The sequence below is a fragment of the Oncorhynchus tshawytscha genome, unplaced genomic scaffold (assembly GCF_018296145.1).
Source record: "Oncorhynchus tshawytscha isolate Ot180627B unplaced genomic scaffold, Otsh_v2.0 Un_contig_2252_pilon_pilon, whole genome shotgun sequence".
NCBI classification, from domain to species: domain Eukaryota; kingdom Metazoa; phylum Chordata; class Actinopteri; order Salmoniformes; family Salmonidae; genus Oncorhynchus; species Oncorhynchus tshawytscha.
This window is the reverse complement of record NW_024608737.1, coordinates 1-72089: the sequence shown is the minus strand read 5'-3', so window position 1 is coordinate 72089 and position 72089 is coordinate 1. Positions and strand designations below refer to the sequence as shown.

The window sequence follows — 72089 nt, the reverse complement described above, 5'->3', positions numbered from 1 at the left end:
ACTATCAGATTAGAGCTATAAGGGAGACTAGAAATCTATTACCCCATTACCACTATCAGATTAGAGCCAAAAGGGAGACTAGACATCTACCACCCAACTACCACTATCAGATTAGAGCCATAAGGGAGACTAGACATCTACCACCCCCTACCACAATCAGATTAGAGCCATAAAGCAGACTAGGCATATACCACCATCAGATTTGTACCATACGGGAGACTAGATATCTACCACCCCACTACGACTATCAGATTAGAGCCATAAAGGATACTAGACATCTACCACCCCGATACCACTATCATATTAGAGCCATAAAGCAGACTATTTATATACCACTATCAGATTAGAGCCATAAAGGATACTAGACATCTACCACCCCACTACCACTATCAGACTAGAGCCATAAAGCAGACTATTTATATTCCACTATCAGATTAGAGCTATACAGGAGATTAGACATCTACCACCCCACTACGACTATCAGATTAGAGCCATAAAGGATACTAGACATCTACCACCCGATTCCACTATCAGATTAGAGCCAGAAAGGAGACTAGACATCAACCACCCCACTACCACTATCAGATTAGAGCCACAAGGAGACTAGACATCTACCACCCCACTACCACTATCAGATTAGAGCCATAAGGAGACTAGACATCTACCACCCACTACCGCTATCAGATTAGAGCCATTAGGGAGACTTGACATCTATCACCCCATTACCACTATCAGATTAGAGCCATAAGGAGACTAGACATCTACTACCCCTACCACAATCAGATTAGAGCCATAAAGCAGACTAGCCATATACCACCATCAGATTTGTACCATACAGGAGACTAGATATCTACCACCCCACTACGACTATCAGATTATAGCCATAAAGGATACTAAACATCTACCACCCCACTACCACCCCACTACCACTATAAGATCAGAGCCAAAGGGGTGACTAGACATCTACCACCCCACTACCACTATCAGATTAGAGCCATAAGGAGACTAGACATCTATTTCCCCATTGCCACTATCAGATTAGAGCCATAAGGAGACTATACATCTACCACCCCACTACCATTATCAGATTAGAGCCATAAGGGAGACTAGACATCTACCACCCCGCTACCACTATCAGATTAGAGCCATAAGGGAGACTAGACATCTACCACCCCACTACCACTATCAGATTAGAGCCATAAGGAGACTAGACATCTACCACCCCACTACCACTATAAGATTAGAGCCAAAGGGGTGACTAGACATCTACCACCCCACTACCACTATGAGATTAGAGCCATAAAGCAGACTATTTATATACCACTATCAGATTTTAGCCATAAGGGAAACTTGACATCTACCACCCAATTACCACTATCAGATTAGAGCCATAAGGAGACTATACATCTACCACCCCACTACCACTATAAAATTAGAGCCAAAGGGGTGACTAGACATCTACCACCCCACTACCACTATCAGATTAGAGCCATAAGGAGACTAGACATCTATTACCCCATTACCACTATCAGATTAGAGCCATAAGGAGACTAGACATCTACCACCCCACTACCACTATCAGATTAGAGCCATAAGGGAGACTAGACATCTACCACCCCCTACCACAATCAGATTAGAGCCATAAAGGATACTAGATATCTACCACCCGATTCCACTATCAGATTAGAGCCAGAAAGGAGACTAGACATAACCCACCCCACTACCACTGTCAGATTAGAGCCATAAAGGATACTAGACATCTACCACCCCACTACCACTATCAGATTTGAGCCATAAAGGATACTAGACATCTACCACCCCGATACCACTATCGTATTAGAGCCATAAAGCAGACTATTTATATTCCACTATCAGATTAGAGCCATAAAGGATACTAGACATCTACCACCCCACTACCACTATCAGATTAGAGCCATAAAGCAGACTATTTATATACCACTATCAGATTAGAGCTATACGGGAGATTAGACATCTACCACCCCACTACGACTATCAGATTAGAGCCATAAAGGATACCAGACATCTACCACCCGATTCCACTATCAGATTAGAGCCAGAAAGGAGACTAGACATCAACCACCCCACTACCACTATCAGATTAGAGCCATAACGGAGACTATACATCTACCACCCCACTACCACTGTGAGATTAGAGCCATAAGAGAGACTAGACATCTACCACCCCACTACCACTATCAGATTAGAGCCATAAGGGAGACTAGACATCTACCACCCCTACCACAATAAGATTAGAGCCATAAAGCAGACTAGGCATATACCACTATCAGATTAGAGCCAAAAGGGTGACTGAGACATCAACCAACCCATTACCACTGTCAGATTAGAGCCATAAGGGAGACTAGACATCTACCACCCCACTACCACTGTCAGATTAGAGCCATAAAGGAGACTATACATCTACCACCCCACTACCACTATCAGATTAGAGCCATAAGGAGACTAGACATCTACCACCCCACTACCACTATCAGATTAGAGCCATAAAGCAGACTATTTATATACCACTATCAGATTTTAGCCATAAGCGAAACTAGACATCTACCACCCAATTACCACTATCAGATTAGAGCCATAAGGAGACTATACATCTACCACCCCACTACCACTATCAGATTAGAGCCATAAGGAGACTAGACATCTACCACCCCACTACCACTATCAGATGATAGCCATAAGGAGACTAGACATCTACCACCACACTACCACTATAAGATTAGAGCCAAAGGGGTGACTAGACATCTACCACCCCACTACCACTATCAGATTAGAGCCATAAGGAGACTAGAAATCTATTACCCCATTACCACTATCAGATTAGAGCCAAAAGGGAGACTAGACATCTATCACCCCATTACCACTATCAGATTAGAGCCGTAAGGGAGACTAGACACCTACTACCACCCTACCACAATCAGATTAGAGCCATAAAGCAGACTAGGCATATACCACCATCAGATTTGTACCATACAGGAGACTAGATATCTACCACCCCACTACGACTATCAGATTATAGCCATAAAGGATACTAAACATCTACCACCCCACTACCACTATAAGATCAGAGCCAAAGGGGTGACTAGACATCTACCACCCCACTACCACTATCAGATTAGAGCCATAAGGGAGACTAGACATCTATTTCCCCATTGCCACTATCAGATTAGAGCCATAAGGAGACTATACATCTACCACCCCACTACCAATATCAGATTAGAGCCATAAGGGAGACTAGACATCTACCACCCCACTACCACTATCAGATTAGAGCCATAAGGGAGACTAGACATCTACCACCCCACTACCACTATCAGATTAGAGCCATAAGGGAGACTAGACATCTACCACCCCACTACCACTATCAGATTAGAGCCAAAGGGGTGACTAGACATCTACCACCCCACTACCACTATGAGATTAGAGCCATAAAGCAGACTATTTATATACCACTATCAGATTTTAGCCATAAGGGAAACTTGACATCTACCACCCAATTACCACTATCAGATTAGAGCCATAAGGAGACTATACATCTACCACCCCACTACCACTATAAAATTAGAGCCAAAGGGGTGACTAGACATCTACCACCCCACTACGACTATCAGATTAGAGCCATAAAGGATACTAGACATCTACCACCCGATTCCACTATCAGATTAGAGCCAGAAAGGAGACTAGACATCAACCACCCCACTACCACTGTCAGATTAGAACCACAAGGGAGACTTGACATTTACCACCCCACTACAACTATCAGATTAGAGCCATAAAGGATACTAGACATCTACCACCCCGATACCACTATCATATTAGAGCCATAAAGCAGACTATTTATATACCACTATCAGATTAGAGCCATACGGGAGATTAGACATCTACCACCCCACTACCACTATCAGATTAGAGCCATAAGGGAGACTAGACATCTATTACCCCATTACCACTATCAGATTAGAGCCAGAAGGAGACTAGACATCTACCACCCCACTACCACTATCAGATTAGAGCCATAAGGAGACTAGACATCTACCACCCCCTACCACAATCAGATTAGAGCCATAAAGGATACTAGATATCTACCACCCGATTCCACTATCAGATTAGAGCCAGAAAGGAGACTAGACATAACCCACCCCACTACCACTGTCAGATTAGAGCCATAAAGGATACTAGACATCTACCACCCCACTACGACTATCAGATTTGAGCCATAAAGGATACTAGACATCTACCACCCCGATACCACTATCGTATTAGAGCCATAAAGCAGACTATTTATATACCACTATCAGATTAGAGCCATAAAGGATACTAGACATCTACCACCCCACTACCACTATCAGATTAGAGCCATAAAGCAGACTATTTATATACCACTATCAGATTAGAGCTATACGGGAGATTAGACATCTACCACCCCACTACGACTATCAGATTAGAGCCATAAAGGATACCAGACATCTACCACCCGATTCCACTATCAGATTAGAGCCAGAAGGGAGACTAGACATCAACCACCCCACTACCACTATCAGATTAGAGTCATAAGGAGACTATACATCTACCACCCCACTACCACTGTGAGATTAGAGCCATAAGAGAGACTAGACATCTACCACCCCACTACCACTATCAGATTAGAGCCATAAGGAGACTAGACATCTGCCACCCCCTACCACAATAAGATTAGAGCCATAAAGCAGACTAGGCATATACCACTATCAGATTAGAGCCAAAAGGGTGACTGAGACATCAACCAACCCATTACCACTGTCAGATTAGAGCCATAAGGGAGACTAGACATCTACCACCCCACTACCACTGTCAGATTAGTGCCATAAGGAGACTAGACATCTACCACCCCACTATCACTATCAGATTAGAGCCATAAGAGAGACTAGACATCTACCACCCCACTACCACTATCAGATTAGAGCCATAAGGGAGACTAGACATCTACCACCCCACTACCACCATCAGATTTGTACCATACGGGAGACTAGATATCTACCACCCCACTACGACTATCAGATTAGAGCCATAAAGGATACTAGACATCTACCACCCGATTCCACTATCAGATTAGAGCCAGAAAGGAGACTAGACATCAACCACCCCACTACCACTGTCAGATTAGAACCACAAGGGAGACTTGACATTTACCACCCCACTACAACTATCAGATTAGAGCCATAAAGGATACTAGACATCTACCACCCCGATACCACTATCATATTAGAGCCATAAAGCAGACTATTTATATACCACTATCAGATTAGAGCCATACGGAGACAAGACATCTACCACCCCACTACCACTATCAGATTAGAGCCACAAGGGAGACAAGACATCTACCACCCCACTACCACTATCAGATTAGAGCCATAAGGGAGACTAGACATCTACCACCCCATTACCACTATAAGATTAGAGCCATAAGGGAAAGTAGACATCTACCACCATCAGATTTGTACCATACGGGAGACTAGATATCTACCACCCCACTACGACTATCAGATTAGAGCCATAAAGGATACTAAACATCTACCACCCCACTACCACTATAAGATTAGAGCCAAAGGGGTGGCTAGACATCTACCACCCCACTACCACTATCAGATTAGAGCCATAAAGCAGACTATTTATATACCACTATCATATTAGAGCCATAAGGGAAACTAGACATCTACCCCCTCATTACCACTATCAGATTAGAGCCATAAGGGAGACTATACATCTACCACCCCACTACCACTGTGAGATTAGAGCCATAAAGCAGACTTGGCATATACCACTATCAGATTAGAGCCAAAAGGGTGACTAGACATCTACCAACCCATTACCACTATCAGATTAGAGCCATAAAGCAGACTAGGCATATACCACTATCAGATTAGAGCCATGAGGGAGACTAGACATCAACCACCCCACTACCACTATCAGATTAGAGCCATAAGGGAGACTAGACATCTACCACCCCACTACCACAATCAGATTAGAGCCATAAGGGAGACTAGACATCTACCACCCCCCTACCACAATCAGATTAGAGCCATAAAGCAGACTAGGCACATACCACTATCAGATTTGTACCATACGGGAGACTAGATATCTACCACCCCACTACCACTATCAGATTAGAGCCATAAAGCAGACTATTTATATACCACTATCAGATTAGAGCCATAAGGGAAACTAGACATCTACCACCCCATTACCACTATCAGATTAGAGCCATAAGGGAGACTATACATCTACCACCCCACTACCATTGTCAGATTAGAGCCATAAAGCAGACTAGGCATATACCACTATCAGATTATAGCCAAATGGGTGACTAGACATCAACCAACCCATTACCACTATCAGATTAGAGCCATAAGGAGACTAGACATCTATTTCCCCATTACCACTATCAGATTAGAGCCATAAGGAGACTAGACATCTACCACCCCACTACCACTGTCAGATTAGTGCCATAAGGAGACTAGACATCTACCACCCCACTACCACAATCAGATTAGAGCCATAAGGAGACTAGACATCTACCACCCCACTACCACTATCAGATGATAGCCATAAGGAGACTAGACATCTACCACCCCACTACCACTATCAGATTAGAGCCACAAGGGAGAATAGTAATCTACAACCCCACTACCACTATCAGATTAGAGCCATAAAGCAGACTAGGCATATACCACTATCAGATTAGAGCCATAAGGGAGACTAGACATCTACCACCCCACTACCACGATCAGATTAGAGCCATAAGGAGACTAGACATCTACCACCCCACTACCACTATAAGATTAGAGCCAAAGGGGTGACTAGACATCTACCAACCCATTACCACTATCAGATTAGAGCCATAAGGGAGACTAGACATCTACCACCCCACTACCACTATCAGATTAGAGCCATAAAGCAGACTAGGCATATACCACCATCAGATTTGTACCATACGGGAGACTAGATATCTACCACCCCACTACGACTATCAGATTAGAGCCATAAAGGATACTAGACATCTACCACCCGATTCCACTATCAGATTAGAGCCAGAAAGGAGACTAGACATCAACCAACCCACTACGACTATCAGATTAGAGCCATAAAGGATACTAGACATCTACCACCCCGATACCACTATCATATTAGAGCCATAAAGCAGACTATTTATATACCACCATCAGATTAGAGCCATAAGGGAAACTAGACATCTACCACCCCATTACGACTATCAGATTAGAGCCAAAAGGGTGACTATACATCTACCACCCCACTACCACTATCAGATTAGAGCCATAAGGGAGACTAGACATCTACCACCCCACTACCACTATCAGATTAGAGCCATAAGGGAGACCAGCAATCTAGTACCCCACTGCCGCTATCAGATTAAAACCAGGAAGGAGACTAGACATCTACCACCCAACTACCACTATCAGATTAGAGCCATATAGGATACTAGACATCTACCACCCGGATACCACTATCAGATTAGAGCCAGAAAGGAGACTAGACATCAACCACCCCACTACCACTGTCAGATTAGAGCCACAAGGGAGACTAGACATCTACCACCCTACTACGACTATCAGATTAGAGCCATATAGGATAATAGACATCTACCACCCCGATACCACTATCATATTAGAGCCATAAAGCAGACTCTTTATATACCACCATCAGATTAGAGCCATAAGGGAAACTAGACATCTACCACCCCATTACCACTATCAGATTAGAGCCAAAAGGGTGACTAGACATCTACCAACCCATAACCACTATCAGATTAGAGCCATAAGGGAGACTAGACATCTACCACCCCACTACAACTATCAGATTAGAGCCATAAAGGATACTAGACATCTACCGCCCCGACACCACTATCAGATTAGAGCCAGAAAGGAGACTATTTATATACCACCATCAGATTAGAGCCATAAGGGAAACTAAACATCTACCACCCCATTACCACTATCAGATTAGAGCCATAGTGGAGACTAGACATCTACCACCCCACTACTACGGTCAGATTAGAGCCATAAAGCAGACTAGGCATATACCACTTTCAGATTAGAGCCAAAAGGGTGACTAGACTTCTACCAACCCATTACCACTATCAGATTAGAGCCATAAGGAGACTAGACATCTATTTCCCCATTGCCTCTATCAGATTAGAGCCATAAGGAGACTATACATCTACCACCTCACTACCACTATCAGATTAGAGCCATAAGGGAGAATAGACATCTATTTCCCCATTGCCACTATCAGATTAGAGCCATAAGGGAGACTAGACATCTACCACCCCACTACCACTATCATATGATAGCCATAAGGAGACTAGACATCTACCACCCCAATACTACTGTCAGATTAGAGCCATAAAGCAGACTAGGCATATACCACTTTCAGATTAGAGCCAAAAGGGTGACTAGACTTCTACCAACCCATTACCACTATCAGATTAGAGCCATAAGGGAGACTAGACATCTATTTCCCCATTGCCACTATCAGATTAGAGCCATAAGGGAGACTATACATCTAACACCTCACTACCACTATCAGATTAGAGCCATAAGGGAGAATAGACATCTATTTCCCCATTGCCACTATCAGATTAGAGCCGTAAGGGAGACTAGACATCTACCACCCCACTACCACTATCATATGATAGCCATAAGGGAGACTAGACATCTACCACCCCACTACCACTATCAGATTAGAGCCATAAAGCAGACTAGGCATATACCACTATCAGATTAGAGCCATAAGGGAGACTAGACATCTACCACCCCACTACCACGATCAGATTAGAGCCATAAGGGAGACTAGACATCTACCACCCCACTACCACTATAAGATTAGAGCCAAAGGGGTGACTAGACATCTACCAACCCATTACCACTATCAGATTAGAGCCGTAAGGGAGACTAGACACCTACTACCACCCTACCACAATCAGATTAGAGCCATAAAGCAGACTAGGCATATACCACCATCAGATTTGTACCATACAGGAGACTAGATATCTACCACCCCACTACGACTATCAGATTATAGCCATAAAGGATACTAGACATCTACCACCCGATTCCACTATCAGATTAGAGCCAGAAAGGAGACTAGACATCAACCAACCCACTACGACTATCAGATTAGAGCCATAAAGGATACTAGACATCTACCACCCCGATACCACTATCATATTAGAGCCATAAAGCAGACTATTTATATACCACCATCAGATTAGAGCCATAAGGGAAACTAGACATCTACCACCCCATTACGACTATCAGATTAGAGCCAAAAGGGTGACTAGACATCTACCAACCCATTACCACTATCAGATTAGAGCCATAAGGGAGACTAGACATCTACTACCCCACTACCACTTTCAGATTAGAGCCATAAGGAGACTAGACATCTATTTCCCCATTGCCACTATCAGATTAGAGCCATAAGGAGACTATACATCTACCACCTCACTACCACTATCAGATTAGAGCCATAAGGGAGACTAGACATCTACCACCCCACTACCACTATCAGATGATAGCCATAAGGAGACTAGACATCTACCACCCCACTACCACTATCAGATTAGAGCCACAAGGGAGAATAGTAATCTACAACCCCACTACCACTATCAGATTAGAGCCATAAGGGAGACCAGCAATCTAGTACCCCACTGCCACTATCAGATTAAAACCAGAAAGGAGACTAGACATCAACCACCCCACTACCACTGTCAGATTAGAGCCACAAGGGAGACTAGACATCTACCACCCTACTACGACTATCAGATTAGAGCCATATAGGATACTAGACATCTACCACCCCACTACCACTATCAGATTAGAGCCATAAGGAGACTAGACATCTACCACCTCACTACCATTATAAGATTAGAGCCAAAGGGGTGACTAGACATCTACCACCCCACTACCACTATCAGATTAGAGCCATAAAGGAGACTATACATCTACCACCCCACTACCACTATCAGATTAGAGCCATAAGGAGACTAGACATCTACCACCCCACTACCACTATCAGATTAGAGCCATAAAGCAGACTATTTATATACCACTATCAGATTTTAGCCATAAGCGAAACTAGACATCTACCACCCAATTACCACTATCAGATTAGAGCCATAAGGGAGACTATACATCTACCACCCCACTACCACTATCAGATTAGAGCCATAAGGAGACTAGACATCTACCACCCCACTACCACTATCAGATGATAGCCATAAGGGAGACTAGACATCTACCACCACACTACCCTATAAGATTAGAGCCAAAGGGGTGACTAGACATCTACCACCCCACTACCACTATCAGATTAGAGCCATAAGGAGACTAGAAATCTATTACCCCATTACCACTATCAGATTAGAGCCAAAAGGGAGACTAGACATCTACCACCCTACTACCACTATCAGATTAGAGCCATAAGGGAGACTAGACATCTACCACCCCCTACCACAATCAGATTAGAGCCATAAAGCAGACTAGGCATATACCACCATCAGATTTGTACCATACGGAGACTAGATATCTACCACCCCACTACAACTATCAGATTAGAGCCATAAAGGATACTAGACATCTACCACCCCGATACCACTATCATATTAGAGCCATAAAGCAGACTATTTATATACCACTATCAGATTAGAGCCATAAAGGATACTAGACATCTACCACCCCACTACCACTATCAGACTAGAGCCATAAAGCAGACTATTTATATTCCACTATCAGATCAGATAGAGCTATACGGGAGATTAGACATCTACCACCCCACTACGACTATCAGATTAGAGCCATAAAGGATACTAGACATCTACCACCCGATTCCACTATCAGATTAGAGCCATAAGGGAGACTATACATCTACCACCCCACTACCACTATCAGATTAGAGCCACAAGGGAGACTAGACATCTACCACCCCACTACCACTATCCGATTAGAGCCATAAGGGAGACTAGACATCTACCACCCACTACCGCTATCAGATTAGAGCCATTAGGGAGACTTGACATCTATCACCCCATTACCACTATCAGATTAGAGCCATAAGGGAGACTAGACATCTACTACCCCCTACCACAATCAGATTAGAGCCATAAAGCAGACTAGCCATATACCACCATCAGATTTGTACCATACAGGAGACTAGATATCTAACACCCCACTACGACTATCAGATTATAGCCATAAAGGATACTAAACATCTACCACCCCACTACCACTATAAGATCAGAGCCAAAGGGGTGACTAGACATCTACCACCCCACTACCACTATCAGATTAGAGCCATAAGGGAGACTAGACATCTATTTCCCCATTGCCACTATCAGATTAGAGCCATAAGGAGACTATACATCTACCACCCCACTACCATTATCAGATTAGAGCCATAAGGAGACTAGACATCTACCACCCCACTACCACTATCAGATTAGAGCCATAAGGAGACTAGACATCTACCACCCCACTACCACTATAAGATTAGAGCCAAAGGGGTGACTAGACATCTACCACCCCACTACCACTATGAGATTAGAGCCATAAAGCAGACTATTTATATACCACTATCAGATTTTAGCCATAAGGGAAACTTGACATCTACCACCCAATTACCACTATCAGATTAGAGCCATAAGGGAGACTATACATCTACCACCCCACTACCACTATCAGATTAGAGCCATAAGGAGACTAGACATCTATTACCCCATTACCACTATCAGATTAGAGCCATAAGGAGACTAGACATCTACCACCCCACTACCACTATCAGATTAGAGCCATAAGGGAGACTAGACATCTACCACCCCTACCACAATCAGATTAGAGCCATAAAGGATACTAGATATCTACCACCCCATTCCACTATCAGATTAGAGCCAGAAAGGAGACTAGACATAACCCACCCCACTACCACTGTCAGATTAGAGCCATAAAGGATACTAGACATCTACCACCCCACTACCACTATCAGATTTGAGCCATAAAGGATACTAGACATCTACCACCCCGATACCACTATCGTATTAGAGCCATAAAGCAGACTATTTATATTCCACTATCAGATTAGAGCCATAAAGGATACTAGACATCTACCACCCCACTACCACTATCAGATTAGAGCCATAAAGCAGACTATTTATATACCACTATCAGATTAGAGCTATACGGGAGATTAGACATCTACCACCCCACTACGACTATCAGATTAGAGCCATAAAGGATACCAGACATCTACCACCCGATTCCACTATCAGATTAGAGCCAGAAAGGAGACTAGACATCAACCACCCCACTACCACTATCAGATTAGAGCCATAACGGAGACTATACATCTACCACCCCACTACCACTGTGAGATTAGAGCCATAAGAGAGACTAGACATCTACCACCCCACTACCACTATCAGATTAGAGCCATAAGGAGACTAGACATCTACCACCCCCTACCACAATAAGATTAGAGCCATAAAGCAGACTAGGCATATACCACTATCAGATTAGAGCCAAAAGGGTGACTGAGACATCAACCAACCCATTACCACTGTCAGATTAGAGCCATAAGGGAGACTAGACATCTACCACCCCACTACCACTGTCAGATTAGTGCCATAAGGGAGACTAGACATCTACCAACCCATTACCACTATCAGATTAGAGCCATAAGGGAGACTAGACATCTACCACCCCACTACCACTATCAGATGATAGCCATAAGGGAGACTAGACATCTACCACCCCACTACCACTATCAGATTAGAGCCATAAAGCAGACTAGGCATATACCACCATCAGATTTGTACCATACGGGAGACTAGATATCTACCACCCCACTACGACTATCAGATTAGAGCCATAAAGGATACTAGACATCTACCACCCGATTCCACTATCAGATTAGAGCCAGAAAGGAGACTAGACATCAACCACCCCACTACCACTGTCAGATTAGAACCACAAGGAAACTTGACATTTACCACCCCACTACAACTATCAGATTAGAGCCATAAAGGATACTAGACATCTACCACCCCATACCACTATCATATTAGAGCCATAAAGCAGACTATTTATAAACCACTATCAGATTAGAGCCATACGGGAGATTAGACATCTACCACCCCACTACCACTATCAGATTAGAGCCATAAGGGAGACTAGACATCTATTACCCCATTACCACTATCAGATTAGAGCCAGAAGGGAGACTAGACATCTACCACCCCACTACCACTATCAGATTAGAGCCATAAGGGAGACTAGACATCTACCACCCCCTACCACAATCAGATTAGAGCCATAAAGGATACTAGATATCTACCACCCGATTCCACTATCAGATTAGAGCCATAAAGGAGACTAGACATAACCCACCCCACTACCACTGTCAGATTAGAGCCATAAAGGATACTAGACATCTACCACCCCACTACCACTATCAGATTAGAGCCATAAAGGATACTAGACATCTACCACCCCGATACCACTATCATATTAGAGCCACAAAGCAGACTATTTATATACCACTATCAGATTAGAGCCATAAAGGATACTAGACATCTACCACCCCACTACCACTATCAGATTAGAGCCATAAAGCAGACTATTTATATTCCACTATCAGATTAGAGCTATACGGGAGATTAGACATCTACCACCCAATTACCACTATCAGATTAGAGCCATAAGGGAGACTATACATCTACCACCCCACTACCACTATCAGATTAGAGCCACAAGGGAGACTAGACATCTACCACCCCACTACCACTATCCGATTAGAGCCATAAGGGAGACTAGACATCTACCACCCCACTACCACTATCCGATTAGAGCCATAAGGGAGACTAGACATCTACCACCCACTACCGCTATCAGATTAGAGCCATTAGGGAGACTTGACATCTATCACCCCATTACCACTATCAGATTAGAGCCATAAGGAGACTAGACATCTACTACCCCCTACCACAATCAGATTAGAGCCATAAAGCAGACTAGCCATATACCACCATCAGATTTGTACCATACAGGAGACTAGATATCTAACACCCCACTACGACTATCAGATTATAGCCATAAAGGATACTAAACATCTACCACCCCACTACCACTATAAGATCAGAGCCAAAGGGGTGACTAGACATCTACCACCCCACTACCACTATCAGATTAGAGCCATAAGGGAGACTAGACATCTATTTCTCCATTGCCACTATCAGATTAGAGCCATAAGGGAGACTATACATCTACCACCCCACTACCACTATCAGATTAGAGCCATAAGGGAGACTAGACATCTACCACCCCACTACCACTATCAGATTAGAGCCATAAGGGAGACTAGACATCTACCACCCCACTACCACTATAAGATTAGAGCCAAAGGGGTGACTAGACATCTACCACCCCACTACCACTATGAGATTAGAGCCATAAAGCAGACTATTTATATACCACTATCAGATTTTAGCCATAAGGGAAACTTGACATCTACCACCCAATTACCACTATCAGATTAGAGCCATAAGGGAGACTATACATCTACCACCCCACTACCACTATCAAATTAGAGCCAAAGGGGGTGACTAGACATCTACCACCCCACTACCACTATCAGATTAGAGCCATAAGGAGACTAGACATCTACCACCCCACTACCACTATCAGATTAGAGCCATAAGGAGACTAGACATCTACCACCCCTACCACAATCAGATTAGAGCCATAAAGGATACTAGATATCTACCACCCCATTACCACTATCAGATTAGAGCCAGAAAGGAGACTAGACATCTACCCACCCCACTACCACTGTCAGATTAGAGCCATAAAGGATACTAGACATCTACCACCCCACTACCACTATCAGATTTGAGCCATAAAGGATACTAGACATCTACCACCCCATACCACTATCGTATTAGAGCCATAAAGCAGACTATTTATATTCCACTATCAGATTAGAGCCATAAAGGATACTAGACATCTACCACCCCACTACCACTATCAGATTAGAGCCATAAAGCAGACTATTTATATACCACTATCAGATTAGAGCTATACGGGAGATTAGACATCTACCACCCCACTACGACTATCAGATTAGAGCCATAAAGGATACCAGACATCTACCACCCGATTCCACTATCAGATTAGAGCCAGAAAGGAGACTAGACATCAACCACCCCACTACCACTATCAGATTAGAGCCATAACGGAGACTATACATCTACCACCCCACTACCACTGTGAGATTAGAGCCATAAGAGAGACTAGACATCTACCACCCCACTACCACTATCAGATTAGAGCCATAAGGGAGACTAGACATCTACCACCCCCTACCACAATAAGATTAGAGCCATAAAGCAGACTAGGCATATACCACTATCAGATTAGAGCCAAAAGGGTGACTGAGACATCAACCAACCCATTACCACTGTCAGATTAGAGCCATAAGGAGACTAGACATCTACCACCCCACTACCACTGTCAGATTAGTGCCATAAGGAGACTAGACATCTACCACCCCACTACAACTATCAGATTAGAGCCATAAAGGATACTAGACATCTACCACCCCGATACCACTATCATATTAGAGCCATAAAGCAGACTATTTATAAACCACTATCAGATTAGAGCCATACGGGAGATTAGACATCTACCACCCCACTACCACTATCAGATTAGAGCCATAAGGGAGACTAGACATCTATTACCCCATTACCACTATCAGATTAGAGCCAGAAGGGAGACTAGACATCTACCACCCCACTACCACTATCAGATTAGAGCCATAAGGGAGACTAGACATCTACCACCCCTACCACAATCAGATTAGAGCCATAAAGGATACTAGATATCTACCACCCGATTCCACTATCAGATTAGAGCCAGAAAGGAGACTAGACATAACCCACCCCACTACCACTGTCAGATTAGAGCCATAAAGGAGACTAGACATCTACCACCCCACTACCACTATCAGATTTGAGCCATAAAGGATACTAGACATCTACCACCCCGATACCACTATCCCATAAAGCAGACTATTTATATACCACTATCAGATTAGAGCCATAAAGGATACTAGACATCTACCACCCCACTACCACTATCAGATTAGAGCCATAAAGCAGACTATTTATATACCACTATCAGATTAGAGCTATACGGGAGATTAGACATCTACCACCCCCTACCACAATCAGATTAGAGCCATAAAGGATACTAGACATCTACCACCCGATTCCACTATCAGATTAGAGCCAGAAAGGAGACTAGACATCAACCACCCCACTACCACTGTCAGATTAGAACCACAAGGAGACTTGACATTTACCACCCCACTACAACTATCAGATTAGAGCCAGAAGGAGACTAGACATCTACCACCCCACTACCACTATCAGATTAGAGCCATAAGGGAGACTAGACATCTACCACCCCTACCACAATCAGATTAGAGCCATAAAGGATACTAGACATCTACCACCCGATTCCACTATCAGATTAGAGCCAGAAAGGAGACTAGACATCAACCACCCCACTACCACTGTCAGATTAGAACCACAAGGGAGACTTGACATTTACCACCCCACTACAACTATCAGATTAGAGCCATAAAGGATACTAGACATCTACCACCCCGATACCACTATCATATTAGAGCCACAAAGCAGACTATTTATATACCACTATCAGATTAGAGCCATAAAGGATACTATACATCTACCACCCCACTACCACTATCAGATTAGAGCCACAAGGGAGACTAGACATCTACCACCCCACTACCACTATCCGATTAGAGCCATAAGGGAGACTAGACATCTACCACCCACTACCGCTATCAGATTAGAGCCATTAGGGAGACTTGACATCTATCACCCCATTACCACTATCAGATTAGAGCCATAAGGGAGACTAGACATCTACCACCCCACTACCACTGTGAGATTAGAGCCATAAAGCAGACTAGGCATATACCACTATCAGATTAGAGCCGTAAGGGAGACTAGACACCTACTACCACCCTACCACAATCAGATTAGAGCCATAAAGCAGACTAGGCATATACCACCATCAGATTTGTACCATACAGGAGACTAGATATCTACCACCCCACTACCACTGTCAGATTAGAACCACAAGGGAGACTTGACATTTACCACCCCACTACAACTATCAGATTAGAGCCAGAAGGGAGACTAGACATCTACCACCCCACTACCACTATCAGATTAGAGCCATAAGGGAGACTAGACATCTACCACCCCTACCACAATCAGATTAGAGCCATAAAGGATACTAGACATCTACCACCCGATTCCACTATCAGATTAGAGCCAGAAAGGAGACTAGACATCAACCACCCCACTACCACTGTCAGATTAGAACCACAAGGGAGACTTGACATTTACCACCCCACTACAACTATCAGATTAGAGCCATAAAGGATACTAGACATCTACCACCCCGATACCACTATCATATTAGAGCCATAAAGCAGACTATTTATATACCACTATCAGATTAGAGCCATACGGGAGACAAGACATCTACCACCCCACTACCACTATCAGATTAGAGCCACAAGGGAGACAAGACATCTACCACCCCACTACCACTATCAGATTAGAGCCATAAGGGAGACTAGACATCTACCACCCACTACCGCTATCAGATTAGAGCCATTAGGAGACTAGACATCTATCACCCCATTACCACTATCAGATTAGAGCCATAAGGAAGACTAGACATCTACCACCCCACTACCACTATCAGATTAGAGCCATAAGGGAGATTAGACATCTACCACCCCACTTCCACCATCACATTAGAGCCATAAGGGAGAGTAGACATCTACCACCCCACTACCACTATCAGATTAGTACCATACGGGAGACTAGATATCTACCACCCCACTACGACTATCAGATTAGAGCCATAAAGGATACTAAACATCTATCACCCCACTACCACTATAAGATTAGAGCCAAAGGGGTGGCTAGACATCTACCACCCCACTACCACTATCAGATTAGAGCCATAAAGCAGACTATTTATATACCACTATCATATTAGAGCCATAAGGGAAACTAGACATCTACCCCCCATTACCACTATCAGATTAGAGCCATAAGGGAGACAAGACATCTACCACCCCACTACCACTATCAGATTAGAGCCATAAGGAGACTAGACATCTACCACCCACTACCGCTATCAGATTAGAGCCATTAGGGAGACTAGACATCTATCACCCCATTACCACTATCAGATTAGAGCCATAAAGGATACTAGACATCTACCACCCCACTACCACTATCAGATTAGAGCCATAAAGCAGACTATTTATATACCACTATCAGATTAGAGCTATACGGGAGATTAGACATCTACCACCCCCTACCACAATCAGATTAGAGCCATAAAGGATACTAGACATCTACCACCCGATTCCACTATCAGATTAGAGCCAGAAAGGAGACTAGACATCAACCACCCCACTACCACTGTCAGATTAGAACCACAAGGAGACTTGACATTTACCACCCCACTACAACTATCAGATTAGAGCCAGAAGGGAGACTAGACATCTACCACCCCACTACCACTATCAGATTAGAGCCATAAGGGAGACTAGACATCTACCACCCCCTACCACAATCAGATTAGAGCCATAAAGGATACTAGACATCTACCACCCGATTCCACTATCAGATTAGAGCCAGAAAGGAGACTAGACATCAACCACCCCACTACCACTGTCAGATTAGAACCACAAGGGAGACTTGACATTTACCACCCCACTACAACTATCAGATTAGAGCCATAAAGGATACTAGACATCTACCACCCCGATACCACTATCATATTAGAGCCATAAAGCAGACTATTTATATACCACTATCAGATTAGAGCCATACGGGAGACAAGACATCTACCACCCCACTACCACTATCAGATTAGAGCCACAAGGAGACAAGACATCTACCACCCCACTACCACTATCAGATTAGAGCCATAAGGGAGACTAGACATCTACCACCCACTACCGCTATCAGATTAGAGCCATTAGGGAGACTAGACATCTATCACCCCATTACCACTATCAGATTAGAGCCATAAGGAAGACTAGACATCTACCACCCCACTACCACTATCAGATTAGAGCCATAAGGGAGACTAGACATCTACCACCCCACTTCCACCATCACATTAGAGCCATAAGGGAAAGTAGACATCTACCACCCCACTACCACTATCAGATTAGTACCATACGGGAGACTAGATATCTACCACCCCACTACGACTATCAGATTAGAGCCATAAAGGATACTAAACATCTACCACCCCACTACCACTATAAGATTAGAGCCAAAGGGGTGGCTAGACATCTACCACCCCACTACCACTATCAGATTAGAGCCATAAAGCAGACTATTTATATACCACTATCATATTAGAGCCATAAGGGAAACTAGACATCTACCCCCTCATTACTACTATCAGATTAGAGCCATAAGGGAGACTATACATCTACCACCCCACTACCACTGTGAGATTAGAGCCATAAAGCAGACTAGGCATATACCACTATCAGATTAGAGCCAAAAGGGTGACTAGACATCTACCAACCCATTAACACTATCAGATTACAGCCATAAGGGAGAATAGACATCTATTTCCCCATTGCCACTATCAGATTAGAGCCATAAGGGAGACTAGACATCTACGACCCCACTACCACTATCAGATTAGAGCCATAAGGGAGACTAGACATCTACCACCCCACTACCACAATAAGATTATAGCCAAAGGGGTGACTAGACATCTATTACCCCATTACCACTATCAGATTATAGCCAAATGGGTGACTAGACATCAACCAACCCATTACCACTATCAGATTAGAGCCATAAGGGAGACTAGACATCTATTTCCCCATTACCACTATCAGATTAGAGCCATAAGGGAGACTAGACATCTACCACCCCACTACCACTATCAGATTAGAGCCATAAGGGAGACTAGACATCTACCACCCCACTACCACTATAAGATTAGAGCCAAAGGGGTGACTAGACATCTACCACCCCACTACCACTATCAGATTAGAGCCATAAGGGAGACTAGACATCTATCACCCCACTACCACTATCAGATTAGAGCCATAAGGGAGACTAGACATCTACCACCCCACTACCACTATCAGATTAGAGCCATAAAGCAGACTATTTATATACCACTATCAGATTAGAGCCATAAGGGAAACTAGACATCTACCACCCCATTACCACTATCAGATTAGAGCCATAAGGAAGACTAGACATCTACCACCCCGATACCACTATCATATTAGAGCCATAAAGCAGACTATTTATATACCACTATCAGATTATAGCCAAATGGGTGACTAGACATCAACCAACCCATTACCACTATCAGATTAGAGCCATAAGGGAGACTAGACATCTATTTCCCCATTACCACTATCAGATTAGAGCCATAAGGGAGACTAGACATCTACCACCCCACTACCACTGTCAGATTAGTGCCATAAGGGAGACTAGACATCTACCACCCCACTACCACAATCAGATTAGAGCCATAAGGGAGACTAAACATCTACCACCCCACTACCACAATCAGATTAGAGCCATAAAGCAGACTAGGCACATACCACTATCAGATTTGTACCATACGGAGACTAGATATCTACCACCCCACTACCACTATCAGATTAGAGCCATAAAGCAGACTATTTATATACCACTATCAGATTAGAGCCATAAGGGAAACTAGACATCTACCACCCCATTACCACTATCAGATTAGAGCCATAAGGGAGACTATACATCTACCACCCCACTACCATTGTCAGATTAGAGCCATAAAGCAGACTAGGCATATACCACTATCAGATTATAGCCAAATGGGTGACTAGACATCAACCAACCCATTACCACTATCAGATTAGAGCCATAAGGAGACTAGACATCTATTTCCCCATTACCACTATCAGATTAGAGCCATAAGGAGACTAGACATCTACCACCCCACTACCACTGTCAGATTAGTGCCATAAGGGAGACTAGACATCTACCACCCCACTACCACAATCAGATTAGAGCCATAAGGGAGACTAAACATCTACCACCCCACTACCACTAACAGATTAGAGCCATAAGGGAGACTAGACATCTACCACCCCCTACCACAATCAGATTAGAGCCATAAAGCAGACTAGGCACATACCACTATCAGATTTGTACCATACAGGAGACTAGATATCTACCACCCCACTACGACTATCAGATTAGAGCCATAAAGGATACTAGACATCTACCACCCGATTCCACTATCAGATTAGAGCCAGAAAGGAGACTAGACATCAACCACCCCACTACCACTGTCAGATTAGAGCCACAAGGGAGACTAGACATCAACCACCCCACTACCACTGTCAGATTAGAGCCACAAGGGAGACTAGACATCTACCACCCCACTACGACTATCAGATTAGAGCCATAAAGGATACTAGACATCTACCACCCCGATACCACTATCATATTAGAGCCATAAAGCAGACTATTTATATACCACTATCAGATTAGAGCCATGAGGGAAACTAGACTTCTACCACCCCACTACCACTATCAGATTAGAGCCATACGGGAGATTAGACATCTAACACCCCACTACCACTATCAGATTAGAGCCATAAAGCAGACTATTTATATACCACTATCAGATTAGAGCCATAAGGGAAACTAGACATCTACCACCCCATTACCACTATCAGATTAGAGCCAAAAGGGAGACTATACATCTACCACCCCACTACCATTGTCAGATTAGAGCCATAAAGCAGACGAGGCATATACCACTATCAGATTAGAGCCAAAAGGGTGACTAGACATGAACCAACCCATTACCACTATCAGATTAGAGCCATAAGGGAGACTAGACATCTACCACCCCACTACCACTGTCAGAATAGAGCCATAAGGGAAACTAGACATCTACCACCCCACTACCACTATCAGATTAGAGCCATACGGGAGATTAGACATCTAACACCCCACTACCACTATCAGATTAGAGCCATACGGGAGATTAGATATCTACCACCCACTACCACTATCAGATTAGAGCCATAAGGGAGACTAGACATCTACCACCCCCCTACCACAATCAGATTAGAGCCATAAAGCAGACTAGGCATATACCACTATCAGATTTTTACCATACGGGAGACTAGATATCTACCACCCCACTACGACTATCAGATTAGAGCCATAAAGATACTTGACATCTACCACCCGATTCCACTATAAGATTAGAGCCATAAGGGAGACTAGACATCTACCACCCACTACCGCTATCAGATTAGAGCCATTAGGGAGACTAGACATCTATCACCCCACTACCACTGTCAGATTAGAGCCATAAAGCAGACTAGGCATATACCACTATCAGATTAGAGCAATAAGGGAGACTAGACATCTACCACCCCATTACCACTATCACATTAGAGCCATAAGGGAGACTAGACATCTACCACCCACTACCGCTATCAGATTAGAGCCATTAGGGAGACTAGACATCTACCACCCCACTACCACTATCAGATTAGAGCCATAAAGCAGACTAGGTATATACCACTATCAGATTAGAGCCAAAAGGGAAACCAGACATCTACCAACCCATTACCACAATCAGATTAGAGCCATAAGGGAGACTAGACATCTACCACCCTACTACTACTGTCAGATTAGAGCCAGAAGGGAGAATAGGCATATACCACTATCAGATTTGAGCAAAAAGGAAACTAGACATCTACCAACCCACTACCACTATCAGATTAGAGCCATACGGAGATTAGACATCTAACACCCCACTACCACTATTAGATTAGAGCCATAAGGGAGACTGGACATCTACCACCCCAATACCACTATGAGATTAGAGCCATAAGGGAGACTATACATCTACCACCCCACTATCACTGTCAGATTAGAGCCATAAAGCAGACTAGGCATATACCACTATCAGATTAGAGCCACAAGGGAGACTAGACATCTACCACCCCACTACCACTATAAGATTAGAGCCATAAGGGAGACTAGACATCTACCACCCCACTACCACTATCAGATTAGAGCCATAAGGAGACTAGACATCTACCACCCCACTACCACTATCAGATGATAGCCATAAGGAGACTAGACATCTACCACCCCGATACCACTATCAGATTAGAGCCAGAAAGGAGACTAGCCATCAACCACCCCACTACCACAGTCAGATTAGAGCCACAAGGGAGACTGGACATCTACCACCCCAATACCACTATGAGATTAGAGCCATAAGGGAGACTATACATCTACCACCCCACTATCACTGTCAGATTAGAGCCATAAAGCAGACTAGGCATATACCACTATCAGATTAGAGCCAGAAGGGAGACTAGACATCTATTACCCCATTACCACTATCAGATTAGAGCCATAAGGGAGACTAGACATCTACCACCCCCCTACCACTGTCAGATTAGAGCCATAAAGCAGACGAGGCATATACCACTATCAGATTAGAGCCAAAAGGGTGACTAGACATGAACCAACCCATTACCACTATCAGATTAGAGCCATAAGGAGACTAGACATCTACCACCCCACTACCACTGTCAGAATAGAGCCATAAGGGAAACTAGACATCTACCACCCCACTACCACTATCAGATTAGAGCCATACGGGAGATTAGACATCTAACACCCCACTACCACTATCAGATTAGAGCCATACGGGAGATTAGATATCTACCACCCCACTACCACTATCAGATTAGAGCCAGAAGGGAGACTAGACATCTACCACCCCACTACCATTATCAGATGATAGCCATAAGGGAGACTAGACATCTTCCACCCCACTACCACTATCAGATTAGAGCCATAAAGCAGACTAGGTATATACCACTATCAGATTAGAGCAATAAGGGAGACTAGACATCTACCACCCCATTACCACTATCACATTAGAGCCATAAGGGAAAGTAGACATCTACCACCCGTCTACCACAATCAGATTAAAACCAGGAAGGAGACTAGACATCTACCACCCCACTACTACTGTCAGATTAGAGCCATAAAGCAGACGAGGCATATACCACTATCAGATTAGAGCCAAAAGGGAAACCAGACATCTACCAACCCATTACCACAATCAGATTAGAGCCATACGGGAGACTAGACATCTACCACCCCACTACTACTATCAGATTAGAGCCATAAAGCAGACTAGGCATATACCACTATCAGTTAGAGCAAAAAGGAATCTAGACATCTACCAACCCACTACCACGATCAGATTAGAGCCATAAGGGAGACTGGACATCTACCACCCCACTACCACTGTCAGATTAGAGCCAGAAAGGAGACTCGACATCTACCACTATCAGATTAGAGCCAAAAGGGAGACTAGACATCTACCACCCCACTACCACTATCAGATTAGAGCCATAAAGGAGACTAGACATCTACCACCCCACTACCACTATCAGATTAGAGCCATAAAGCAGACTAGGCATATACCACTATCAGATTAGAGCCACAAGGGAGACTAGACATCTACCACCCAACTACCACTATCAGATTAGAGCCATAAGGGAGACTAGACATCTACCACCCCACTACCACTATCAGATTAGAGCCATAAGGGAGACTAGACATCTACCACCCCACTACCACTATCAGATTAGAGCCATAAGGGAGACTAGACATCTACCACCCCACTACCACTATCAGATGATAGCCATAAGGGAGACTAGACATCTACCACCCCACTACCACTATCAGAGTAGAGCCATAAAGGATACTAGACATCTACCACCCCGATACCACTATCAGATTAGAGCCAGAAAGGAGACTAGCCATCAACCACCCCACTACCACTATCAGATTAGAGCCATAAGGAGACTAGACATCTACCACCCCACTACTACTGTCAGATTAGAGCCATAAAGCAGACTAGGCATATACCACTATCAGATTAGAGCAATAAGGGAGACTAGACATCTATTACCCCATTACCACTATCAGATTAGAGCCATAAGGGAGACTAGACATCTACCACCCCCCTACCACAATCAGATTAGAGCCATAAAGCAGACTAGGCATATACCACTATCAGATTTGTACCATACGGGAGACTAGATATCTACCACCCCACTACGACTATCAGACTAGAGCCATAAAGGATACTAGACATCTACCACCCGATTCCACTATCAGATTAGAACCAGAAAGGAGACTAGACATCAACCACCCACTACCACTGTCAGATTAGAGCCACAAGGGAGACTAGACATATACCACCCCACTACGACTATCAGATTAGAGCCATAAAGGATACTAGACATCTACCACCCCACTACCACTTTCAGATTAGAGCCACAAGGGAGACTAGACATCTACCACCCCACTACTACTATAAGATTAGAGCCATAAGGGAGACTAGACATCTACCACCCCACTACTACTGTCAGATTAGAGCCATAAAGCAGACTAGGCATATACCACTATCAGATTAGAGCAATAAGGGAGACTAGACATCTATTACCCCATTACCACTATCAGATTAGAGCCATAAGGGAGACTAGACATCTACCACCCCCCTACCACAATCAGATTAGAGCCATAAAGCAGACTAGGCATATACCACTATCAGATTTGTACCATACGGGAGACTAGATATCTACCACCCCACTACGACTATCAGACTAGAGCCATAAAGGATACTAGACATCTACCACCCGATTCCACTATCAGATTAGAACCAGAAAGGAGACTAGACATCAACCACCCACTACCACTGTCAGATTAGAGCCACAAGGGAGACTAGACATATACCACCCCACTACGACTATCAGATTAGAGCCATAAAGGATACTAGACATCTACCACCCCACTACCACTTTCAGATTAGAGCCACAAGGGAGACTAGACATCTACCACCCCACTACTACTATAAGATTAGAGCCATAAGGGAGACTAGACATCTATCACCCCATTACCACTATCAGATTAGAGCCATAAGGAAGACGAGACATCTACCACCCCACTACACTATCAGATTAGAGCCATAAAGCAGACTATTTATATACCACTATCAGATTAGATTCCATAAGGGAAACTAGACATCTACCACCCCATTACCACTATAAGATTAGATTCCATAAGGGAAACTGGACATCTACCACCCCACTACCACTATCAGATTAGAGCCAAAAAGCGAGACTAGACATCTACCACCGCACTATCACTATCAGATTAGAGCCATATGGGAGACTAGACATCTACCACCCCGCTACCACTATAAGATTAGAGCCATACGGGAGACTAGGCATATACCACTATCAGATTAGTACCATACGGGAGACTAGATATCTACCACCCCACTACGACTATCAGATTAGAGCCAAAAAGGATACTAGACATCTACCACCCGATTCCACTATCAGATTAGAGCCATAAGGGAAACTAGACATCTACCACCCCATTACCACTATCAGATTAGAGCCATACGGGAGACTAGACATCTACCACCCCACTACTACTGTCAGATTAGAGCCATAAAGCAGACTAGGCATATACCACTATCAGATTAGAGCCAAAAGGGAGACTAGACATCTGTCACCCCATTACCACTATCAGATTACAGCCATAAGGGAGACTAGACATCTGTCACCCGATTCCACTGTCAGATTAGAGCCATAAGGGTGACTAGACATCTACCACACCACTACCACTATCAGATTAGAGCCATAAGGGAGACTAGACATCTACCACTATCAGATTAGAGCCATAAGGGAGACTAGACATCTACCACACCACTACCACTATCAGATTAGAGCCATAAGGGAGACTAGGCATATACCACTATCAGATTAGAGCCATAAGGGAGACTAGACATCTACCACGCCATTACCACTATCACATTAGAGCCATAAAGGAAACTAGGCATCTACCACCCGTCTACCACTATCAGATTAGAGCCAGAAAGGAGACTAGACATCAACCACCCCACTACCACTATCAGATTAGAGCCATAAGGGAGTCTAGACATCTACCACCCCTACCACGATCAGATTAGATTCATAAAGGAGACTAGACATCTACCATCCCAATACCACTCTCAGATTAGAGCCATCAAGGAGACTAGTCATCTACCACCCCACTGCCACGATCAGATTAGAGCCATAAGGGAGACTAGACATCGACCAGCCCCTACCACTATCAGACTAGAGCCATAAAGCAGACTATGGATATATCACTATCAGATTAGAGCCATAAAGCCGCCTAGTCATCTACCACCCCACTACCACTATCAGATTGGAACCATAAGGTAGACTAGTCATCTATCACACCATTACAACTATCAGATTTGAGCCATAAGGGAGACTAGTCATCTACCACCCCACTACCACTATCAGATTAGAGCCATAAGGGAGACTAGACATCGACCGCCCCCTACCACTATCAGATTAGAGCCATAAGGGAGACTAGATATCTACCACCCCATTACCACTATCACATTGGAGCCATAAAGGAAACTAGACATCTACCACCCGTCTACCACTATCAGATTAGAGCCAGAAAGGAGACTAGACATCAACCACCCCACTACCACTATCAGATTAGAGCCATAAGGGAGACCATACATCTACCACTCCACTACGACTATCAGATTAGAGCCATAAAGGATACTAGACATCTACCACCCCGATACCACTATCAGATTAGAGCCAAAAAGGGAGACTAGACATCTATCACCCACTACCACTATCAGATTAGAGCCATAAAGCAGACTAGGCATATACCACAGTCCGATTAGAACCATAAGGGAGACTAGATATCTACCACCCCGCTACCACTATAAGATTAGAGCCATAAAGCCGCCTAGTCATCTACCACCCCACTACCACTATCAGATTATAACCATAAAGTAGACTAGTCATCTATCACACCATTACCACTATCAGATTTGAGCCATAAGGGAGACTAGTCATCTACCACCCTACTACCACTATCAGATTAGAGCCATAAGGGAGACTAGACATCGACCGCCCCCTACCACTATCAGATTAGAGCCATAAGGGAGACTAGACATCTAACACTATCATATTAGAGCCATAAGGGAGACTAGACAACTACTACCACCTTCAGATTAGAGCCATAAGGAGACTAGACATCTATTACCCCATTACCACTATCAGATTAGAGCCATAAGGAGACTAGACATCTACCACCCCTACCACAATCAGATTAGAGCCATAAAGCAGACTAGGCATATACCACTATCAGATTTGAGCCATAAGGGAGACTAGATATCTACCACCCCACTACCACTTCAGACTAGAGCCATAAAGGATACTAGACATCTACCACCCGATTCCACTATCAGATTAGAACCAGAAAGGAGACTAGACATCAACCACCCACTACCACTGTCAGATTAGAGCCATAAGGGAGACTAGACATCTACCATCCCAATACCACAATCAGATTAGAGCCATCAAGGAGACTAGACATCTAACACTATCATATTAGAGCCATAAGGGAGATTAGACAACTACCACCCACTACCACCTTCAGATTAGAGCCATAAGGAGACTAGACATCTACCACCCCATTACCACTATCAGATTAGAACCATAAAGGAGACTGGACATCTACCACCCAACTACCACTATCAGATTAGAACCATAAAGGAGACTAGACATCTACCAACATCAGATAAGAGCCATAAGGGAGACTAGTCATCTACCACCCCACTACCACTTTCAGATTAGAGCCATAAAGCAGACTATGGATATATCACTATCAGATTAGAGCCATAAAGCAGACTAGTCATCTACCACCCCACTACCACGATCAGATTAGAGCCATAAGGGAGACTAGACATCTACCATCCCAATACCACAATCAGATTAGAGCCATCAAGGAGACTAGACATCTACCACCACACTTCCACTTTCAGATTAGAGCCATAAGGAGACTAGACGTGTAACACCCCACTACCACAATCAGATTAGAGCCATAAGGAGACTAGACATTTACCACCCCACTACCACTAATCAGATTAGAGCCATAAGGGTGACTAGACATCTACCACCCCACTACCACTGTCAGATTAGAAGGGGGCGCAATGTATATTTATGTTTTCTACCCTCTTATAATTTACATTTATTCTGGCAAAACATAATTTTCAACAGCACATAGATAGCAATCATCTAGCAAATTACATAAATTGTCACTAGATTATTTAAGCCTGATATCATGTAAGCCATTTTTGAATTGCCATGCAGATGTGTAGGATCAGGAACAGGCCTCCCGTTGGACAGTGACTGAAACTGGGCACAGTACAGTTTGACCAACATACTGATATTCCGTGGGGTTGTTCAGCACACAAAATGGCTTTTATATCAATGCCTCTCAAACACAGTTCCATGCTTAGTTGGACGCTTGAAGGATAAGACTGATCAGTTGTCAGAAAAGATTAGGTCTTTTAGAAAGGTAGAAAGAAAGTCAAATGTGAATCGGGTGACTCGTAACTTTTTGATCGGTTTTCTGATCAATGGCATGCTATTATTTGGATCCTTTTGCGGGGGGTCCACTTATCGATGCAGTCGTATCTTTAACATTCGAATCTGGGAAGAGTTCCCTCCCTATCTATCTGGGGGCGGGGGGGTCCACTTATCGATGCAGTCGTATCTTTAACATTAGAATCTGGGAAGAGTTCCATCCCTATCTATCTGGGGGATGAGAAACGGGGGGGTCCACTTATTGATGCAGTCGTATCTTTAACATTAGAATCTGGGAAGAGTTCCATCCCTATCTAGAAGCCAATCATATCCCCATTGTCTTTGATTTTGTAGCCCTGTACTGAGACTGAGCATGGAGGAAGGTGGAGGTATGACTAGATTCTGAAACATAATCCCTGTACTGAGACTGAGTATGGAGGAAGGGGGAGGTATGGGTAGATTCTGAAACAGAATCCCTGTATTGAGACTGAGCATGGAGGAAGGGGAGGTATGGGTATATTCTGAGCATGGAGGAAGGGGGTAGGGGTATATTCTGAGCATGGAGGAAGGGGGGTAGGGGTAGATTCTGAGCATGGAGGAAGGGGGGTAGGGGTAGGTCGCTGTGTCATCGTGGATCTAGAAACAGCGGAGCTGCCCAGCGAATCTGTTTGGATTCCCAGTAGATTGACTAGCAACTAAAAGAGCCACCGGCATGAAGAAGGGAGAGATGAGAAACAGGGAGGGATCCTATGAGCCAGACTAATACCTAGGAGCTGCCCAGCGAATGATCCTATGAGCCAGACTAATACCTAGGAGCTGCCCAGCGAATGATCCTATGAACCAGACTAATACCTAGGAGCTGCCCAGCGAATGATCCTATGAACCAGACTAATACCTAGGAGCTGCCCAGCGAATGATCCTATGAACCAGACTAATACCTAGGAGCTGCCCAGCGAAGGATCCTATGAGCCAGACTAATACCTAGGAGCTGCCCAGCGAATGATCCAGACTAATACCTAGGAGCTGCCCAGCGAATGATCCTATGAGCCAGACTAATACCTAGGAGCTGCCCAGCGAATGATCCTATGAACCAGACTAATACCTAGGAGCTGCCCAGCGAATGATCCTATGAGCCAGACTAATACCTTGGAGCTGCCCAGCGAATGATCCTATGAGCCAGACTAATACCTTGGAGCTGCCCAGCGAATGATCCTATGAGCCAGACTAATACCTAGGAGCTGCCCAGCGAATGATCCTATGAGCCAGACTAATACCTAGGAGCTGCCCAGCGAATGATCCTATGAGCCAGACTAATACCTAGGAGCTGCCCAGCGAATGATCCTATGAGCCAGACTAATACCTAGGAGATGCCCAGCGAATGATCCTATGAACCAGACTAATACCTAGGAGCTGCCCAGCGATGATCCTATGATCCAGACTAATACCTAGAGCTGCCCAGTGAATGATCCTAGAGCCAGACTAATACCTAGGAGCTGCCCAGCGAATGATCCAGACCAGACTATACCTAGAGCTGCCCAGCGAATGATCCTAGAACCAGACTAATACCTAGGAGCTGCCCAGCGAATGATCCAGACTAATACCTAGGAGCTGCCCAGCGAATGATCCAGAACCAGACTATACCTAGGAGCTGCCCAGCGAATGATCCAGACTAATACCTAGGAGCTGCCCAGCGAATGATCCTATGAACCAGACTAATACCTTGGAGCTGCCCAGCGAATGATCCAGAACCAGACTAATACCTAGCAGCTGCCCAGCGAATGATCCTATGAGCCAGACTAATACCTAAGAGCTGCCCAGCGAATGATCCTATGAACCAGACTAATACCTAGGAGCTGCCCAGCGAATGATCCTATGAACCAGACTAATACCTAGGAGCTGCCCAGCGAATGATCCTATGAACCAGACTAATACCTAGGAGCTGCCCAGCTGACACAGTTCAAATCTGTCATTCTGCCCCTGAACAGGCAGTTAACCCACTGTTCCTAGGCCGTCATTGAAAATAAGAATTTGTTCTTAACTGACTTGCCTAGTAAAATAAAGGTAAAAAAAAAACATGGTGGGATTGATATTGTTTAGTAGTGGAGATTGATAATGGATGATGGAGATTTTATTGTTGATGATGATGTTTTAGCAGTGGAGATTGATGATGGATGATGGAGATGTTGTTGTTGTTGATTATGTTGTTGTTTAGCAGGGGAGATTGATGATGGAGATGTTGTCGTTGTTGATGATGATGTTGTTGTTTAGCAGTGGAGATTGATGATGGATGATGGAGATGTTGTTGTTGTTGTTGATGATGTTGTTGTTTAGCAGTGGAGATTGATGATGGATGATGTTGATGATGTTGTTGTTTTTGTTGATGTTATGGTTGATGTTGTTGTTATTGTTGATGTTGTTGTTATTGTTGATGATGTTATGGTTGATGATGTTCTTGTTATTGTTGATGTTGTTGTTGAATATGTTGTTTTGTTGTTGTTGTTGTGTTACAGTAGAAGCACTCCACCTTGGCACTCTGATGGCAGCCCACGGCTACTTCTTCCCAATTTCAGACCATGTGCTCACACTGAAGGACGATGGAACCTTCTACAGGTTTCAGGTACTAAGATAAGACCAACGTCTACAGGTTTCAGGTACTAAGATAAGACCAACGTCTACAGGTTTCAGTTACGAAGATAAGATCAACATCTACAGGTTTCAGGTACTAAGATAAGACCAAAGTCTACAGGTTTCAGGTACTAAGATAAGACCAACGTCTACAGGTTTCAGGTACTAAGATAAGACCAAAGTCTACAGGTTTCAGGTACTAAGATAAGACCAACGTCTACAGGTTTCAGGTACTAAGATAAGACCAAAGTCTACAGGTTTCAGGTACTAAGATAAGACCAAAGTCTACAGGTTTCAGGTACTAAGATAAGACCAAAGTCTACAGGTTTCAGTTACTAAGATAAGACCAACGTCTACAGGTTTCAGTTACTAAGATAAGATCAACGTCTACAGGTTTCAGGTACTAAGATAAGACCAACGACTACAGGTTTCAGTTACTAAGATAAGATCAACGTCTACAGGTTTCAGGTACTAAGATAAGACCAACGTCTACAGGTTTCAGTTACTAAGATAAGATCAACGTCTACAGGTTTCAGGTACTAAGATAAGACCAACGTCTACAGGTTTCAGTTACTAAGATAAGACCAACGTCTACAGGTTTCAGGTACTAAGATAAGACCAACGTCTACAGGTTTCAGTTACTAAGATAAGATCAACGTCTACAGGTTTCAGTTACTAAGATAAGATCAACTTCTACAGGTTTCAGTTACTAAGATAAGACCCAACTTCTACTGTAGTAATTGAACCAGTCAAACACTCATCTACTAACAGAACACTTTCCCAGTAGGACGTAGAGACAGAAGAAACATCCAGTACTGTACAGAACACATATCCCACAGTATTCTATTAATACTGCCAACTAATGCTTTGATAGAGTAACACAGCCGGTATAAACTATAGGTCAGGTACAGATCAGGTATAAATTATAGGTGTTACGGTTTTCTTCCGTCGAAAGAGAGTCGGACCAAAATGCAGCGTGGTTAATACGATACATCTTTAATGAAACACGAACAATACAAAAACAAACGTAACGTGAAAACCGAAACAGCCTAAACTGGTGCAAACTAACACAGAGACAGGAACAATCACCCACCAAACACTCAAAGAATATGGCTGCCTAAATATGGTTCCCAATCAGAGACAACGAGAATCACCTGCCTCTGATTGAGAACCGCCTCAGGCAACCATAGACTTTGCTAGAACACCCCACTAAGCCACAATCCCAAAACCTACGAAAAACCCCAATACACAAACACACCACAAAATAAACCCATGTCACACCCTGGCCTGACCAAATAAATAAAGAAAACACAAAATACTAAGACCAGGGCGTGACAGAACCCCCCAGGTGCGGACTCCCAGCCGCACACCTAAACCCATAGGGAGGGTCCGGGTGGGGCGTCTGTCCACAGTGGCGGATCCGGCTCGGGACTTGGACCCCACTCCAACCAAGTCTTAGTCCCCCTGTAACGCGTCCTTTGATTGGCGACCCTCGCCGACCTTGGCCTAATAACCCTCACCAAGGACCCCACTGGACTGAGGGCAGCTCGGGACTGAGGTAGAAGCTCGGGACTGAGGTAGAAGCTCGGGACTGAGGGGTAGCTCGGGACTGAGGGGTAGCTCGGGACTGCTGTTCACAGATCAGGTATAAACTATAGGTAAAGTTTAAAGAACAATATTGAAAACATAAAAATATCCTTAATTCAATAACATAAATGATCTGAAACAAGTGACCTGGTTAAATATCCTGAATGTTCCACTATGGAAACAACAGTGATCTGGTTAAATATCCTGAATGTTCCACTATGGAAACAACAGAGATCTGGTTAAATATCCTGAATGTTCCACTATGGAAACAACAGTGATCTTGTTAAATATCCTGAATGTTCCACTATAGAAACAACAGAGATCTGGTTAAATATCCTGAATGTTCCACTATGGAAACAACAGTGATCTTGTTAAATATCCTGAATGTTCCACTATAGAAACAACAGAGATCTGGTTAAATATCCTGAATGTTCCACTATGGAAACGACAGTGATCTGGTTAAATATCCTGAATGTTCCACTATGGAAACAACAGAGATCTGGTTAAATATCCTGAATGTTCCACTATGGAAACAACAGCTGGTATTCTAGCCACTTCTAGCATTGTCAGTCAGTGAGTACTGTCCCTCTCTCCAACTTCCTCTTCTGGTTTTTCTTTATTCTCACTATTTTCTACATTGTAAAATAAGTGATGACATCAAAACTATGATATAACATTTATGGAATCATGGTGTAACCAAAATAGTTAAAGATAGTTAAATAGCGTCTCTCCAGTGAGCCAATATGGGTTGTATTTACAATGGTGTTTGTTCTTCACTGATTTCCCTTTTCTCTCACCCTCCCTCTTTCTCCCCCAACCCTAACACCCCCCCCTCTCAGACTCCCTACTTCTGGCCATCTAACTGTTGGGAACCTGAGAACACAGACTATGGTGAGTACAGCAGACAATACAGCAGTCTATGACCTTAATCACCTAATTGTCACACACACGAACACACACGAACACACACACACGAACACACACACACACACACACACACGAACACACACACACACACGAACACACACACACACACACGAACACACACGAACACACACACACACACACGAACACACACACACACACACACACACACACACACACACACACACACATATTAAACCACTGTCCAGACCAGTAAATCCAAGCTGTTCTGTTCTTCTGTGTTCTGCTCTCTGCTCTCTGTTCTGTGGTAAGTCGGCCCAGGGCTCCAGTCATCCCTCCAGATGGATTACTGTTCTGACAGGATTTCCAAGAAAACAAAAGCATCTGAACTATATTCAGTTTACTGGTATACAGTTTACATTACCCTGTCTGGTATACAGTTTACATTACCCTGTCTGGTATACAGTTTACATTACCCTGTCTGGTATACAGTTTACATTACCCTGTCTGGTATATAACCAGGATACCAATAAACCATTACCCTGTCTGGTATACAGTTTACATTACCCTGTCTGGTATACAGTTTACATTACCCTGTCTGGTATACAGTTTACATTACCCTGTCTGGTATACAACCAGGATACCAATAAACCATTACCCTGTCTGGTATATAACCAGGACACCAATAAACCATTACCCTGTCTGGTATATAACCAGGACACCAATAAACCATTACCCTGTCTGGTATGCAACCAGGATACCAATAAACCATTACCCTGTCTGTCTGTATCCTGTCTGGTATACAGTTTACATTACCCTGTCTGGTATACAACCAGGACACCAATAAACCATTACCCTGTCTGTCTGTATCCTGTCTGGTATATAACCAGGACACCAATAAACCATTACCCTGTCTGGTATATAACCAGGATACCAATAAACCATTACCCTGTCTGTCTGTATCCTGTCTGGTATACAACCAGGACACCAATAAACCATTACCCTGTCTGGTATATAACCAGGATACCAATAAACCATTACCCTGTCTGTCTGTATCCTGTCTGGTATACAACCAGGACACCAATAAAACATTACCCTGTCTGGTATATAACCAGGATACCAATAAACCATTACCCTGTCTGGTATATAACCAGGATACCAATAAACCATTACCCTGTCTGGTATATAACCAGGATACCAATAAACCATTACCCTGTCTGGTATATAACCAGGACACCAATAAAACATTACCCTGTCTGGTATACAACCAGGACACCAATAAAACATTACCCTGTCTGTCTGTTTCCTGTCTGGTATACAACCAGGACACCAATAAAACATTACCCTGTCTGGTATACAACCAGGACACCAGAAAACATTACCCTGTCTGGTATACAACCAGGACACCAATAAAACATTACCCTGTCTGGTATACAACCAGGACACCAATAAACCATTACCCTGTCTGGTATATAACCAGGACACCAATAAACCATTACCCTGTCTGGTATATAACCAGGACACCAATAAACCATTACCCTGTCGGGTATGCAACCAGGACACCAATAAAACATTACCCTGTCTGGTATACAACCAGGACACCAATAAAACATTACCCTGTCTGTCTGTTTCCTGTCTGGTATACAACCAGGAAACCAATAAACCATTACCCTATCTGTCTGTTTCCTATCTGGTATACAACCAGGAAACCAAAATCCTGTCTGTCTGTTTCCATCTGGTATACAACCAGGAAACCAATAAATCAAAACCCTGTCTGTCTGTTTCCTATCTGGTATAACATCAATAAACCAAAACCCTGTCTGTCTGTTTCCATCTGGTATACAACCAGGAAACCAAGAAACCAATACCCTGTCTGTCTGTTTCCTATCTGGTATACAACCAGGAAACCAATAAACCATTACCCTGTCTGTCTGTTTCCTATCTGGTATACAACCAGGAAACCAATAAACCAATACCCTGTCTGTCAAACTAAATCTAATTGTATTTGTCACATACACATGTTTAGCAGATGTTATTGTAGCGAAATGCTTGTGTTTGTAGCTCCAACAGTGCAGCAATATCTAACAATTCACAACAATACACACAACCTAAAAGTAAAATAATGGAATTAAGGAATATATGAATATTAGGATGAGCAATGTCAGAGTGGCATTAACTAAATACAGTAGAATAGAATACAGTATATACATATGAGATGAGTAAAGCATTGACTAAAATACAGTAGAATAGAATACAGTATATACATATGAGATGAGTAAAGCATTGACTAAAATACAGAAGAATAGAATACAGTATATACATATGAGATGAGTAAAGCAAAAAAATGTAAACATTATTAAAGTGGCCAGTGATTTCAAGTCATATGGGTCAGCAGCCTCTAATGTGCAGGATTACGTAACCGGGTGGAAGCCGCCTAGTGATGGCTATTTAACAGTCTGGTGGCCTTAAGATAGAAAAGGATTTTCAGTCTCTCGGTCACAGCTTTGATGCACCTGTACTGACCTCGCCTTCTGGATGATAGCGGGGTGAACAGGCAGTGGCTCGAGTAGTTGATGTCCTTGATGATGTTCTTGGCCTTCCTGTGACATCGGGTGCTGTAGGTGTTCTGGAGGGCAGGTAGTTTGCCCCCGGTGATGCATTGGGCAGACCGCACTTCCCTCTGGGGAGCTCTGCCATTGCAAGCAGTGCAGTTGCCGTATAAGGCAGTGATACAGCCCAACAGGATGCTCTCAATTGTGCATCTGTAAAGGTTTGTGAGGGTTTTAGGTGCCAAGTCAAATTTCTTCTCCTAAGGTTGAAGAGCCGCTGTTGCTCCTTCTTCACAACACTGTCTGTGTGGGGGGACCATTTTAGATTGTCAGTGATGTGTACGTGGAGGAACTTGAAGCTTTCCACCTTCTCCACTGCGGTCCCGTTGATGTGGATAGGGAGTGCTCCCTCTGCCGTTTCCTGAAGTACACGATCATCTTTGTTTTGTTGACGTTGAGTGAGAGGTTATTTTCCTGGCACAACTCCGCCAGGGCCCTCACCGCCTCTCGTTATTGTTGGTAATCAGGCCGATTACTGTCGTGTCTTCTGCAAACTTGATGATTGAGTTGGAGTCGTGCATGGCCACGCAGTCATGGGTGAACAGGGAATACAGGAGGGGACTCAGCAGACACCCTTGTGGGGCCCCCGTGTTGAAGATCAGCGAAGTGGAGGTGTTGTTTCCTACCTTCAACCCTTGTGGGCAGCCCATCAGGAAGTCCAGGATCCAGTTGCACAGGGCGGGGTTTCCTACACAGGGCCCCAAGCTTAATGCTGAGCTTGGAGTGTACTATGGTGTTGATTGCTGAGCTATAGTCAATGAACAGCATTCTTACATAGGTGTTCCTCTTATCCAGATGGAATCGGGCAGTGTGCAGTGTGATGGCAATTACATCGTCTGTGGATCTATTGGGGAGGTAAGCAAATTGGAGTGGGTCTAGTGTTTCCGGGATGATGGTGTTGGTGTGAGCCATGACCAGTCTTTCAAAGCATTTCATGGCTACCGACGTGAGTGCTACGGGGCGGTAATCATTTAAATAGGTTACCTTTGCATTCTTGGGCACAGGGACTATGGTGGTCTGCTTGAAATGTGGCTATTACAGACCTGGTCAGGGAGAGATTGAAAATGGCAGTGAAGATACTTTCCAGTTGGTCTGCGCATGCTCTGAGTACATGCCCTTTTAACAGCTGGTGCGCTCATGCATGCTTCAGTGTTGCTTGCCTCGAAGTGAGCATAAAGAGGCATTTAGCTCGTCTGGTAGGCCCGCGTCCTTGCGCAGCCCGTGGCTGGTAGTCCATAATAGTTTGAAAGCCCTGCCACATTCGACGAGCGTCAGAGCCGGTGTAGTAGGATTCAAACTTAGTCCTGTATTGAGGCTTTGCCTGTTTGATGGTTAGTCTGAATAGCGGGATTTCTTATAAGGGTCTGGATTAGTGTCCCGCTCCTTGAAAGCAGCAGCTCTAGCATCTAGCTCAGTGCAGATGTCTGTAATCCATGGCTTCTGGTTGGGGTATGTACAGTACGTACGGTCACTGTGGGGACGACGTTGTCAATGCACTTATTGATGAAGCCGGTGACTGAGGTGGTGTACTTCTCAATACCATTGGAGGAATCCCGGAACATATTCCAGTCTGTGCTAGCAAAACAGTCCTGTAGCGTAGCATCCGTGTCAACTGACCACTTCCGTATTGAGCGAGTCACTTCCTGCTTTAGTGTTTGCTTGTAAGCAGGAAGATAGAGTTATGGTCAGATTTGCCAAATGGAGGGCGAGGGATAACTGTGTATGCACCTCTGTTTGTGGAGTAAAGGTAGTCTAGAGTCCTGCCGATGCACGGAAAACCCAGCCAGCTCTATATTATCAGTGTTGTCGTTCAGCCACGACTCAGTGAAAAATAAGATATTACAGTTTTGAATATCTTATGAAGTGGACTGTAGGATAGCTTGGGGATAGATGAAGTGGACTGTAGGATAGCTTGGGGATAGATGAAGTGGACTGTAGGATAGCTTGGGGATAAATGAAGTGGACTGTAGGATAGCTTGGCGATAAATGAAGTGGACTGTAGGATAGCTTGGGGATAGATGAAGTGGACTGTAGGATAGCTTGGCGATTGATGAAGTGGACTGTAGGATAGCTTGGGGATAGATTAAGTGGACTGTAGGATAGCTTGGCGATAGATGAAGTGGACTGTAGGATAGCTTGGGGATAGATGAAGTGGACTGTAGGATAGCTTGGGGATAGATGAAGTGGACTGTAGGATAGCTTGGGGATAGATGAAGTGGACTGTAGGATAGCTTGGGGATAGATGAAGTGGACTGTAGGATAGCTTGGGGATAGATGAAGTGGACTGTAGGATAGCTTGGGGATAAATGAAGTGGACTGTAGGATAGCTTGGGGATAGATGATATAGCCCTTCGTACATCAGCTGATATCTCAAAGTGCTGTACAGAAACCCAGCCTAAAACCCCAAACAGCAAGCAATGCAGAGGTCGAGACAGCAGGGTAGCATGTCTATAACACAATATTTCTCCTGACTGACTGTTCTCTGACTGTTCTCTGACTAACTGTTTCTGCTCTCTGACTTATTGTTTCTGACTAATTGACTGTTTCTCACTAATTGATTGTTTTCTGACTGACTGTTTCTGCTGACTGTTCTCTGACTAACTGTTTTTCACCTCTGTCCCTTACAGCTGTTTACCTCTGCAAAAGAACAATGCAAAACAAAGCCCGCCTGGAGCTGGCTGACTACGAAGCTGTAAGCTCCCTCCTCTTCCCTCCTCCTCCTCCTCCTCCTCCCACCTCTTTCCTCCTCCTCCTCCTCCTCCCTCCTCCTCCTCCCTCCTCCTCCTCCCACCTCTTCCCTCCCTCCTCCTCCTCCCTCCTCTTCCCTCCCTCCTCTTCCCTCCCTCCTCCCCACCTCTTCCCTCCCTCCTCCTCTTCCCTCCCTCCTCCTCCTCCTCCCCCCACCTCTTCCCTCCCTCCTCCTCCTCCTCCCCCCACCTCTTCCCTCCCTCCTCCTCCTCCCCCACCTTCTTCCCTCCCTCCTCCTCCCACCTCTTCCCTCCCCTTCTTCCCTCCCTCCCCCTTCCTCCCCTCTCCCCTCCCTCCTCCCACCTCTTCCCTCCCTCTCTTCACCTCCTCCCTACACTATCCTTTTCCTCCTCCTCCATCTCTTCCCTCTCCCTCCTTCCTCCTCCTCCCTCCTCCTCTATTCTACAGTCGTTTCTATCCGAGTGTAAAGAACAATCAACCAGTCCCAACATTCGATGGAGACAAGGCTGCTTAGTTTGGAAAGCAGTTAACTACTGTTTAAAAACAACTGTATTTTTCCCCTCAGAGGCATGTTTTATGAAAGAGGTAGTGAAACTATAAAACACTAGGTGTTTGTATGTTCCTGTGTGTTTCAGGAGAGCTTAGCCAGACTACAGAGAGCGTTCGCCAGGAAATGGGAGTTTATATTTATGCAAGCTGAAGCACAAGCAAAGTAAGTATCTCCTCCAATCTAGCGTCTCAAATGGCACCCTGACCCCTACACAGTGCACTGCTATGGGTGCTATTAGGGAATAGGGTACCATTTGGGCTGCAAGCTCATGTTGAGCTGAATTGATGCATGCAGACTGACTGGTAAAACAGCCCTTTTCCCCAACAACACAGCCTCAAGGTCTCTGCCTCAATTTACTCACAGATGTGGAAAGAGAGGAGAGGGGAGAGGTGGGGGAAGGAGAGGTGGGGAGGAAGGAGAGGTGGGGAGGGGAAAGGAGAGGAGAGGAGAGAGGAGAGAGGAGAGGGTGGGGGAAGGAGAGGTGGGGAGGGGAAAGAGAGGAGAGGGGAGAGGTAGGGGGAGAACGGAGAGGTGGGGAGGGGAGAGGAGAGAGGAGAGAGGAGAGGTGGAGAGGAGAAAGGAGAGGTGGGGAGGGGAGGGGAGGGGAGGGGAGGGGAGGGGGGAGGGGAGGGGAGGGAGAGGAGAGGAGAGGAGAGGAGAGGAGAGGAGAGGAGAGGAGAGGAGAGGAGAGGAGAGGAGAGGAGAGGAGAGGAGAGGAGAGGAGAGGAGAGGAGAGGAGAGGAGAGGAGAGGAGAGGAGAGGATGTTTTGTTTTCTTAGGGAAAATCAAGTCTGAAATTTCTAAGCGAAAAATACAAACTTCAGAAGCCTTTTTAAACCTCAAATACACTACACATTTGACTTTTCCTACATTTCACGAAGGTTCATGTGCGACAGGGTGATCAAAAGAAGAACCTACATCTGTAACTAAATGAATGATGGGACGTCTGTGTTACAAGGTGTCCACCTCCATCCTTTAACACAGAGTTGACAAGAAGAGGGACAAAATTGAGAGGAAGATTCTGGACAGTCAAGAGAGAGCTTTCTGGGACGTACACAGACCAGTGGTAAGAATACAACCTTTCTGTTTCCCTGTCACCACAGACCATGTTTAGAGAGATACTGGGTTGTGTTCAGAGTGATACACTGTGTTGTGTTCAGAGTGATACACTGTGTTGTGTTCAGAGTGATGCACTGTGTTGTGTTCAGAGTGATACACTGTGTTGTGTTCAGAGAGTGTTACTGTGTTGTGTTCAGAGTGATGCACTGTGTTGTGTTCAGAGAGTGTTACTGTGTTGTGTTCAGAGTGATACACTGTGTTGTGTTCAGAGTGATACACTGTGTTGTGTTCAGAGAGTGTTACTGTGTTGTGTTCAGAGTGATGCACTGTGTTGTGTTCAGAGAGTGTTACACTGTGCTGTGTTCAGAGTGATACACTGTGTTGTGTTCAGAGAGTGTTACTGTGTTGTGTTCAGAGTGATGCACTGTGTTGTGTTCAGAGAGTGTTACTGTGTTGTGTTCAGAGTGATGCACTGTGTTGTGTTCAGAGTGATGCACTGTGTTGTGTTCAGAGAGTGTTACTGTGTTGTGTTCAGAGTGATACACTGTGTTGTGTTCAGAGTGATGCACTGTGTTGTGTTCAGAGAGTGTTACTGTGTTGTGTTCAGAGTGATACACTGTGTTGTGTTCAGAGTGATACACTGTGTTGTGTTCAGAGAGTGATACACTGTGTTGTGTTCAGAGTGATACACTGTGTTGTGTTCAGAGTGATACACTGTGTTGTGTTCAGAGAGTGATACACTGTGTTGTGTTCAGAGTGATACACTGTGTTGTGTTCAGAGTGTTACACTGTGTTGTGTTCAGAGAGTGATACACTGTGTTGTGTTCAGAGAGTGATACACTGTGTTGTGTTCAGAGAGTGATACACTGTGTTGTGTTCAGAGTGATGCACTGTGTTGTGTTCAGAGTGATGCACTGTGTTGTGTTCAGAGAGTGTTACTGTGTTGTGTTCAGAGTGATGCACTGTGTTGTGTTCAGAGAGTGTTACACTGTGCTGTGTTCAGAGTGATACACTGTGTTGTGTTCAGAGAGTGTTACTGTGTTGTGTTCAGAGTGATGCACTGTGTTGTGTTCAGAGAGTGTTACTGTGTTGTGTTCAGAGTGATGCACTGTGTTGTGTTCAGAGTGATACACTGTGTTGTGTTCAGAGAGTGTTACTGTGTTGTGTTCAGAGTGATACACTGTGTTGTGTTCAGAGTGATACACTGTGTTGTGTTCAGAGAGTGTTACTGTGTTGTGTTCAGAGTGATACACTGTGTTGTGTTCAGAGTGATACACTGTGTTGTGTTCAGAGTGATACACTGTGTTGTGTTCAGAGTGATACACTGTGTTGTGTTCAGAGTGATGCACTGTGTTGTGTTCAGAGAGTGATACACTGTGTTGTGTTCAGAGTGATACACTGTGTTGTGTTCAGAGTGATACACTGTGTTGTGTTCAGAGTGATACACTGTGTTGTGTTCAGAGAGTGTTACACTGTGTTGTGTTCAGAGAGTGTTACTGTGTTGTGTTCAGAGTGATACACTGTGTTGGGTTCAGAGTGATGTGTTGTGTTCAGAGTGAGATATAGCAGTGATAGTATATAGCAGTGATAGCTAGGCAGCAGCATATAGCAGTGATAGCTAGGCAGTAGCATATAGCAGTGATAGCTAGGCAGTAGCATATAGAGGTTAATAGCACTGGGCTAATAAGCAGAGCATGCCACACAACATAACCACACTATGTACAGAGGCTAACCTAGCACACAGTAAGAACAGGGTCAACTAGCATGAGAAACTGTGGTAAGCTAGCATGCTAGTCTAGTAGGCCACAGGCTGTGGATTGTAGCACACGGTGTGTACAGTGGAGGGCTAGTAGGCCTCAGGCTATAGCACTTTTTCATTTTTTTATTGAACCTTTATTTAACCTGTCTTGGACTGGGGTTCCGCTAGCGGAAGCCCCCGCAACAGCCAGTGAAAGTGCAGGGCGCCAAATTCAAAACAACAAAAATCTCATAATTAAAACTCCTCAAGCATTTACACCATTTTAAAGATAAAATTATCGTTAATCCAGCCACATTGTCTAATTTCAAAAATGCTTTACAGCGAAAGCACCACAAATGATTATGTTAGGTCACCACCAAGCAACAGAAAAACCCAGCCATTTTCCCAGCCAAAGAAAGGAGTCACAGAAAGCAGAAATAGAGATCAAATTAATCACTAACCTTTGATGATCTTCATCAGATGACACTCATAGGACTTCATGTTACACAATACATGTATGTTTTGTTTGATAAAGTTCATATTTATATAGAAAATCTGAGTTTACATTGGCGCATTACGTTCGGTAGTTCTAAAACATGCGGTGATTGTGCAGAGCCACATCAATTTACAGAAATACTCATAATAAACATTGATAAAGATACAACTATTATATATGGAACTTTAGATACACTTCTCCTTAATGCAACCGCTGTGGCAGATTTCAAAAAAACTTTACAGAGAAGGCAAACCATGCAATAATCTGAGTACAGCCTTTAGACAACAAAGCAGCCAAAAAGATACCCGCCATATTGGGTAGTCAACATTACTCAGAAATAGCATTTTAAATATTCCCTTACCTTTGATAATCTTCATCAGAATGCACTCCCAGGAATCCCAGTTCCACCATAAATGTTTGATTTGTTCGATAATGTCCATCAGTTATGCCCAAATATCTTATTTTGTTAGGGCGTTTGGTAAACAAATCCAAAAGCGTGTCCTGGTCGCGCCGAACGTCGGACGAAATGTTCAAAAAAGTTCAGTTACAAACTGTAGAAACATGCCAAACTAAGTATGGAATCAATCTTTAGGATGTTTTTAATTACATAAAACTTAATGTTCCAACCGGACAATTCCTTTGTCTGTACAAATGGAGTGGAATATAGCTACCTTTCACGTGAGCGCGCCAGCCCGAGGCTGTGGCACTCTGCCAGCCCGAGGCTGTGGCACTCTGCCAGCCCGAGGCTGTGGCACTCTGCCAGACCGAGGCTGTGGCACTCTGCCAGACCGAGGCTGTGGCACTCTGCCAGACCGAGGCTGTGGCACTCTGCCAGACCGAGGCTGTGGCACTCTGCCAGACCGAGGCTGTGGCACTCTGCCAGACCGAGGCTGTGGCACTCTGCCAGACCACTCACTCAAAGAGCCCTTATGAGCCCCTCCTTTAGAGGAGAATCCTCAAAACAGGTTCTAAATACTGTTGACATTGGGAATTGAAACTTAACTAATATCACCCTGTATCTTCAATGGGGGCTGAGTTGAAGAACTACGAACCTCAGATTTCTCACTTCTTGGTTGGATTTTTTTCTCAGGTTTTTGCCCTCCATATGAGTTCTGTTATACTCACAGACATCATTCAGAATGTTTTCTATCCAAATTTGCTAATTATAATCATATTCTAGATTTTACGGCTGAGTAGCAGGCAGCTTAATTTGGGCACATTTTTCATCCAAGCTACCCAATAAAAAATAAAAATACTGCCCCCTACCCCAAAGAAGTTAACTAGGCAAGTCAGTTAAGAACACATTCTTATTTACAATGATGGCTAAACAATGAACCCCGGCTAAACCCTAACCCGGACGACGCTGGGGCTTGTGCGAGGCCCTATTGGTGGAGAACTTGGAGAAATGTTGAGATGTAGTGGTTCAAACCTCCCTAGAGGTCACAGAGGAACATGATCAATTTTGGCACTTTAGCAAGTCAGATTTATTGAATTCTCCACGTGGTCCAAATTAAAACCCCTTAAGCTCAAAATCCCGCTCGAATTCCCTTACCGGGATAGATTTGACAACATCCGCTGAAACTACAGAAATATAAATATAAGTGTAATACATCAAAATAAAGCTTAACTTCTTGTTAATCCAGCTGCGGTGTCAGATTTCAAAAAGGCTTTACGGCAAAAGCAGACCATGTGATTATCTGAGGACAGCGCCCAGAAAACAACAACATTAAAACCATTTTGCAACCAGGCAGGTGCGACACGAAAGTCAGAAATAGCGATATAATAAATGCCTTACCTTTTAAGATCTTCATATTTTTGCAGTTCCAAATGTCTCAGTGACAGAATGAATGGTCGTTTTCTTCTATTCCTTCTTTATATCCCCAAAATGTCCATTTATTTGGTGCGTTTGATTCAGAAATACATGACTACAAAGTATCTAATAGGTTACCTGTAAACTTGGTCCAACATTTCAAACAACGTTTCTACGTTTCTAATCAATCTTCAGGTATCCTAAAATGTAAATAATTGCTCAAATTTAATACGGGATAAACAGTTTCCAATACCGAAGAAAAACACCACGGAGCACACTCCTGTTCACGCGCACCAAAAGACTAGTGACCTGCTGAGTGACACATAGAAAGAATAGGACTACTTCTTTATTTCTCAAAAGAAAAACATAAAACCATTTCTAAAAGACTGTTGACATCTAGTGGAAGCCATAGGAACTGCAATATGGGCCCTAATAAATCAGGTTTCCCATAGAAAACCATTGGAAAACACAATGACCTCAAAAAATAATTTCCCTGGATGGGTTGTGCTCAGGGTTTTGCCTGCCATATCAGTTCTGTTATACTCACAGACAGTATGTTAACAGTTTTAGAAACGTTAGTGTTTTCTGTCCAATACTATCATGCATATGCATATCCTAGATTCGGGGCCTGAGTAAGAGGCAGTTTACTTTGGGCACGCTTTTCATCCGGATGTGAAAATACTGCCCACTAGCCTAAAGAGGTTTTAAAGGGCAATTTAATATAACAGGCTTTTAAAATTCAATATTTTTGCCCAATTTTTACTTATAATATCAAAGGGCACATTTCATGGATTGACCCTAATATATCATTGTTTTTTTGTCCTTGTTCCACAGCCTGGAGAAGACCTAAAACCTCTTAGGGATCGCAAACCGCCAGCGGAACACCTGTCGACAACATCTGGTGAAATTGCAGAGCGCCAAATTTAATATTAAACATTCATGAAAATACAACTGTCTTACATTATTTAAAAGCTTAACGTCCTGTTTATCCAACCGCGTCAGATTTCAAAAAGGTTTTACGGCAAAAGCATACCCATGTGATTATCACATCATTATCACACACCACATCAAAATACTTTTTCAACCAGCACAGGCGTCACAAAATCCCAAAGAGCGATAAAATAAATCACTTACCTTTGAAGATCTTCCTCTGTTTGCAATTCCAAGGGTCCCAGCTACACAATGAATGGTCGTTTTGTTCGATAAAGTCCTTCTTCATATCCAAAAAGTCAGTTTAGTTGGCGCCATTGATTTCAGTAATCCACTCCTTCAACATGCATACAGAGGAATCCAAAAAGCTACCGGTAAACTTCATCCAAACAAGTCAACCAATGTTTCTATACAATCCTCAGGTACCCTAATATGTAAATAAACGATAATATTTCAGATGGAAAGAACAGTGTTCAATAGAAAAGGAAAATAACATAGAGCGCCCTCATTCACGCGCGCCAAAAGCCTACCTTTCCAGATGAGCACACCTTGGAAAAACGACTACTTGTTAGTTTTTCAAGAAACAAGCCTGAATCCCTGTATAAAGACTGTTGATCTTGTGGGATTTTCCAGGTGGATTTTCACCTGCCATATCCGTTCTGTTATACTCACAGACATTTTTCTTGCAGTTTTAGAAACTGTTTTCTATCCAATGGACCTGAATAACAGGCAGTTTACTTTGGGCACGTCAGTCAGCTGGAAATTCAGGATACTGGCCCCTAGCCTAGAAGACTGATGGAAATGTGTCCTTGTTCCACAGCCTGGAGAAGACTGATGTAAATGTGTCCTTGTTTCCCTATACAGCCTGGAGAAGACTGATGTAAATGTGTCCTTGTTTCTCTATACAGCCTGGAGAAGACTGATGTAAATGTGTCCTTGTTTCCCTATACAGTCTGGAGAAGACTGATGTAAATGTGTCCTTGTTTCCCTATACAGACTGGAGAAGACTGATGTAAATGTGTCCTTGTTTCTCTATACAGCCTGGAGAAGACTGATGTAAATGTGTCCTTGTTTCTCTATACAGACTGGAGAAGACTGATGTAAATGTGTCCTTGTTTCCCTATACAGACTGGAGAAGACTGATGTAAATGTGTCCTTGTTTCCCTATACAGCCTGGAGAAGACTGATGTAAATGTGTCCTTGTTTCCCTATACAGACTGGAGAAGACTGATGTAAATGTGTCCTTGTTTCCCTATACAGCCTGGAGAAGACTGATGTAAATGTGTCCTTGTTTCCCTATACAGTCTGGAGAAGACTGATGTAAATGTGTCCTTGTTTCCCTATACAGCCTGGAGAAGACTGATGTAAATGTGTCCTTGTTTCTCTATACAGCCTGGATGTGTGAACACAACAGAGGCCGATATCAAGAAGTCCTCAAGGATGAAGCAGCCTCATAAAACAAGAAAGGTATGGATTGTCATATGTACTGTAATATGAACTGTAAAATCTACTGTAATACAGTGGGGAGAACAAGTATTTGATTCACTGCCGATTTTACAGGTTTTCCTACTTACAAAGCATGTAGAGGTCTGTAATTTTTTATCATAGGTACACTTCAACTGTGAGATACGGAATCTAAAATCCAGAAAATCACATTGTATGATTTTTAAGTAATTAAATTGCATTTTATTGCATGACATAAGTATTTGATACATCAGAAAAGCAGAACTTATTATTTGGTACAGAAACCTGTGTTTGCAATTACAGAGATTACACATTTCCTGTAGTTCTTGACCAGGTTTGCACACACTACAGCAGGGATTTTGGCCCACTCCTCCATACAGACCTTCTCCAGATCCTTCAGGTTTCGGGGCTGTCGCTGGGCAATACAGACTTTCAGCTCCCTCCAAAGATTTTCTATTGGGTTCAGGACTGGAGACTGGCTAGGCCACTCCAGGACCTTGAGATGCTTCTTACGGAGCCACTCCTTAGTTGCCCCGCCTGTGTGTTTCAGGTTGTTGTCATGCTGGAAAACCCAGCCACGACCCATCTTCAATGCTCTTACTGAGGGAAGGAGGTTGTTGGCCAAGATCTCGCGATACATGGCCCCATCCATCCTCCCCTCAATACTGTGCAGTCGTCCTGTCCCCTTTGCAGAAAAGCATCCCCAAAGAATGATGTTTCCACCTCCATGCTTCACGGTTGGGATGGTGTTCTTGGGGTTGGTTGTACTCATCCTTCTTCTTCCTCCAAACACTGCGAGTGGAGTTTAGACCAAAAAGCTCTATTTTTGTCTCATCAGACCACAGGACTTTCTCCCACTCCTCCTCTGGATCATCCAGATGGTCATTGGCAAACTTCAGACGGGCCTGGACATGCACTGGCTTGAGCAGGGGGACCTTGCGTGCGCTGCAGGATTTTAATCCATGACGGCGTAGTGTGTTACTAATGGTTTTCTTTGAGACTGTGGTCCCAGCTCTCTTCAGGTCATTGATGTGGTGACAGCAGTGAGAGAGAGGATGTGGTGACAGCAGTGACACAGAGAGAGAGGATGTGGTGACAGCAGTGACACAGAGAGGATGTGGTGACAGCAGTGACACAGAGAGGATGTGGTGACAGCAGTGACACAGAGAGAAAGGATGTGGTGACAGCAGTGACACAGAGAGAAAGGATGTGGTGACAGCAGTGACACAGAGAGGATGTGGTGACAGCAGTGACACAGAGAGAAAGGATGTGGTGACAGCAGTGACACAGAGAGAGAGGATGTGGTGACAGCAGTGACAGAGAGAGAGAGGATGTGGTGACAGCAGTGACACAGAGAGAGAGGATGTGGTGACAGCAGTGACACAGAGAGAGAGGATGTGGTGACAGCAGTGAGAGAGAGAAAGCGAGGATGTGGTGACAGCAGTGACAGAGAGAGAGAGAGGATGTGGTGACAGCAGTGACACAGAGAGAGAGAGAGGATGTGGTGACAGCAGTGACACAGAGAGAGAAAGGATGTGGTGACAGCAGTGACAGAGAGAGAGAGAGCGAGGATGTGGTGACAGCAGTGACAGAGAGAGAGAGATGTGGTGACAGCAGTGAGAGAGAGAGAGAGGATGTGGTGACAGCAGTGACACAGAGAGAGAGAGGATGTGGTGACAGCAGTGAGAGAGAGAGAGGATGTGGTGACAGCAGTGACACAGAGAGAGAGGATGTGGTGACAGCAGTGAGAGAGAGAGAGAGGATGTGGTGACAGCAGTGACACAGAGAGAGAGGATGTGGTGACAGCAGTGACAGGCTGTATCACATCCGGCTGTGATTGGGAGTCCCATTGGGCGGAGCACAATTGGCCCAGCGTCGTCCAGGTTTTTCAGGGGTAGGCCGTCATTATAAATAAGAATTTGTTCTTAACTGACTTGCCTAGTTAAATAAATAAAATAAACAAAAAAGAGAGGGAGAGTTGAAGAGACAAAGATACATTGTGTGTGTGTGTGAGTGAGTGTGTCAGTTTGAATGGGCTGTCCTTGTCTTGCTCCTCTGTGTCAGTTTGAATGGGCTGTCCTTGTCTTGCTCCTCCATATGTCAGTTTGAAAGGGCTGTCCTTGTCTTGCTCCTCTGTGTCAGTTTGAATGGGCTGTCCTTGTCTTGCTCCTCTGTGTCAGTTTGAATGGGCTGTCCTTGTCTTGCTCCTCCATTTATCAGTTTGAAAGGGCTGTCCTTGTCTTGCTCCTCTGTATGTCAGTTTGAATGGGCTGTCCTTGTCTTGCTCCTCCGTTTATCAGTTTGAATGGGCTGTCCTTGTCTTGCTCCTCTGTATGTCAGTTTGAATGGGCTGTCCTTGTCTTGCTCCTCTGCATGTCAGTTTGAATGGGCTGTCCTTGTCTTGCTCCTCTGCATGTCAGTTTGAATGGGCTGTCCTTGTCTTGCTCCTCTGCATGTCAGTTTGAATGGGCTGTCCTTGTCTTGCTCCTCTGCATGTCAGTTTGAATGGGCTGTCCTTGTCTTGCTCCTCCGTTTATCAGTTTGAATGGGCTGTCCTTGTCTTGCTCCTCCATATGTCAGTTTGAAAGGGCTGTCCTTGTCTTGCTCCTCTGTGTCAGTTTGAATGGGCTGTCCTTGTCTTGCTCCTCTGTATGTCAGTTTGAATGGGCTGTCCTTGTCTTGCTCCTCTGTATGTCAGTTTGAATGGGCTGTCCTTGTCTTGCTCCTCCGTTTACAGTTTGAATGGGCTGTCCTTGTCTTGCTCCTCCGTATGTCAGTTTGAAAGGGCTGTCCTTGTCTTGCTCCTCTGTGTCAGTTTGAATGGGCTGTCCTTGTCTTGCTCCTCCGTTTATCAGTTTGAATGGGCTGTCCTTGTCTTGCTCCTCCGTATGTCAGTTTGAATGGGCTGTCCTTGTCTTGCTCCTCCGTATGTCAGTTTGAATGGGCTGTCCTTGTCTTGCTCCTCCGTATGTCAGTTTGAATGGGCTGTCCTTGTCTTGCTCCTCCATATGTCAGTTTGAATGGGCTGTCCTTGTCTTGCTCCTCTGTATGTCAGTTTGAATGGGCTGTCCTTGTCTTGCTCCTCTGCATGTCAGTTTGAATGGGCTGTCCTTGTCTTGCTCCTCCGTTTATCAGTTTGAATGGGCTGTCCTTGTCTTGCTCCTCCGTATGTCAGTTTGAATGGGCTGTCCTTGTCTTGCTCCTCCGTAAGTGAGTTTGGGGATGGCAACGAGACCTGTAACATAACTCACGCAAATTAGAACAGTGAAAAAGTAACAGTGAGAACAATAACCACAGACAACTTCAATTACCGTCAAACACTCATGGTTTATTTTTAAACACATGGTGAAGGGGGAGGGGGGGACACTCATGGTTTATTTTTAAACACATGGTGAAGGGGGACGACACTCATGGTTTATTTTTAAACACATGGTGAAGGGGGAGGGGGAGGACACTCATGGTTTATTTTTAAACACATGGTGAAGGGGGACACTCATGGTTTATTTTTAAACACATGGTGAAGGGGGGGGGGGACACTCATGGTTTATTTTTAAACACATGGTGAAGGGGGAGGGGGGGGGACACTCATGGTTTATTTCTAAACACATGGTGAAGGGGGGAGGGGGAGGACACTCATGGTTTATTTTTAAACACATGGTGAAGGGGGACACTCATGGTTTATTTCTAAACACATGGTGAAGGGGGAGGGGGCAGGAAAAGGGGCTGAGCTGGACCCAAGGAAATAAACAAATATCCCAAAACACCCCTAAACTAGACTACTTCCATACAGCTAACTAACTAACTAACCAAAACACCCCTAAACTAGACTACTTCCATACAGCTAACTAACTAACTAACCAAAAATACAGTGGGTGGTCCGCCCAGTTCTAACTCGGGGATTTAGACGTTTACCTACGGGTAGTGTATGCCCATGGGCAATTTGTCTTGGTTCCCCATTTTCCCATCAACAAACAAACAGTCAAACACCAAAACCAAAACCAAAACCAAAACAATACTCACATGGTAACGGACACAGTGACATGTAGTTGATAAACCAAACCAGAGATCTACAGACAGATTGAGCTCTAGAGAAAACAACTGACAGGGTTTTTAAACCAAGGGAAAGGGAATGTGATTGGGTAAGGGAAACAGGAGGTGTGTCTTCTGATTGATGATTGATTGGTGACTGATTGGGGAATGATGTTTGTCACCTGTGAGGGGACAAGGAGAGGAAAGAAACACACACAGGATACCCGTATCCGTAACAACGATGTTTCTCTCCAGTCTGTGTACGGCCTCCAGAATGACATCCAGAGCCACAGCCCCGCCCACACCCCCGCTCCAGAGGTCAAAGAGCCCACGGAGGAGGAGATACGTGACCAGGTAATGTCATCAATACAAGGGCAAATTACAAAAGAGGTTTCTTCCAGAGCGGATGTCAACAAATATCCATCAAACTACAATGACATGTCAGTGTTTTCTGGTAGAATGGGCCATTTAAAAATAACAGAATGTTAGCTTGACTATCGTGTTATCTGACATATTGATCATTAGCTTGACTCTATCATGTTATCTGACATATTGATCATTATCTTGACTCTATCGTGTCATCTGACATATTGATCGTTAGCTTGACTCTATCGTGTCATCTGACATATTGATCGTTAGCTTGACTGGTCATCTGAAATATTTATCATTAGCTTGACTGGTCATCTGGAATATTGATCATTAGCTTGACTCTATCATGTTATCTGACATATTGATCATTATCTTGACTATCATGTTATCTGACATATTGATCGTTATCTTGACTCTATCATGTTATCTGACATATTGATCGTTATCTTGACTCTATCATGTTATCTGACATATTGATCGTTAGCTTGACTCTATCATGTTATCTGACATATTGATCATTATCTTGACTCTATCATGTTATCTGACATAATAATCGTTAGCTTGACTATTGTGTTATCTGACAGAATGGTTGTTATCTTGACTGGTCATCTGACAGAATGGTTGTTATCTTGACTCATCGTTATCAGAATGGTTGTTAGCTTGACTATATAATGTCATCTGACATATTGATCGTTAGCTTGACTATATAATGTTATCTGACATATTGGTCGTTAGCATGACTCTATTGTGTTATCTGACATATTGGCTGTTATCTTGACTGGTGACCTGACAGAGCAGCATGCCATCACATTGGCACCTTCTCCTTTCAGATTCAACACTGGCAAGCCCAACTAGACAGGCATCGGTTAAAAATGTCCAAAGTGGCAGAAAGGTAGGCTGTTTCCTTGTAATGCAACACACACACACACACACACACACACACACACACACACACACACACACACACACACACACACACACACACACACACACACACACACACACACACACACACACACACACACACACACAGTCTGAAAACAGACTGGTAGTCAAGGCTGTTATTGAAGTACTGTCTGAAAACAGACTGGTAGACAAGGCTGTTATTGGAGTAGTCAAGGCTGTTATTGGAGTAGTCAAGGCTGCTATTGGGGTACTGTCTGAAAACAGACTGGTAGACAAGGCTGTTATAGGAGTACTGTCTGAAAACAGACTGGTAGTCAAGGCTGTTATTGGAGTAGTCAAGGCTGTTATTGGGGTACTGTCTGAACACAGACTGGTAGTCAAAGCTGTTATTGGAGTAGTCAAGGCTGCTATTGGGGTACTGTCTGAAAACAGACTGGTAGACAAGGCTGTTATAGGAGTACTGTCTGAAAACAGACTGGTAGTCAAGGCTGTTATTGGAGTAGTCAAGGCTGTTATTGGGGTACTGTCTGAACACAGACTGGTAGTCAAGGCTGTTATTGGGGTACTGTCTGAAAACAGACTGGTAGTCAAGGCTGTTATTGAAGTACTGTCTAGTAAACAGACTGGTAGTCAAGGCTGTTATTGGGGTACTGTCTGAACACAGACTGGCAGTCAAGGCTGTTATTGGGGTACTGTCTGAACACAGACTGGCAGTCAAGGCTGTTATTGGGGTACTGTCTAGTAAACAGACTGGCAGTCAAGGCTGTTATTGAAGTACTGTCTGAACACAGACTGGCAGTCAAGGCTGTTATTGGTGTACGTATTGTCAGTGTGACTGGTGTACTTATTGTCAGTGAGCAGTGTGACTGGTGTACGTATTGTCAGTGTGACTGGTGTACGTATTGTCAGTGTGACTGGTGTACTTATTGTCAGTGAGCAGTGTGATTGGTGTACGTATTGTCAGTGTGATTGGAGTACGTATTGTCAGTGTGACTGGTGTACGTATTGTCAGTGTGATTGGTGTACGTATTGTCAGTGTGACTGGTGTACGTATTGTCAGTGTGACTGGTGTACGTATTGTCAGTGTGACTGGTGTACGTATTGTCAGTGTGATTGGTGTACGTATTGTCAGTGTGATTGGTGTACGTATTGTCAGTGTGATTGGTGTACGTATTGTCAGTGTGATTGGTGTACGTATTGTCAGTGAGCAGTGTGATTGGTGTACGTATTGTCAGTGTGATTGGTGTACGTATTGTCAGTGTGACTGGTGTACGTATTGTCAGTGAGCAGTGTGATTGGTGTACGTATTGTCAGTGTGATTGGAGTACGTATTGTCAGTGTGACTGGTGTACATATTGTCAGTGTGACTGGTGTACGTATTGTCAGTGAGCAGTGTGATTGGTGTACGTATTGTCAGTGTGATTGGTGTACGTATTGTCAGTGTGACTGGTGTACGTATTGTCAGTGAGCAGTGTGATTGGTGTACGTATTGTCAGTGTGATTGGTGTACGTATTGTCAGTGAGCAGTGTGATTGGTGTACGTATTGTCAGTGTGACTGGTGTACGTATTGTCAGTGAGCAGTGTGATTGGTGTACGTATTGTCAGTGTGATTGGTGTACGTATTGTCAGTGAGCAGTGTGATTGGTGTACGTATTGTCAGTGAGCAGTGTGATTGGTGTACGTATTGTCAGTGTGATTGGAGTACGTATTGTCAGTGTGATTGGTGTACGTATTGTCAGTGTGACTGGTGTACGTATTGTCAGTGAGCAGTGTGATTGGTGTACGTATTGTCAGTGTGATTGGAGTACGTATTGTCAGTGTGACTGGTGTACATATTGTCAGTGAGCAGTGTGATTGGTGTGATTGGTGTACGTATTGTCAGTGTGACTGGTGTACGTATTGTCAGTGTGACTGGTGTACGTATTGTCAGTGAGCAGTGTGATTGGTGTACGTATTGTCAGTGAGCAGTGTGACTGGTGTACGTATTGTCAGTGTGACTGGTGTACGTATTGTCAGTGTGACTGGTGTACATATTGTCAGTGAGCAGTGTGATTGGTGTACGTATTGTCAGTGAGCAGTGTGATTGGTGTACGTATTGTCAGTGAGCAGTGATTGGTGTACGTATTGTCAGTGTGATTGGTGTACAGTGTGATTGTCAGTGTGTGATTGGTGTACAGTCAGTGATTGGTGTACATATTGTCAGTGAGCAGTGTGATTGGTGTACGTATTGTCAGTGAGCATTGTCAGTGAGCAGTGTGATTGGTGTACATATTGTCAGTGAGCAGTGTGATTGGTGTACGTATTGTCAGTGTGATTGGTGTACGGTATTTGTCAGTGTGATTGGTGTACGTATTGTCAGTGTGATTGGTGTACGTATTGTCAGTGAGCAGTGTGACTGGTGTACGTATTGTCAGTGTGACTGGTGTACGTATTGTCAGTGTGATTGGTGTACGTATTGTCAGTGTGACTGGTGTACGTATTGTCAGTGAGCAGTGTGATTGGTGTACTCCCTATACAGCTTGCTGAGCTACACAGGGCAGTATGTGGAGTATGACCCCTTCTTCACCTCCCCGGAGCCCTCCAACCCCTGGATCTCTGATGACATCACCGTCTGGGAACTGGAGACCAGGTGGGTTTACCCTCAGTCTGTCCTTCTCTCTCTCTGTCAGAGTTACTGGAGACCAGGTGGGTTCCCCCTCAGTCTGTCCTTCTCTCTCTCTGTCAGAGTTACTGGAGACCAGGTGGGTTCCCCCTCAGTCTGTCCTTCTCTCTCTCTGTCAGAGTTACTGGAGACCAGGTGGTTTCACCCTCCTTCTCTCTCTCTGTCAGAGTTACTGGAGACCAGGTAGGTTTACCCTCAGTCTGTCCTTCTCTCTCTCTCTGTCAGAGTTACTGGAGACCAGGTGGGTTCCCCCTCAGTCTGTCCTTCTCTCTCTCTGTCAGAGTTACTGGAGACCAGGTGGGTTCCCCCTCAGTCTGTCCTTCTCTCTCTCTGTCAGAGTTACTGGAGACCAGGTAGGTTTACCCTCAGTCTGTCCTTCTCTCTCTCTCTCTGTCAGAGTTACTGGAGACCAGGTGGGTTCCCCCTCAGTCTGTCCTTCTCTCTCTCTCTGTCAGAGTTACTGGAGACCAGGTGGGTTCCCCCTCAGTCTGTCCTTCTCTCTCTCTGTCAGAGTTACTGGAGACCAGGTGGTTTTACCCTCAGTCTGTCATTCTCTCTCTCTGTCAGAGTTACTGGAGACCAGGTGGGTTCCCCCTCAGTCTGTACTTCTCTCTCTCTGTCAGAGTTACTGGAGACCAGGTGGGTTCCCCCTCAGTCTGTCCTTCTCTCTCTCTGTCAGAGTTACTGGAGAACAGGTGGGTTCCCCCTCAGTCTGTCCTTCTCTCTCTCTGTCAGAGTTACTGGAGACCAGGTGGGTTCCCCCTCAGTCTGTCCTTCTCTCTCTCTGTCAGAGTTACTGGAGACCAGGTGGTTTCACCCTCAGTCTGTCCTTCTCTCTTTCTCTGTCAGAGTTACTGGAGACCAGGTGGTTTCCCCCTCAGTCTGTCCTTCTCTCTCTCTGTCAGAGTTACTGGAGACCAGGGGGTTCCACCCTCAGTCTGTCCTTCTCTCTCTCTGTCAGAGTTACTGGAGACCAGGGGGGTTCCCCCTCAGTCTGTCCTTCTCTCTCTCTGTCAGAGTTACTGGAGAACAGGTGGGGTCCTTCTCTCTCTCTGTCAGAGTTACTGGAGACCAGGTGGGTTCCCCTCAGTCTGTCCTTCTCTCTCTCTGTCAGAGTTACTGGAGACCAGGGGGTTTCCCCCTCAGTCTGTCCTTCTCTCTCTCTGTCAGAGTTACTGGAGACCAGATGGGTTCCCCCTCAGTCTGTCCTTCTCTCTCTCTCTGTCAGAGTTACTGGAGACCAGGGGGGTTCCCCCTCAGTCTGTCCTTCTCTCTCTCTGTCAGAGTTACTGGAGAACAGGTGGGGTCCTTCTCTCTCTCTGTCAGAGTTACTGGAGACCAGGTGGGTTCCCCCTCAGTCTGTCCTTCTCTCTCTCTGTCAGAGTTACTGGAGACCAGGGGGGTTCCCCCTCAGTCTGTCCTTCTCTCTCTCTGTCAGAGTTACTGGAGACCAGGTGGGTTCCCCCTCAGTCTGTCCTTCTCTCTCTCTCTCTCTGTCAGAGTTACTGGAGACCAGGTGGGTTCCCCCTCAGTCTGTCCTTCTCTCTCTCTGTCAGAGGTACTGGAGACTAGGTGGTTTTACCCTCAGTCTGTCCTTCTCTCTCTCTGTCAGAGGTACTGGAGACCAGGTGGTTTTACCCTCAGTCTGTCCTTCTCTCTCTCTGTCAGAGTTACTGGAGACCAGGGGGGTTCCCCCTCAGTCTGTCCTTCTCTCTCTCTGTCAGAGTTACTGGATACCAGGTGGGTTCCCCCTCAGTCTGTCCTTCTCTCTCTCTGTCAGAGTTACTGGAGACCAGGTGGGTTCCCCCTCAGTCTGTCCTTCTCTCTCTCTCTGTCAGAGTTACTGGAGACCAGGTGGGTTCCCCCTCAGTCTGTCCTTCTCTCTCTCTGTCAGAGGTACTGGAGACCAGGTGGTTTTACCCTCAGTCTGTCCTTCTCTCTCTCTGTCAGAGTTACTGGAGACCAGGGGTTCCCCCTCAGTCTGTCCTTCTCTCTGTCAGAGTTACTGGAGACCAGGTGGGTTCCCCCTCAGTCTGTCCTTCTCTCTCTCTCTGTCAGAGTTACTGGAGACCAGGTGGGTTCCCCTCAGTCTGTCCTTCTCTCTCTCTGTCAGAGTTACTGGAGACCAGGTGGTTTCACCTTCAGTCTGTCCTTCTCTCTCTCTCTGTCAGAGTTACTGGAGACCAGGTGGGTTCTCCCTCAGTCTGTCCTTCTCTCTCTCTGTCAGAGTTACTGGAGACCAGGTGGTTTCACCTTCAGTCTGTCCTTCTCTCTCTCTCTGTCAGAGTTACTGGAGACCAGGTGGGTAACCAAAAGGTTGCAAGATCGAATCCCCGAGCTGACAAGGTCAAATCTGTCGTTCTGCCACTGAACAAGGCAGTTAACCCACTGTTCCTAGGCCGTCATTGAAAATAAGAATGTGGTCTTAACTTAAATAAAGGTCAAATTAAAAAAATATCTCTCTCTGTAGTAAGGAGCCAGGCCAGCAGAGAGTGAAGAGGTGGGGCTATGGGATTAACGAGGTGTTGAAGGATCCTCTGTCTATCTCTCTCTGTAGTAAGGAGCCGGGCCAGCAGAGAGTGAAGAGGTGGGGCTATGGGATTAACGAGGTGTTGAAGGATCCTCTGTCTATCTCTCTCTGTAGTAAGGAGCCGGGCCAGCAGAGAGTGAAGAGGTGGGGCTTTGGGATTAACGAGGTGTTGAAGGATCCTCTGTCTATCTCTCTCTGTAGTAAGGAGCCGGGCCAGCAGAGAGTGAAGAGGTGGGGCTTTGGGATTAACGAGGTGTTGAAGGATCCTCTGTCTATCTCTCTCTGTAGTAAGGAGCCGGGCCAGCAGAGAGTGAAGAGGTGGGGCTTTGGGATTAACGAGGTGTTGAAGGATCCTCTGTCTATCTCTCTCTGTAGTAAGGAGCCGGGCCAGCAGAGAGTGAAGAGGTGGGGCTTTGGGATTAACGAGGTGTTGAAGGATCCTCTGTCTATCTCTCTCTGTAGTAAGGAGCCGGGCCAGCAGAGAGTGAAGAGGTGGGGCTTTGGGATTAACGAGGTGTTGAAGGATCCTGTTGGGAGAGAACAGTTCCTCAAGTTTCTGGAGTCAGAGTTCAGCTCAGAGAACCTCAGGTATGTCTACTGTTCTTTACTCTGTATAATACACTACTCTAGTACTCTATGGTACTTTACTCTACTCTATATTACTGTACTCTACGCTAGTACTCTAATCTAGTACTCTACTACTCTAGTACTCTAGTACTCTACTCTTCTACTCTATTACACTACTCTAGTACTCTAGTACTCTAGTCTAGTACTCTAGTACTCTACTCTTCTACACTACTCTAGTACTCTAGTACTCTAGTCTAGTATAGTACTCTACTATGGAATATAAACACGTGTTTCAACTGGCCTGTAGTAGAATTTAATTTGCTCTCTGGCTCCCTCTGCTGGACATAATTCCCAATGCTGCTACAGGACTGGAGACAAGCTGGAAGAGCTTCCTGTCAGATTACTGTAGTTTGGGGCGTATAGATGTTGACATTTAGAAGAGCTTCCTGTCAGATTACTGTAGTTTGGGGCGTATAGATGTTGACATGTGGAAGAGCTTCCTGTCAGATTACTGTAGTTTGGGGCGTATAGATGTTGACATGTGGAAGAGCTTCCTGTCAGATTACTGTAGTTTGGAGCGTATAGATGTTGACATGTGGAAGAGCTTCCTGTCAGATTACTGTAGTTTGGGGCGTATAGATGTTGACATGTGGAAGAGCTTCCTGTCAGATTACTGTAGTTTGGAGCGTATAGATGTTGACATGCTGGAAGAGCTTCCTGTCAGATTACTGTAGTTTGGAGCGTGAACTGTGATGCAGATATCTGATTTTTACTTTCACTTATATTCAATCAATACTCAATCAGCAGAGCTGGTGTTTTGGTGTTGTCGAGAGTTGGATCTGTGATGGAGTTGTCAAATCGGTGAGCAGCTGCTCGTGTGGTCATTGTCACGAAGCCACATCCATCCCACTCGTGTAAGAAATACAGACGGAGAAAGCGTAGGCTCTATATAAAAATAATGACTCAAATTGAAAATCATTGAAAGGAAATAATGAGGATTTCTATCAGTCTAATCCAGGTGTAGATTACATCTCACATTCCAGTGTTAAAACTTGTAAACGGGGCTGGGTTTTATCTTAATGGTACGCCATGCAGCCAATGGCAACGTCCGCTTTAGGTATAATGCCGCGAGTCGCTTGTGGATTGGACAGCTCTAACACGGTTTCACAGCCATCACCGCCAAAACAACTGCTAGGTAGGTGTCGGCTTGTTCGTAAGGAAAGTGGCTGAGGGAACCATGTCAGTACACAAAGCTACCTTTCCACATACATCCTGTCCCTACTTGTGTCCTGAACAGGACCCTGTTCAATTTATATTTGTATTTACTTGACAATGTTATGATACGGAATAGGTCACCTGTAACGTCACAATTTCGCTTTTCACTTCCAGTGAACATGTTTAACATTCCTTTATCTGTCTGTGGTTCTGTTGATGTTTAACATTCCTTTATCTGTCTGTGGTTCTGTTGTTTTTAACATTCCTTTGTCTGTGGTCCAGGTTATGTTGTGTTTAACATTCCTTTATCTGTCTGTGGTCCAGGGTCTGTTGTTTAACATTCCTTTATCTGTCTGTGGTTCTGTTGTGTTTAACATTCCTTTATCTGTCTGTGGTTCTGTTGATGTTTAACATTCCTTTATCTGTCTGTGGTCCAGGTTCTGTTGTTTAACATTCCTTTATCTGTCTGTGGTTCTGTTGATGTTAAACATTCCTTTATCTGTCTGTGGTTCTGTTGATGTTTAACATTCCTTTATCTGTCGGTGGTTCTGTTGATGTTTAACATGCCTTTATCTGTCGGTGGTTCTGTTGATGTTTAACATTCCTTTATCTGTCTGTGGTTCTGTTGATGTTTAACATTCCTTTATCTGTCTGTGGTTCTGTTGATGTTTAACATTCCTTTATCTGTCGGTGGTTCTGTTGATGTTTAACATTCCTTTATCTGTCTGTGGTTCTGTTGTGTTTAACATTACTTTATCTGTCTGTGGTTCTGTTGATGTTTAACATTCCTTTATCTGTCTGTGGTTCTGTTGATGTTTAACATTCCTTTATCTGTCTGTGGTCCAGGTTCTGTTGATGTTTAACATTCCTTTATCTGTCTGTGGTTCTGTTGATGTTTAACATTCCTTTATCTGTCTGTGGTTCTGTTGTGTTTAACATTCCTTTATCTGTCTGTGGTCCAGGTTCTGTTGATGTTTAACATTCCTTTATCTGTCTGTGGTTCTGTTGTTTAACATTCCTTTATCTGTCTGTGGTTCTGTTGTTTAACATTCCTTTATCTGTCTGTGGTTCTGTTGATGTTTAACATTCCTTTATCTGTCTGTGGTCCAGGTTCTGTTGATGTTTAACATTCCTTTATCTGTCTGTGGTTCTGTTGATGTTTAACATTCCTTTATCTGTCTGTGGTTCTGTTGATGTTTAACATTCCTTTATCTGTCTGTGGTTCTGTTGATGTTTAACATTCCTTTATCTGTCTGTGGTTCTGTTGATGTTTAACATTCCTTTATCTGTCTGTGGTTCTGTTGATGTTTAACATTCCTTTATCTGTCTGTGGTTCTGTTGATGTTTAACATTCCTTTATCTGTCTGTGGTCCAGGTTCTGTTGTGTTTAACATTCCTGTATCTGTCTGTGGTTCTGTTGATGTTTAACATTCCTTTATCCGTCTGTGGTTCTGTTGATGTTTAACATTCCTGTATCTGTCTGTGGTCCAGGTTCTGTTGATGTTTAACAGTCCTGTATCTGTCTGTGATTCTGTTGATGTTTAACATTCCTTTATCTGTCTATGGTTCTGTTGTGTTTAACATTCCTTTATCTGTCTGTGGTTCTGTTGTGTTTAACATTCCTTTATCTGTCTGTGGTTCTGTTGATGTTTAACATTCCTTTATCTGTCTGTGGTTCTGTTGATGTTTAACATTCCTTTATCTGTCTGTGGTTCTGTTGATGTTTAACATTCCTTTATCTGTCTGTGGTTCTGTTGTGTTTAACATTCCTTTATCTGTCTGTGGTTCTGTTGTGTTTAACATTCCTTTGTCTGTGGTCCAGGTTATGTTGTGTTTAACATTCCTTTATCTGTCTGTGGTTCTGCTGATGTGTTACACATTCCTATATCTGTCTGTGGTTCTGTTGTGTTTAACATTCCTTTATCTGTCTGTGGTTCTGTTGTTTAACATTCCTTTATCTGTCTGTGGTTCTGTTGTGTTTAACATTCCTTTATCTGTCTGTGGTTCTGTTGATGTTTAACATTCCTTTATCTGTCTGTGGTCCAGGTTCTGGCTGGCGGTTCAGGAGGTGAAGAAGAGGCCGATTCGGGAGGTCCCTACAAGGGTCCAGGAGATCTGGCAGGAGTTCTTGGCCCCAGGGGCCCCCAGTGCCATTAACGTTGACTCCAAGAGCTATGACAAGACCACACAGAATGTCAAGGACCCCGGACGATACGCCTTCGAGGACGCACAGGTCTGTGAGGAGTCAGGAAGTGGTGTTTTGAATGGGGAGAGTAATACTGCAGCTGAATAGGAACAATGTTCTGTTTAATTACTTCTTTGTGACTCTCCGGCCCCGTTTATACCTGGTGCTAACATGCGTCCTTTGTCCTTTCTTGTCCACATTCTGATTTTGCCCACATTTTTAGACAGGTGTTAGAATGGAGTGGGGTTATTGATGGGTTGGTTCACAGTAAGGTTAGAATGGAGTGGGGTTATTGGTGGGTTGGTACACAGTAAGGTTAGAATGGAGTGGGGTTATTGGTGGGTTGGTTCACAGTAAGGTTAGAATGGAGTGGGGTTATTGGTGGGTTGGTACACAGTAAGGTTAGAATGGAGTGGGGTTATTGGTGGGTTGGTACACAGTAAGGTTAGAATGGAGTGGGGTTATTGGTGGGTTGGTGCACAGTAAGGTTAGAATGGAGTGGGGTTATTGGTGGGTTTGTGCACAGTAAGGTTAGAATGGAGTGGGGTTATTGGTGGGTTGGTACACAGTAAGGTTAGAATGGAGTGGGGTTATTGGTGGGTTGGAATGGAGTGGGGTTATTGGTGGGTTGATACACAGTAAGGTTAGAATGGAGTGAGGTTATTGGTGGGTTGGTACACAGTAAGGTTGGTATGGAGTGGGGTTTTTGGTGGGTTGGTACACAGTAAGGTTGGTATGGAGTGGGGGTTTTGGTGGGTTGGTACACAGTAAGGTTGGAATGGAGTGGGGTTATTGGTGGGTTGGTACACAGGAAGGTTAGAATGGAGTGGGGTTATTGGTGGGTTGGTACACAGTAAGGTTAGAATGGAGTGGGGTTATTGGTGGGTTGGTTCACAGTAAGGTTAGAATGGAGTGGGGTTATTGGTGGGTTAGAATGGAGTGGGGTTATTGGTGAGTTGGTACACACTAAGGTTGGTATGGATTGGGGTTATTGGTGGGTTGGTACACAGTAAGGTTGGAATGGAGTGGGGTTATTGGTGGGTTAGAATGGAGTGCGGTTATTGGTGGGTTGGTACACAGTAAGGTTAGAATGGAGTGGGGTTATTGGTGGGTTAGAATGGAGTGGGGTTATTGGTGGGTTGGTACACAGTAAGGTTAGAATGGAGTGGGGTTATTGGTGGGTTAGAATGGAGTGGGGTTATTGGTGGGTTAGAATGGAGTGGGGTTATTGGTGGGTCTGTACACAGTAAGGTTGGAATGTACCTTCTCTGTTTCAGGAGCACATCTACAAGCTGATGAAGAGTGATTCCTACAGCCGCTTCCTCCGCTCTACTTTCTACCAGGAGCTGCTACAGGCCAAGAAGAAGGTAAACAACTGGCTGAGGAGGCCGGACGTCTGACTCTGGGTCACAGCTGTATCTGTGGAGGATTACAGCAGCTCGGGACGGACGGTTGGATGAGAGGTTCAATACAGAGCAGAGGAATTACACTACAAATCAATTTAGGAAAACATCAGTCAAATATCAAATCACAAGACAATATAATCTCTTGTATTGGCAGCAGCGCCAGCATGACAGGGTGATCTGGAGGCTCAACTATAGTGTCTACAGTACAGCACCTATCACTGTTCTAACAATCCCAGCATGACAGGGTGATCTGGAGGCTCAACTATAGTGTCGACAGTAAAGCACCTATAACTGTTCTAACAATCCCAGCAGGACAGGGTAATCAGGAGGCTCAACTATGGTGTCGACAGTACAGCACCTATAACTGTGAATGTCTTCCCTCCAGTGTCTATCATACTTCAGCTTTCTTGTCGGGGCTGAAACACAATGGTAAACAGGGTAAGTGGTGTAGGGGCTGAAACACTGGTAAACAGGGTAAGTGGTGTAGGGGCTGAAACACTGGTAAACAGGGTAAGTGGTGTAGGGGCTGAAACACTGGTAAACAGGGTAAGTGGTGTAGGGGCTGAAACACTCTGGTAAACAGGGTAAGTGGTGTAGGGGCTGAAACACTCTGGTAAACAGGGTAAGTGGTTTAGGGGCTGAAACACTCTGGTCAACAGGGTAAGTGGTGTAGGGGCTGAAACACTCTGGTAAACAGGGTAAGTGGTTTAGGGGCTGAAACACTCTGGTAAACAGGGTAAGTGGTTTAGGGGCTGAAACACTCTGGTCAACAGGGTAAGTGGTGTAGGGGCTGAAACACTCTGGTAAACAGGGTAAGTGGTGTAGGGGCTGAAACACTCTGGTAAACAGGGTAAGTGGTGTAGGGGCGGAAACACTGGTCAACAGGGTAAGTGGTGTAGGGGCTGAAACACTGGTCAACAGGGTAAGTGGTGTAGGGGCGGAAACACTCTGGTAAACAGGGTAAGTGGTGTAGGGGCTGAAACACTGGTAAACAGGGTAAGTGGTGTAGGGGCTGAAACACTGGTAAACAGGGTAAGTGGTGTAGGGGCTGAAACACTGGTAAACAGGGTAAGTGGTGTAGGGGCTGAAACACTGGTAAACAGGGTAAGTGGTGTAGGGGCTGAAACACTCTGGTAAACAGGGTAAGTGGTGTAGGGGCTGAAACACTCTGGTAAACAGGGTAAGTGGTGTAGGGGCTGAAACACTCTGGTAAACAGGGTAAGTGGTGTAGGGGCTGAAACACTGGTAAACAGGGTAAGTGGTGTAGGGGCGGAAACACTCTGGTAAACAGGGTAAGTGGTGTAGGGGCTGAAACACTGGTAAACAGGGTAAGTGGTGTAGGGGCGGAAACACTCTGGTAAACAGGGTAAGTGGTGTAGGGGCTGAAACACTCTGGTAAACAGGGTAAGTGGTGTAGGGGCTGAAACACACTGGTCAACAGGGTAAGTGGTGTAGGGGCTGAAACACTGGTCAACAGGGTAAGTGGTGTAGGGGCTGAAACACTGGTCAACAGGGTAAGTGGTGTAGGGGCTGAAACACTGGTAAACAGGGTAAGTGGTGTAGGGGCTGAAACACTGGTAAACAGGGTAAGTGGTGTAGGGGCTGAAACACTGGTAAACACGGTAAGTGGTGTAGGGGCGGAAACACTGGTAAACAGGGTAAGTGGTGTAGGGGCGGAAACACTGGTAAACAGGGTAAGTGGTGTAGGGGCTGAAACACTCTGGTAAACAGGGTAAGTGGTGTAGGGGCTGAAACACTCTGGTAAACAGGGTAAGTGGTGTAGGGGCTGAAACACTCTGGTAAACAGGGTAAGTGGTGTAGGGGCTGAAACACTCTGGTAAACAGGGTAAGTGGTGTAGGGGCTGAAACACTCTGGTAAACAGGGTAAGTGGTGTAGGGGCTGAAACACTCTGGTAAACAGGGTAAGTGGTGTAGGGGCTGAAACACTCTGGTAAACAGGGTAAGTGGTGTAGGGGCTGAAACACTGGTAAACAGGGTAAGTGGTGTAGGGGCTGAAACACTCTGGTAAACAGGGTAAGTGGTGTAGGGGCTGAAACAGTCTGGTAAACAGGGTAAGTGGTGTAGGGGCTGAAACACTGGTAAACAGGGTAAGTGGTGTAGGGGCTGAAACACTCTGGTAAACAGGGTAAGTGGTGTAGGGGCTGAAACACTGGTAAACAGGGTAAGTGGTGTAGGGGCTGAAACACTGGTAAACAGGGTAAGTGGTGTAGGGGCTGAAACACTGGTAAACAGGGTAAGTGGTGTAGGGGCTGAAACACTGGTAAACAGGGTAAGTGGTGTAGGGGCTGAAACACTGGTAAACAGGGTAAGTGGTGTAGGGGCTGAAACACTGGTAAACAGGGTAAGTGGTGTAGGGGCTGAAACACTGGTAAACAGGGTAAGTGGTGTAGGGGCTGAAACACTGGTAAACAGGGTAAGTGGTGTAGGGGCTGAAACACTGGTCAACAGGGTAAGTGGTGTAGGGGCTGAAACACTGGTCAACAGGGTAAGTGGTGTAGGGGCTGAAACACTCTGGTAAACAGGGTAAGTGGTGTAGGGGCTGAAACACTCTGGTAAACAGGGTAAGTGGTGTAGGGGCTGAAACACTCTGGTAAACAGGGTAAGTGGTGTAGGGGCTGAAACACTCTGGTAAACAGGGTAAGTGGTGTAGGGGCTGAAACACTCTGGTAAACAGGGTAAGTGGTGTAGGGGCTGAAACACTGGTAAACAGGGTAAGTGGTGTAGGGGCTGAAACACTCTGGTAAACAGGGTAAGTGGTGTAGGGGCGGAAACACTCTGGTAAACAGGGTAAGTGGTGTAGGGGCTGAAACACTCTGGTAAACAGGGTAAGTGGTGTAGGGGCTGAAACACTCTGGTAAACAGGGTAAGTGGTGTAGGGGCTGAAACACTCTGGTAAACAGGTTAAGTGGTGTAGGGGCTGAAACACTCTGGTAAACAGGGTAAGTGGTGTAGGGGATGAAACACTCTGGTAAACAGGGTAAGTGGTGTAGGGGATGAAACACTCTGGTAAACAGGGTAAGTGGTGTAGGGGATGAAACACTCTGGTAAACAGGGTAAGTGGTGTAGGGGCTGAAACACTCTGGTAAACAGGGTAAGTGGTGTAGGGGCTGAAACACTCTGGTAAACAGGGTAAGTGGTGTAGGGGCTGAAACACTCTGGTAAACAGGGTAAGTGGTGTAGGGGCTGAAACACTCTGGTAAACAGGGTAAGTGGTGTAGGGGCTGAAACACTGGTCAACAGGGTAAGTGGTGTAGGGGCTGAAACACTGGTCAACAGGGTAAGTGGTGTAGGGGCTGAAACACTGGTAAACACGGTAAGTGTTGTAGGGGCTGAAACACTGGTAAACACGGTAAGTGGTGTAGGGGCTGAAACACTCTGGTAAACAGGGTAAGTGGTGTAGGGGCTGAAACACTCTGGTAAACAGGGTAAGTGGTGTAGGGGCGGAAACACTGGTAAACAGGGTAAGTGGTGTAGGGGCTGAAACACTGGTAAACAGGGTAAGTGGTGTAGGGGCTGAAACACTGGTCAACAGGGTAAGTGGTGTAGGGGCTGAAACACTCTGGTAAACAGGGTAAGTGTTGTAGGGGCTGAAACACTCTGGTAAACAGGGTAAGTGGTGTAGGGGCTGAAACACTCTGGTAAACAGGGTAAGTGGTGTAGGGGCTGAAACACTCTGGTAAACAGGGTAAGTGGTGTAGGGGCTGAAACACTCTGGTAAACAGGGTAAGTGGTGTAGGGGCTGAAACACTCTGGTAAACAGGGTAAGTGGTGTAGGGGCTGAAACACTCTGGTAAACAGGGTAAGTGGTGTAGGGGCTGAAACACTCTGGTAAACAGGGTAAGTGGTGTAGGGGCTGAAACACTGGTAAACAGGGTAAGTGGTGTAGGGGCTGAAAACTCTGGTAAACAGGGTAAGTGGTGTAGGGGCTGAAACACTGGTAAACAGGGTAAGTGGTGTAGGGGCTGAAACACTGGTAAACAGGGTAAGTGGTGTAGGGGCTGAAACACTGGTAAACAGGGTAAGTGGTGTAGGGGCTGAAACACTGGTAAACAGGGTAAGTGGTGTAGGGGCTGAAACACTGGTAAACAGGGTAAGTGGTGTAGGGGCTGAAACACTGGTAAACAGGGTAAGTGGTGTAGGGGCTGAAACACTGGTAAACAGGGTAAGTGGTGTAGGGGCTGAAACACTCTGGTAAACAGGGTAAGTGGTGTAGGGGCTGAAACACTGGTAAACAGGGTAAGTGGTGTAGGGGCGGAAACACTCTGGTAAACAGGGTAAGTGATGTAGGGGCTGAAACACTCTGGTAAACAGGGTAAGTGGTGTAGGGGCTGAAACACTCTGGTAAACAGGGTAAGTGGTGTAGGGGCTGAAACACTCTGGTAAACAGGGTAAGTGGTGTAGGGGCTGAAACACTCTGGTAAACAGGGTAAGTGGTGTAGGGGCTGAAACACTCTGGTAAACAGGGTAAGTGGTGTAGGGGCTGAAACAGTCTGGTAAACAGGGTAAGTGGTGTAGGGGCTGAAACAGTCTGGTAAACAGGGTAAGTGGTGTAGGGGCTGAAACAGTCTGGTAAACAGGGTAAGTGGTGTAGGGGCTGAAACACTCTGGTAAACAGGGTAAGTGGTGTAGGGGATGAAACACTCTGGTAAACAGGGTAAGTGGTGTAGGGGCTGAAACACTCTGGTAAACAGGGTAAGTGGTGTAGGGGCTGAAACACTGGTAAACAGGGTAAGTGGTGTAGGGGATGAAACACTCTGGTAAACAGGGTAAGTGGTGTAGGGGCTGAAACACTCTGGTAAACAGGGTAAGTGGTGTAGGGGATGAAACACTCTGGTAAACAGGGTAAGTGGTGTAGGGGCGGAAACACTCTGGTAAACAGGGTAAGTGGTGTAGGGGCTGAAACACTCTGGTAAACAGGGTAAGTGGTGTAGGGGCTGAAACACTCTGGTAAACAGGGTAAGTGGTGTAGGGGCTGAAACACTGGTAAACAGGGTAAGTGGTGTAGGGGCTGAAACACTGGTCAACAGGGTAAGTGGTGTAGGGGCTGAAACACTGGTCAACAGGGTAAGTGGTGTAGGGGCTGAAACACTCTGGTAAACAGGGTAAGTGGTGTAGGGGCTGAAACACTCTGGTAAACAGGGTAAGTGGTGTAGGGGCTGAAACACTCTGGTAAACAGGGTAGTGGTGTAGGGGCTGAAACACTGGTAAACAGGGTAAGTGGTGTAGGGGCTGAAAAACTCTGGTAAACAGGGTAAGTGGTGTAGGGGGGAAACACTGGTAAACAGGGTAAGTGGTGTAGGGGCTGAAACACACTGGTAAACAGGGTAAGTGGTGTAGGGGCTGAAACACACTGGTAAACAGGGTAAGTGGTGTAGGGGCTGAAACACTGGTTAACAGGGTAAGTGGTGTAGGGGCTGAAACACTCTGGTAAACAGGGTAAGTGGTGTAGGGGCTGAAACACTGGTTAACAGGGTAAGTGGTGTAGGGGCTGAAACACTCTGGTAAACAGGGTAAGTGGTGTAGGGGCTGAAACTCTGGTAAACACAGTACGTGGTGTAGAGGCTGAAACACTGGTAAACACAGTAAGTTCGAACACACTGTAGGGGCTGAAACACTGGTTAACAGGGTAAGTGGTGTAGGGGCATAAACACTGGTTAACAGGGTAAGTGGTGTAGGGGCGGAAACACTGGTAAACACAGTAAGTGTTGTAGGGGCTGAAACACTGGTCAACAGGGTAAGTGGTGTAGGGGCGGAAACACTGGTAAACAGGGTAAGTGGTGTAGGGGCTGAAACACTGGTCAACAGGGTAAGTAGTGTAGGGGCTGAAACACTGGTAAACAGGGTAAGTGGTGTAGGGGCTGAAACACTGGTAAACAGGGTAAGTGGTGTAGGGGCTGAAACACTCTGGTAAACAGGGTAAGTGGTGTAGGGGCTGAAACACTGGTAAACAGGGTAAGTGGTGTAGGGGCTGAAAAACCCCTGATGCGTGTTTACAGATGACTCTACTAGGTCTGGTGCATCGTTACCACACTGACTCACAGCAGTCTGGTCCATCGTTACCACACTGACTCACAGCAGTCTGGTCCATCGTTACCACACTGACTCACAGCAGTCTGGTCCATCGACTCACAGCACCACACTGACTCACAGCAGTCTGGTCCATCGTTACCACACTGACTCACAGCAGTCTGGTCCATCGTTACCACACTGACTCACAGCAGTCTGGTCCATCGTTACCACACTGACTCACAGCAGTCTGGTCCATCGTCCACACTGACTCACAGCAGTCTCCATCGTTACCACACTGACTCACAGCAGTCTGGTCCATCGTTACCACACTGACTCACAGCAGTCTGGTGCATCGTTACCCACTGACTCACAGCAGACTGGTCCATCGTTACCACACTGACTCACAGCAGTCTGGTCCATCGTTACCACACTGACTAGCAGCAGTCTGGTCCATCGTTACCACACTGACTCACAGCAGTCTGGTGCATCGTTACCACACTGACTAGCAGCAGTCTGGTGCATCATAAAAAATGAAATATCTGCTGAGGCGACTGCAATGTAAGATTTGAGACTTGTCCACATGATGAGTAGATATAGATATAGTATATATGTACAGATATATGCACAGAGATGGTGATATGCAGGCTGTGGTTAATTTATCCCATTTTATTTTTGTCCACAGAAAAGTAAGAACTTATTCTGAGCTCCACTTCCAGGTAAAGATGATTATAAACATAACCCTGAACCCTAACCCCAGCTTCATGTCTGCTCCACCCTAACCCTAACCCCAGCTTCATGTCTGCTCCACCCTAACCCCAAACCTCTAACCCCAGCTTCATGTCTGCTCCACCCTAACCCCTAACCTCTAACCCCAGCTTCATGTCCACTCCCCAGCTCCACCCTAACCCCTAACCTCTAACCCCAGCTTCATGTCCACTCCCCAGCTCCACCCTAACCCCTAACCCCAGCTTCATGTCCACTCCCCAGCTCCACCCTAACCCCTAACCTCTAACCCCAGCTTCATGTCCACTCCCAGCTCCACCCTAACCTCTAACCCCAGCTTCATGTCTGCTCCACCCTAACCCCTAACCTCTAACCCCAGCTTCATGTCCACTCCCCAGCTCTACCCTAACCCCTAACCTCCAACCCCAGCTTCATGTCCACTCCCCAGCTCCACCCTAACCCCTAACCCCAGCTTCATGTCCACTCCCCAGCTCCACCCTAACTCCTAACCCCAGCTTTATGTCCACTCCCCAGCTCTACCCTAACCCCAGCTTCATGTCCACTCCCCAGTTCTACCCTAACCCCAGCTTCATGTCCACTCCCCAGATCCACCCTAACCCCTAACCTCTAACCCCAGCTTCATGTCCACTCCCCAGCTCCACCCTAACCCCAGCTTCATGTCCACTCCCCAGCTCCACCCTAACCCCCCCAGCTTCATGTCCACTCCCCAGATCCACCCTAACCCCTAACCTCTAACCCCAGCTTCATGTCCACTCCCCAGCTCCACCCTAACCCCAGCTTCATGTCCACTCCCCAGCTCCACCCTAACTCCTAACCCCAGCTTTATGTCCACTCCCCAGTCCACTCCCCAGCTCTACCCCCAACCCCTAACCTCCAACCCCAGCTTCATGTCCACTCCCCAGCTCCACCCTAACTCCTAACCCCAGCTTCATGTCCACTCCCCAGCTCTACCCTAACCCCTAACCTCCAACCCCAGCTTCATGTCCACTCCCCAGCTCCACCCTAACCCCTAACCCCAGCTTCATGTCCACTCCCCAGCTCCACCCTAACCCCTAACCCCAGCTTCATGTCCACTCCCCAGCTCCACCCTAACCTCTAACCCCAGCTTCATGTCCACTCCCCAGCTCCACCCTAACCCCAGCCCCAGTCCATGTCCACTCCCCAGCTCCACCCTAACCCCTAACCCCAGCTTCATGTCCACTCCCCAGCTCCACCCTAACCCTAACCCCAGCTTCATGTCCACTCCCCAGCTCCACCCTAACCCCTAACCCCTAACCCCAGCT

The 72089-nt window shown here is 45.1% G+C and overlaps 1 protein-coding gene across 1 annotated transcript; it reads left to right on the top strand.

Moving 5' to 3' along the window:
- Nucleotides 1-32210: 32210 nt before the first annotated feature.
- On the top strand, nt 32211-64140 carry LOC121843774 (regulator of G-protein signaling 7-like; the record flags this gene model as incomplete). The annotated part of the gene is made up of 12 exons (XM_042313590.1): nt 32211-32317; nt 34752-34803; nt 40034-40098; nt 40751-40827; nt 41650-41731; nt 48091-48165; nt 52447-52545; nt 53391-53452; nt 55986-56096; nt 59122-59247; nt 62488-62674; nt 63904-64140. Coding segments are annotated over 12 exons (1166 nt in total), but the record flags the coding sequence as incomplete, so codon positions are not given.
- Nucleotides 64141-72089: the final 7949 nt, after the last annotated feature.